At 41.1% G+C, this 71371-nt stretch overlaps 4 protein-coding genes and 2 long non-coding RNA genes across 10 annotated transcripts in view; 2 read left to right on the plus strand and 4 right to left on the minus strand.

Moving 5' to 3' along the window:
* Positions 1-1663, minus strand: part of LOC148900254 (uncharacterized) — a 2266-nt gene extending 603 nt beyond the window's left edge. Inside the window, exons 1-2 of the long non-coding RNA XR_016114590.1 lie at positions 705-1663; positions 1-186 (exon numbers count right to left, since the gene is read on the minus strand). The exon at positions 1-186 is cut by the window's left edge and continues 603 nt beyond it. This is a non-coding gene — a long non-coding RNA (uncharacterized LOC148900254). The remainder of the gene's footprint in view (positions 187-704) is intronic.
* Positions 1664-3744: 2081 nt separating this feature from the next.
* LOC148900255 (CD82 antigen-like) lies at positions 3745-32206 on the minus strand. The gene is made up of 9 exons (XM_088991854.1): positions 32040-32206; positions 17785-17857; positions 15843-15915; positions 10257-10378; positions 9963-10037; positions 8661-8759; positions 5162-5335; positions 5004-5087; positions 3745-4889 (listed from the first exon to the last, which is right to left on the minus strand). The coding sequence occupies exons 2-9, from the start codon at positions 17845-17847 to the stop codon at positions 4812-4814; spliced, it is 768 nt and encodes a 255-aa protein (XP_088847980.1). The 5' UTR covers positions 17848-17857; positions 32040-32206; the 3' UTR covers positions 3745-4811.
* Positions 30868-44350, plus strand: LOC148900256 (uncharacterized). The gene is made up of 3 exons (XR_016114432.1): positions 30868-31010; positions 31506-31572; positions 44215-44350. It is a non-coding gene; the product is annotated as an uncharacterized LOC148900256 (long non-coding RNA).
* On the minus strand, positions 39859-53151 carry LOC148900257 (G2/mitotic-specific cyclin-B2-like). 4 transcript variants are annotated; one of them, XM_088991851.1, is made up of 8 exons: positions 47304-47651; positions 47078-47191; positions 44171-44431; positions 43934-44092; positions 43593-43829; positions 42467-42607; positions 40714-40824; positions 39859-40642 (listed from the first exon to the last, which is right to left on the minus strand). In XM_088991851.1, exons 1-8 carry the CDS (start codon positions 47328-47330, stop codon positions 40535-40537), a joined length of 1158 nt encoding a protein of 385 aa, XP_088847977.1. In that variant the 5' UTR covers positions 47331-47651; the 3' UTR covers positions 39859-40534. The 4 variants fall into 4 exon arrangements, with proteins under 4 accessions (XP_088847977.1, XP_088847976.1, XP_088847975.1 ...); XM_088991850.1 differs by lacking the exon at positions 47304-47651 and adding an exon at positions 52931-53151 and having other exon boundaries at positions 39860-40642; positions 47084-47191; XM_088991849.1 differs by lacking the exon at positions 47304-47651 and adding an exon at positions 52931-53151 and having other exon boundaries at positions 39860-40642.
* Positions 53152-55556: 2405 nt separating this feature from the next.
* Positions 55557-64636, minus strand: kmt5b (lysine methyltransferase 5B). Of its 2 annotated transcripts, XM_088991855.1 has the most exons (11): positions 64278-64636; positions 62711-62768; positions 62333-62591; positions 62107-62254; positions 61813-61978; positions 61619-61728; positions 61353-61519; positions 60545-60564; positions 60285-60421; positions 59807-60006; positions 55557-59616 (listed from the first exon to the last, which is right to left on the minus strand). In XM_088991855.1, exons 3-11 carry the CDS (start codon positions 62499-62501, stop codon positions 58151-58153), a joined length of 2583 nt encoding a protein of 860 aa, XP_088847981.1. In that variant the 5' UTR covers positions 62502-62591; positions 62711-62768; positions 64278-64636; the 3' UTR covers positions 55557-58150. The 2 variants fall into 2 exon arrangements, with proteins under 2 accessions (XP_088847981.1, XP_088847982.1); XM_088991856.1 differs by lacking the exon at positions 62711-62768.
* A 2712-nt stretch (positions 64637-67348) lies between these two features.
* The window catches only part of pole3 (polymerase (DNA directed), epsilon 3 (p17 subunit)), a 9051-nt gene continuing 5028 nt past the window's right edge, over positions 67349-71371 (plus strand). The window contains exons 1-3 of the mRNA XM_088991861.1: positions 67349-67736; positions 69461-69546; positions 70655-70773. Coding sequence (XP_088847987.1) covers positions 67671-67736; positions 69461-69546; positions 70655-70773 — 271 coding nt within the window. The 5' untranslated portion in view covers positions 67349-67670. The remainder of the gene's footprint in view (positions 67737-69460; positions 69547-70654; positions 70774-71371) is intronic.

Consider the following 71371-nt stretch of genomic DNA (forward strand, 5'->3'; position numbering starts at 1 on the left):
ACGGAAGACACACTGGCTTTTGCATAGTTGAACTTGTTCATTGTCAACTGTGGAGAGGAAGTCCCTTGTGCCATAAAGTTCAGGTAAAGAATACATCACGTTGGGCCGACCACTGGGGACATTTATGTTCTTTGAGGGCCTGATGAGATGGCTGTTCCAAACACGGGCAGTATCATCCAACTCATCCTGTTGAGAATAAGATCAGAATCAGAATCATCTTTTTTGCCAAGTATGTAGTACACACAAGGAAATTGTCTCCTGTAGAACACGCTGCACTAGTCTCATCAAAAAAATGGAGGCACTATACAGTTCTATTTGGGTTACTTTTTAGAGAGTTAATTGCTTGAGGGAAGAAGCTGTTTAAATGCCTGCTGGATTTGGTGCGCACATACAGACAGATTTAGGAATAGTTGCACAGTCATAGCAGCTCTTATGAGCAAGAAATTATAGAATTAGACTGCTTTTCTCTCCCTGCTCCCTCCTTTCTACCTTACACTCGTCACTCATGTTTACTACTCTGCCCATCCCCACTTTTCCTTCATCTTTTCCTTGATCATTTCACCTTCACCCTATGTCCCCACACACACAGACCATTATCTTCTTTCCACTATTCGATTATTTACCTTCTTTTGTGTCCCATCAACACCCTCTCAAATACAAAAATACATATTTCATAAATGGAGCTACAGAATATATGAACTCACCTGAATAAGTCCCATGCAACAAAATTGCAGGATGCTTTTGTCCAGAAATCCACCATCAAAGAAGCCATTGTCTCTGAGGTCTTTGAAGAGTGATAACCAGAATTCCATGCATTGGCTGCGAAGAAACCCCCACCAATATTCAATTATTTGATTGGCGGTGCTGGCTCCATCCAAGTAACTGTCAAGGGTGCTGCCTGGCGGTATGGGCACCAGGAAACGCTGGAAGCCTTTAACATGACCATTTTCAGTCCCCAAATCAGCTCGAACGATTCGAGGACAACCTCCCAAACGGTGCACAACTTCAATGTAGTAACCTCCAATTAACTTCGGGTCACTACTTGTTGTGTAGGCATTGAGCCACATTATTTTCCTTGAAAAGCCATCAATAGCCCCATTGATGCAAATTCCAAACGGTTTCAGTTTGTCATGAATCCATATGCCAAATAAAATTCGGCCCTTTCGAGAAGTAGTTTCGTCGTCTCAGACGTCTTGCTTGCCTTAAAGACACTCCTCTCGGATCCAACTCTTTCAGGACCAGACGAACATCCTCTTTCCTGACAAGAAGCCCATGTTCTCTGCACTTACTGTACATCCACCTGTAACCGTGTAGTTGTCCGGAATTCTGCAACTGGTTGTGAATAAAGTCAACCAAGACGCCCAAGTCATCGAACGTTTTTCGGCGAAATAGTCCACTTTTGTTCACCACTCGCTTCAAATGTCTTTCACTTATTAGTAAACCGTGTTTAATCTCAAGAACGGATTTTATATCTTTGTATTTCAAGCCAATTTTAAAGTAAAACTGGATTAAAGGAACGAAAGGGTGAAAAGGCTCCATGTTTGTTGTTTTCGGTTACACTGACGATGAACCGGAAGTACATGTACGCGTATTTTTTTAAAAAAGATTGCGAGATCTTGCAAAAGTATTGCGAGGGAACGCAAAGTATTGCGAGGGAACGCAAAGTTTTGCGAGGGAACGCAAAGTTTTGCGAGATCTCGCAAAGTTTTTTTTTTCTTCGATGTCCCCTTAGGGGCTCCGTAACAAACAGTCATAATTTCCAAGAAATTTATGAATAAAAAACAAGAGCATAATTTATCACAGGGGAAAGTACAGTGCAGATTGAATTGTTTGGCCGGTTTCCACACGTCGTCACTAACCTGTTTTTTGTTCCACTTGCAGGTGGTCTAGGCCAGGAAACCCAAGAAAACGTTTTGCTCAAATTGGGGAAGTCCGACGATTCCATTTAGTTTTCCTCACTGGCGTCAGTTTTATTAATAGGCACTTCCATCAAAACGTAATTCTACGCATCCCCTCGTGTTTTTCAAAATAAAAGAATTCCTCCTAAAAAGGCTGTGGTGAGCGTGAGGTCCGCCCGGTTTTGGAGAAAACCCCGTTCTTAAAATGGTGACATAACTGCCACCCCCGTGTCGATAAGTGGATTAGAAAATGTTTAGATAGATGTGGGCATATACCATATTAAAATTTGATGCGTTGAAAATATAAAGTCATCAAATTTTAATATGGGATATGGGGTGGGCGAACTACAGCCCATGGGCCGGATCCTGAGCGCCTGATTGGAATAGTGTCAGATATTACTCGCCACACAAACGCTCTCCTTCTGTCTTTCGTTGTCGCTGTGTCACTTTCATTATGCATTTCCGTTATGCAGCAGACGGGCTTTTCGAAACCTTCGAAACCTTTCCATCCATTTTCCAGACCGCTTTATCCTCATTAGGGTTGCAGGAGCCTATACCAGCCGTCTTCGGGTTTTATTGGCACAATCGCAGAGCACACAGAGACAAACAACGAGTCACTCTCACACCTAGGGTCAATTTAGAGTGTTCAATCTGCCTGCCACTCATGTTTTTGGAATTGGAATAGAAATTGGAAACTGGAGGACCCTGTGGAAACCCACTCGGGTCCAGTGAGAACATGCAAACTCCACCCTGGGAGGCCGGACCGGGTCTTGAACTCATGACCTCAACCTGTGAAATTGGCGTGCGAACCACTGGACTACCGGGCCGCCCGTGAATGCACATCAGATTGTCATATCTCTCTCTCTGTCTCTGTCTCTGTCTCTCTCTCTCTCTCTCTCTCTCTCTCTCTCTCTCTCTCTCTCTCTCTCTCTCTCTCTCTCTCTCTCTCTCTCTCTCTCTCTCTCTCTCTCTCTCTCTCTCTCTCTCTCTCTCTCTCTCTCTCTCTCTCTCTCTTCTCTCTCTCTCTCTCTCTCTCTCTCTCTCTCTCTCTCTCTCTCTCTCTCTCTCTCTCTCTCTCTCTCTCTCTCTCTCTCTCTCTCTCTCGTATTATGTCCTTGGTGTGTGTTCTAATGTATGTTCATTGTAAGATTGAAAGTCTCGAAATAGCTTCCATTTTACTCAGCCAGTTAAAAAAAAAACATCTACCCTGATAAAGAAAAGTTTTGTTTTTACTCATATCCACAATAACCGCTGCTCACCCGCAGAAAAAAAATATATCCTGTCACTGTAAAGTGTCCTTGAGAGTTTTAAAAGGCGCTTATAAATTAAATGTATTATTATTATAACCTTACTGCTCTTCACAAATGATACACTATTAATGTCAGTGTGATGTGACAGACAGGAAGTGTTTTTTTGAACCTTTGGTTTCGGCTTATTCTTTTTAGGGTCACAGATGTGCTGGAGCCCATCCTAGCTGCTCTGATCAAGTCAAGTGACACATCCTGGACTAGGGGTCAGCAAACCACAAGTTATTAAGACATATTCTTTTAATTTGGTACAATATGCAAGCAGCCTGGCACATGAATAAGGACATTCTTTCGACCTAGGGTACATTTTATTCATAAGCGCCTTTCAAAACTCTCAAGGACACTTTACAGCTACAGAATCCATCATCTGCTTTACAGCTACAGAATCCATCTTCTGCAGAACTCAACGATGATCTGATCATTTGATTTGAATCGGGTATTGGAACAGGGAGACATTACAAAATCCAGGATTGACACAGAAATACAAAAACCAGCGGCGTACAATTGTTTTTCTTGAAGAACTACAGACAGAAATTCAATGGTGGTTGAGATGAGGACTATTCTTTATGCAAGCACTCAATAAGGAAAAAAAAACAACGGGCTTTGAAAACAATGCACCAACATGGGGGTGTGTAAATTCACAGAAGTATTGTTATTTTTGACATGTTAAAAAGTACCCTTCATCCAATGACAATAACGTTTTTGGGAAAAGAAACAGAATTGAATGAATGCTGTGATTGGAGAAAAAAATAACAGACATAGCTTTAAAAACGCCATGAGAGTTAATGTGGAGTGTTTTTTTTCTACTCACTGTGCATCGTGGATGAGAAATGTATACAGAGCAAAAATATTACACGGTCTCCGGTGAAAGTTAAAATTGAATTACAAATAAATTTCACTACAAAATAATTTCCCCAAAAATCTTCTACCAACTTTGCTCATGACACTTTTCAAAGTAAACAAGTCTGTGTATGTTCCTGTTCATCCACATTGGAAATCACAGATTATTTTTTTGTCAGTATTACATTACTTTTGTTGCAACCAATAAGTTCCAAAATAAGAGAACAAAAACATTTTATAGTACAATGAGCAACTAGCTTGCATTGATAAAAGCGGAAGTATATAGGGGTCAAGCTCAAAGAAGTACTAAATTAAATTATTTACAAAGTAATCATACACAAAGTTGGGATATAAAAAAAGTCATGACATTTGAAGGATTTGAGAGCTTTGTAATCAGCTGCAGAATCTCAAAAATAAAACTTAAAAAACGAAAATATAAACCTTAACAATGCCATACTGATCACAGGACCAGCAGTATTTTGCCACATCTTTGTCATTCGTTATTTTTTCGCCCCCCCAACTCCTGCAGGTTCCTTGAAACCAGTCAAAAAATTTGCAGCATCACTCTCGGATCAAAAGTTTAAAAGCAAAACTTTTCTAAAGTGCTTCAAGCGAGACTGGTTTGAGAAAAACATACCCCCTAAGAGGGATTCAACTAAATGTAAAGCTAAACACATAAGTTTACATTTGGACACATTTAAACCAAAAATTGAGTGGATAAATGTCTTATTAGCTCCAGTTCAAGCCAAACTCAGTGTGGTGAACTTTAGTACTTTGGCACTTTAGTGTAGTCCTCCCTGTGAATATTCTTGCACAAACAGATGGCCAGAATCATTCCCAGCAGCTGTCGGAAGACCAAAAAAAAAGTCATTATGTAAAAAATAGGTGGCATCTCAATCAGCAGCAGCCATTTACTTGACATTGCCATTGGTGCACATGAATAATAGTGAACATTTACCTCAATAAAAGCGATTGCAATGCAGATTCCCAGGACAACACCAATGTTGGTCAGGAGCCAGGTCTCGACGCTGTCAGAGCAACCCTGAAGAGAATGGCAGAAGATGATTTCTCATATTAGTCCCAAACTAAAGCAAGAAGACCGACCGGGCATGTTACCGTGTCGTATACGGGCCAGTCGGGTGTCTGAGCTTCGCAGAATCCGCTCTCGGAGACGTTTCCGATCGCGAGGGAGGAGTTGTGGCACGAGCATGGAAACAGAAGCTGCGAACTGTTGATGATCACCATGTTTGCATTCCAGTCGCTTTGACCATTCCAGCCGCAGCATTCCATCTGGAGAAATCAGGAATGAAATACACCTCCAAAACACATTTCCAAAATTCTCTTTGTTTGCATGTCATTTGGGCTCTCTGGTAGTAAAGTTTGAAATCGAATTATTTCACTATTGGCATAATGAAGTCTTTGGATGAGTTGTTGAGACCCTTTGTGCTGTTGGCCTCTTCAGCAAGTGTTGAGCAAGTCACGCACCCCATGTGCACTACTCCAGCCGAGGGATGAGCATTTGCATTTGTTTGCTTCCCCCGACAAAACAACAGCGAGAAGACAAGTTTAAAGCAGTGGAGTAGCGGACATTTTTCAAGTGGTGTGTATGACCATTCTGCGATGTTTTATCTATACATACTAAACACCAATCAACACCAGTTGAACCAACGTTAAGTTGAATGTTTTACTCCAAAATAATCACAGGCCGACGTTATGAAGCTTAACTCACTCCAAATTGTACAGTGTAGCTAGCTAGCTTTCTATCTGAGTTACTTCCGGGTTGAGTGAAGGCATAGCTATCTATCTGTAGCTAGCTTTCTATCCGAGTTACTTAGTTATCGAATTAGCTGTCTATTAGCTAGCTAGCTTTCTATCTGAGTTACTTCCAGGTTGAGTGAAGGCATAGCTATCTATCTGTTGCTATCTATTAGCTAGCTTTCTATCCGAGTTACTTAGTTATCGAATTAGCTGTCTATTAGCTAGCTATCTTTCTATCCGAGTTACTTAGTTATTGAATTAGCTGTCTATTAGCTAGCTAGCTTTCTATCCGAGTTACTTCCGGGTTGAGTGACCACTGGCGCGTGTGGCTGCCGCTGCTCACCCACAGAAAAACATATCCTGTGACTGTAAAGTGACCTAGGGAGTTTTGAAAGGCACAGATAAATGAAAGTATTATTATTAATATTATTATGACAACTGTCATCCTGGTTCTGGACCGTGAATTATTTTTTGCCTATTTTAACAGTGCCTCAGAGTCCAACTCTGGTCTACTTTCATCCATTCATCCAACCATACATTTTCTAATTCACTTATCACGTCAGTCGCGGGCGTGCTTGAGCCTACGCCAGCAGTCTTTTGGCAGTTGGGGGATAGACCCTGAAATAAATACCTGTCAACTTAGACGTTTTCCCCGTATTTTAAACTTTTTTTTTTCATCATTTTGAATTGTGTACGCCGCATAACAACGATTATACGCTTAAAAAAAATTCTGCGGTTATCGAGTCTTTGTCGATGAAGCATGATATGCGCAAGCGCGTCACATTGTTTTCGTTTGATTTTGTATTTCCGTTTCTGTATTTGAAGTCCGGCATTTGTGTTGCAATCGAGGAATCAACTAGTTATAATGTAGAATTAAGCATGAGAGAACCGCTAAAAAGAGAAAAACTCAAGGATCGGGTCACCACCAAAAAGAATGGGCGAGTCTCCAAGGTGAATACGCTGGATGGATAAGATCGGCGACAAAAGGTCTTTAGTTTTCGTTCTGCGTTCGGTGTAAAAAGTTGCTGCAAGTGGATTTTACGATCTAAAGAGCCACTTTAAAATTGCCGGACACGTGGAAAATGTAGCCAAAAGCAAGTCTCATGTTCCATTGACCAAACACTTTGCATCAAATTATCTCTGTTTTTATTCTTGCTATAAGTAAATAATTGTTTCGGGTTGTGTTTGTAAGGTTTATTATCGCTTAATAAGGGGAATTGCAATCATGAATAAGGGAAGGAAAAGTAATACTTGATCATATGTATGTATTTTTTATTGCTGCGTACGGTCGCTTATGAAAGCATAATGTGCGCATGCGCGGTAAACTGCATTTCCGCTTGTCTTAGCGTTTTTTTAATCATTTCAACTAATGTACGGCGTACTACAACTTTTATATGGGAATTGTAATCATGTATAAGGGCAGCTATTAGCCAAGGTTGACAGGTATGGAAATGGTAGCCAGCCAATCGCAGGGCACACAGAGACGAAAAAAATCATTCACGTTCACATTCACACCCCTAGGGACAATATAAAATGTTCCATTGATTTTGTACCATGAGTGACAACACTGTCAATGTTTGGTCATCTTCCAGGTTAGTACTTTTTCAAATAGAAAAGACTTAACTCAAGCCGCAAAGAAATACAGTAAAGTCTCATTATATCAATATCGTTTATATTGATAATACTGATTATTACGACACTATTTTCATTTCCCGTGCACATTTCTAGTCTTTTCATGTATAATTAGTTCCGTTTAGTACGATTTGTGGTTTTTACGATAATCCGGTTACTATGGTGCTCTTTTTCATCTCCCGCCGGCCATTTTGCTATGTTTATCGATACAAAAGATATTTAAGATGAATCGATATTTGCTTATGGGTGCTATACAGTACCACCATTATCGAAATCTGTATCGGTCGCTGTATCGGTCGCGCCATTGGTCGACTTGGTCACGTGAGTTTGTTACGTGACCAGCTCCCGTGTAGCAGAGCCATTTTCATTTTCAGATGCCAGCTCGAATGTAGCAGACGAGATTGAAGTGTTTGTGTTAAAAGGTAAAAATGGGAAGCAGAAGAAGGTGGATGACTTTTTAAAATTGCATACATAATACAGTAAGATGTAAGCGTTGCAGTTTCCCTGTTGTGTTATGTACATGCCCACTGTACTGTATATGAATGCAATCGTTTTTGCAACAATGTTTCTTGTTTTGTCTGCTGAAGCGTGATGATTTTGAAAATTATTGTACAGTCCATACTGTGTATTAAAGGACAACCGATGTCACTTTTTATTCAAATGCAAAACACCAATAAAAATGACTTCACGCCAAGACGTCTTGCATTGCTTGTGAATCCAAACAATGGCTTCAGATTCAGTTAATATCCTTTCTAGTTACACATCCAGTTATGAATATGATTCAAATACACGGTAGTTCTGAAGAGGAAAGCATACATGTTTGCAATCAATTAAAGAATTATATGTGCCATTTTGAGGCATCATTGGGGGAACATCTCTCACCCCAAAAAAAAATAAGAAGCACAAAATGGCGAGCTCATATGGCCAGCTTCATTTCTTATATGTCGCTAAGATGCCCTCTTTTGGCGGCTTTTGCTAGTGCAGTTCAGCGCAGGACGGATATATCGACAGTACGGTCATATCGACATTTTTTCTAACTCCCAAGAATATCGATATAATGAGACTTTACTCTATTGCAAAAACCTCACCATTTGTTTGCAACTGAAATTCTATGCAAGTGCCAACTTTGAAAGCTGTTTTTGTTATGTTTTTTGGGTTGAATGAAAAAAAACGAGTGTTAAAAAAAACAAATACAATTTGAGAGAGGTGACTTTTAATCGCTTACATTTCTTTGAATGAAGTCCCACGCCTGCTCTGTGGTGGAGTTCTTGCCTGGATAGTTCTCCAGGACCTTGGATACAATCTTGGACATCTCTTCATTTAACTCGGGAAATGGGAAAACACAGTTTTCTGTTAAAGGCAATTCACTCCACATGGCCTAACCTGTCAAAAATGTTTCCATATCATCACCCTCCTAAAATATTGAAGTAATTTCTGATTGGATAATATTCGATAACTATTTCATTCCAGGGATTGAAACAAATGATGTGTTTAAACCAGTGCTATCCAACATATGGTCGTCGGGCAGAAAACAGTTCCAAAGGAGATTTGATTAGGCTTGCAGTAAAAACAGTAAAAAAAAAAATGCATAAAAACCACTCAATTATCATTTTAATTGGGTGCCATTTGTTGAGTATCTGCACAGGACCGTTTTGATCCCAGTTGAAGATAGCATTGCATTGTTTTGATCACAGAAGAAGACGGCAGCTTTCTCAGTCGGTCACTGAGACACAGCCGACGGTGTCAATGACATTTACACATCAGGCATCTGGGTCCATACTGCAAATTCTCATTTCCCTGAGATCTGATCATTTCTCTGCAAATGGACACGCTCATGATCTTCAACAAAAGGAGCACTCCAAAAAGAAACAGATTTTATCCAACCGATGACCTAACAGCCCGGTGAGTGTGTCTCAAAATTTATTGACAAAAGATGTCGGATCAAAGTTAAATCCAGAATTCATTCAGCTAGTTCTCAGGAAGCTGCGCTACTTCTGCTTCAAGAGTGTTCACACCTCATTTAAAAAAATACAAAGTAATTAGTCACTACACACATGGCCATCATTTGCCATTACAATATTTTGACATGTTAAAATGAGCCCCAAAAAGTTCCTGTCATTGGTTTTAAAATTTTGACGACAGAACTCATTCATTGATTTTTCGCACCGTTTTATCCTCATTAGGGTCGCGGGGTATGCTGGAGGCGATCCCAGCGGTCTTTGGTCGGTAGTTGGGGTGTCCTCCGAACCAGTTGCCAGCCAATCACGGGCAGACTACAGAACTGAAAGTGATACTATTGCATAACAATAATTTGCAGATGCAATTACGTAACATTCTTTGCATCTCTTGCTCTTTGGTTGGAAATGCTTATTTACCATAAATAACCGTAATCGGGTGATTTCAATTGGAGTACCATTCTTAAATTTGACCATATATGCGGCCTAGTTGGTAGGTTTTTCTTTCAATTCACATTTATGGCTTTTTGCCATTGGCTGTAAAAGGTAACATCACATAAAATGTTGCTTACCACATCCTTGCGGAAGTAGATGAGGGCACCGGCAACAATCTCAGCAATGAGGATCAACAAGAGGCAGGTGAAGTACTAGGTGGGATGGAGGAATGAATATAAAATAACAATCAACAGTTGGTTGTTTTTCTTTTTTTATAGAAATATTTTTATGATCTTTACATTTTTACATTTCAGTTTTAAATGACTTTTCATAACTATAAGTTTTCTGCCCTGACGTATCACAAGGCAGTGATATTTTGATATTGATTGATGACACTGTCATCATTTATATGAATTCAACTCTCCACTCACTAGGCCAAGCAGACAGCGGATCTCATAAATAGCTCCCAAGCAGCCGAGGAAGCCCAAAAGCATGGCAAACGTGCCAACTCCAATCAGGATGTAGCACGCAGCCTTGACAGCTATGGAGTCATCTGCAAGGAAAGGACAAGTATACAGTATATGTCAAGAGCTACAAAGTAATATGAAAGAAAGATGCATCTGAAAATCAAACCACAGTATTTTCCAGTGTATAAGGCACATCTGCATATAAGGTGCAGGGTCATCTTTTGAAGAAAATGAAGGCTTTTGGGTGCGCCTTATGCACCGGAAAATATGGTACTTGCCCACGTGTTAATTTAACCAGGCATTCACTATGTGTAATAGAGAGTATAATTGCGTCTATACGTTGGACCTCGAGATGCAAGTAAGTAGCCTTCCCTCCCTTGGTTTGATTCTTACGGATTCACTCAATGGGTCTTAACCTTGTTCGAGGTACCAAAACCAACCAATTCAGATGCATATTCTCCAAACCCTTCGTTAGCGAAAAAAAAAAAAACATGATCGGAGAATATGCTTTGTTTTGCTGATGGACAAATGATGGGAAACTTTGGATACCATTCAATAAAGATATCATTTTAGGGATCGAGATAATTGATTTGTTGAAACAATTTTTGTCTGAGGGGCTAACATCCTGAAGTGGCGTATAAGGCAGAAAATAAATGCATGATTGAACAAATGCACAAATAATCTAATAAATGGTCACAGAAATTAATCGTCCTCTGAACTGGTTAAATTGATATTTTACTACATTTTACTCACTATAAAAGTGAATGCACCAAATATTGGATTGGTATTGATTTGATTCCTATTCAATGTTTTGATATTGTATTATTTTTCAATGTTAAAAAAAAACACTTATCGTAACAACACAACACATAATTGTTAAAATAAGTTTTTTTTTTTTTTTTTCCAATTAAGGTAGTGGTGCTCTTCCCCCTCCTCCCCATCTTTAAAACCCGTCTCAAAACTTACTTGTACTCTTTGGCATTCGACTCAGCATGATTCTGACTTGATATCGGTTTGACTCCCTGGTGCTCTCTACTATCTTTGTGACGGCTTTATTTCTTGTATATGCTGTCAATGTTAAGCGCTTTGTTTCAGCTTCAGCTGTTGTTAAAGCGCTATATAAATGAATATGGATTGTATTGTAACAAACATAAAAACGGTATCGATGCAAGTGTGTCGCCAAGGCAACGTGGTCTGTTCTAAAAAAAGCTCACCGGTGATGGGAAGCTGTGACTTGCTCAGATGAAGAGTAGTAATTTTAAATACTGCAATATTTTTCCTCCTCACGGTTGTCATACTGTCAGAATCAAATATCGGCCCTTGCCTACTACTAATCTGAGTATTGCTGCTGGTAGAAACCCCTGAGGTTAGAAGTAAATTCTTTAAATTGTTATTTTGGTGGAATTGATAAGTCCTTTGGTTGTTTTAAAAGCAATCAAAACATGAGAAATAGTCATGTCCAAAATTGACAATGGTTCTTGGACTGACCCGAAATGTAATACATGTTTACGTGTCTTGGCCATGGGCTTTGCTAACTTGGAGGGAGTAAAACAACAATGTTTGCTAACAATACTGAAAAGAAAACCACCAAACATTTTGGCAGTCGGGCAATGCAAAACCACAATTACATCTGGAAAAAGGGGGAAAAAAGTGAATGGAAAAGGGTGCACACCATGAAAAAATGTCTCACTACAATGACATGCAAATCAGACCAACAAAACAAATTATAAAGTGTGCTCAGACTGAGATAGACGTTATAAATACTATGAACACAGTTACTCAGGAATTAGTCACTCAGCAAAGTAATTCAAATGCATTTTTTCATTGTTTTATGTAGAGTGTAGTCAATTATGCCATTGACCATCACTTGAATATCCATACAATGTGAATCAGTTTTTCACACTTCAATACGTTTTGCTCTCTGCGCGCATAACTGCATGGATGACCCGCTCCAAGAAATTGGCGGACCCACGCTCACCGCCTCACCACGCGGCACCGCCAGACCCGTGACGAGTGCAGTGGCGAGTACGGCAGTGAGCGCACTGCGCTGATGTGATGCATGTTGATGCCGGATAGAGGAGAAAGGGGCCAGTGTCTGAGGGGAGGACACCTGCAGCGATGCCACTGACAAGAGACAAATGTCCTCATCGCCTCCTAGACAACCACACACTTTCTATCCCTGCTGTATAGTGAGTGACAAATTCTCAGTTTGTTTGCGTCATCGTCTTCAGTTACCTCAGATTTTGTCTTAAAGACAGACTGCTGCTGCTTGTTCACACTGACAGATGTGTGATCCCAATGGTTAAATCATTTTGAGAGATTGTGAGAAGAGTTGGTTTACATTTGAAAAAAATATATTTAAAAAAAATACAGACATTGCTAAGGCATTTGTATTTAGCTTTGATCCAACATCTCATTTACGCACAAAGATACGCATGTATAGTTTAGCTTTTTTGAATGTTGCTGTGCCGATGACCATTTTGTGTTTGGGAACCTTTTACGGAGTATCTTCATCTTTATTACCGTAAGTTCATAGAGTTGCTTGTTCTGTAGCCACAAGGGGACATAAGCCAGTGTATTCTTGTGCCGGTTTCAAGCCCGGATAAATACATGCAACAAACATGCGTATCAAACCTCTGAAGATGGAGGGCATTGATGCGATGTGGCGACCCCTGAAGGGAAAAGCCGAAAGGAAAAGAAGAGGATTTGTGTAAAGTATTGATTAATTAGAGCAGCCTTGCCCAAAGCTAGGCCCTATCCAGCCTGTTTGACATATTTCCCTCTCCTAACACTCATGATTCAAATATCAGTTCATCAGCAAGCTTTGCAGAAGCCTGATGCTGATCCTGATCAGCCGAATCGTGTGTGTTGGAGGAGGGAGATTGAAAACAGACTGGATATAGCTCATGAGGACCTGAATCGGGCACCCTTGAGTTTTAACATTGAAGACTGTTGGGGTAATTCGCCATACAAACATCTCTAAACATCGCTCTTTAATCTTTGTTTACATTTTGGACTTCCTGATACGTCATATGCTGCCTTCCTTTACATGATGTCGCATTTACATTCTATCGCGTCACACACTGTGCGCTGCATAAATACTCCCGCACTCTCGCTCTCACGCTCTCTTCTCTCTGCCTTCCTCCTTTGCTGACCTCCCACAATGTCTCCGCTGTCTTCAAGATTAAACCAACTTTCTGTTCTACACCTGGCTTCCTGATGATTTTACCATCCTCTTCCATCACACCTGTCGAAGCAATGAACCAAGGGCGAACGATCAAAATAATCCAACAAAAACTAATCAAAGGAGAGAAGCTAAGCGGCCAGTGCTAAACACGTTTGAACTAAAACACACAATTAAAAGGCTATTATTTACAATTGTGATATATCAGGTCCTTGCCATTCTATGAATACTACATATTCATGATTAACTGTGGTGCAATTATTCAAACGTCACTTCCGCCAGCCGCCAGTCTGGTTGTATTTCGAATCTTGACGTAAATAAGGAACATTCTATGTTCGCTTACACTCATAAGCCTTCGTCGCGAAGTGAGATCCCACCTTGAGCATAGGTGTCAAAGTCAAGACCCCACCACATCATTTTATAATAATAATAATACATTTAATTTCCAAGTGCCTTTCTGAACACCCAAGGACACTTTAAAATCAAAAGAACAATACACAGAACAATAAAACGGCCCGCAAAAGCAAATCGAGCATGTTAAGTGCCACGATGCTTGCTGAAGTCTGAACCAAATGTTCAAATTGTAGTATGTAAACCACAATAAAAGTCATTCTTGATTTCAGATTTGAAAACTAGTTGCTCATTAATTTGTTGTAACGTCTGTATCTAATATGTAGAGGAGATGAAACATTGTTTTAATGGTTTGCCAATTTCATAATGGCCCTTGAGAGGAAACTGTAATTATAATGTGGCCCGCAGCAAAAAAAAAGTGTTTGACAACCCTGACCTTGAGTGTTCACATTTTTCCCACAATTTGCCACCATCCAGCCAATAAAATTGTGAAAGTCTTCATGTCATACATTTGTGCGACAAAGGGGGTTTTGCTCTTTCAAACACTATCATTTGATATCAGACAAAACTCATCATCAACTGAATCACCAGTCTTCAATATTAATAGTGTCCTGGTCAGTATTACAGTTTACATGTATATTTTACACATTCAAATGAAGGGACAGCGAAGTAAAGATTTCTAGCAAATAAGAAAGAACCAATTTAGGGATGACACGTGTAGTAATACGATGCAACTGACTTTCTTTGTTCCTTTGTCCTGATGGGAACACAGCAGCAACCTGGATCGGATTGTGATCTGGATGAAAATATCTGGCTCTTCACACAGCAAAAAGGCGCAGACTGAAGCCAGCTGGCTCACGCATGGGCAGTAATCTTAACATTATATCACACGGGTTTCAAGACAAGCAATGCCTTGAAGCCACTTTGAAAATGGAAAGTAAACCTGAGGAGCAATGCTTATTTTTTGAGAGACAGCCCGCAAGGAATAATGGAAAGATTCTTAGGAATGGAACAATGTATTTCCTGTTAATCAAAACTTACAGTGGTGTGAAAAAGTGTTTTCCCCCTTTCTCTTTTTTGAATTTTGCACACTTAAATGTTTCAGGTCATCAAACCAATTTGAATATTCGTTCCATAACATGTTGAAACTCACAGCAAAAATATTCAGTCCTGTGAAAGGACTCCGGGTCACTGTCAATGGGTAAAAATGTCTTTATTCTCAGGTACAAAAGCTGATTCACAGATACTTAAAGGACAACCGACACCTCCGGACAAGTCGTGTCCATAATTTGTAAAATGGCTTCAAATGACTTCTACTGAGCGTGTTTTACAAGGATTCCACCGCATATAGCTATATTTTACGTTTTATATTCCAGAAATCTCGTTTTTGAGTTGGTGACAAGTCCGTACGGTACGTGATGTCACTGAAGGAACGCTCCTGACCGAAAAAAAAGGACACATTGTAGCAGTCCTTCCATCACGTCAATGCATTTTGTTGTGCTTGTTTGGTCTGAAAACGTCATGTTGCACCAAAAAGAGCCATAAGAGGGCGACCAAGCTCCATATAAGGAATTTATCCGCCTGTGGAAATGGGCTGATTAATTCCTCACAGGGAGCTTGGTCGCCATTTTCTGCCTCTTTTCTGGGACGCTACATTGCAGTCCAGATGCCTCAAAATGACACGGAAGGACTTCTTTAATCAATTGCAAACATGTATGCTTTCCTCTTCAGAACTATTTGAATCATATTCATAACTAGATGTCGATCAGTCAACACTATGCAATGAAAAAAACACATGCCCTTTTTCTTTCTGCTATTGTTTTGGAGATAATTTAAACATCATCCCTCCTGAATCCTTCTGTGATTCAGTCTTTGGGTGTTTCCTGTAATGTTGCACTTTTAATAATGGTGGGGTGAATGTAGTTTTGAGAGCACTGCGTATGGCATTCATTTTTTTATCATTGCGTGACCCCGTTTCACCTCCGTGAAAATAAGAGTTTGAATTTGGGACTTACTGAGTACAACTATGAAGCTCTGATTGTCCAGGAGGAGCCACAATCCAAAGCCCATGATGACGGCCCCAAGAAGCTAAAAGGAAAATAATTCATTAGTCCGGCGTAATGAATTCTGAACACAGAAAAATCTAGTATCTTGTGTCGATTTTGTTCTACTCATAAAAGAAATACAGTAATGTGAAAACAATGATGCAGAATCATGAATGCTCTAAGGTTAACTGTGGTCATCACAAAAGCTGAACTGGTCGTAGGTCAGCCACAGGACACAAAAACAACAAACACACGTTTGGAGGCTGTGGTCTTCAATTTCATTTTTTAAAGAAAGCGCCCATGCAAAGCAGAGAAAAACTATTTTTTTTCTATTTACTTCATATTATTCTATTTGCTGCTATGAGGCAAATAAGAAACATGAGAAGGGAAAAATGTATTTTGCATATTTGGTTCAGTCTAGAAATGCCATTTTTAGCAAGGCTAGGGAAGTAATAGAACACATTTACCAATGTTGTTTATCAAGGCTATACAACAACTCAATTCAAATTGTAATCAGTTACACTTTGAGAAAATAACACGAAATCAGCTACATTTATTAGAAATGTTGGTTAATTTGCAGGAATACATGTTTAATGAAGGAAGAGAGAACCGCTCCTTTGAGTCCTCTTCCGCTTTCAAGCAACCTTTCCCAGAGGATATTTTATACAACAAATACAGAGAAAAATGAGAGCTGTTAAATGAATTCTGAGTTCTGGTTTTTGAGTCAGGGGGAAACAAGCAGGCGAACCTTCCATGACGTTTCATGCGGTCGATGTCACATGGTCGTTGTATCAAAATTGTGTTGTGTGATTGCGTGCATGGCAAGGGATAAAAATTTTAAAACAAAGATGGCCTTTCCTAAGATAAATTTGTACTCTTTGTTTCCATTTCACTGGTAACTTTCCGTGTCCAAATGGATTAATCAATGACTAAAACGTGACATGTTAAGCAAAACCGCACAGCAGAGTCCAAGAAATTACCAAAAATCCATGGAAGTACTCCATTCAAGAAAAATTGTGTTGACCAGTGTTTTCTTTTGGGTTTCTCAAAATTTTGCAAAAAGAAGATTTGCAAACACTACTTTTGCTTTGGAAAACAGACACAATCAGGAACTGAACTGATTTCAAAACATTTGGAAATTGCTTAACAATCACAAATAAATAACACTGGTTGATTCACAAGACTTAATCGGAAAAATATGGTTTTGTAATACTTTTTAATTTCAAATTAAATCAGATTAGATTATTTAATGAATTCTAAAGATCCGCTCTATCCTCACAAGGTTTCCGGGAAGGGGGGAGGGCTTGAGCCTTCTCCCAGCTGTCTTTGGGCAGTAGGCCGCGGAAACCCTGACCCAGTTGCAAGCCAATCACAGGGCGCACAGAGACAAACAACCATGCGCACTCACAATAACATGCAGGGATAAGTTTGAGTGTAACCGGTCACATTTTTTGGTATGTGGGGGGAAACCGGAGTGCCCGGAGAAAATCTACTCAAGCACGGCGAGAACATGTAAACCCCACACAGAAGGCAGGAGCCTGGATTGAAGCTACCACATCTGCACTGTGACAGGCAAACCACTGGAGCAACAGGCCATCGCTCTTGGATATTATTATTATTTATTTGATTTGATTTTTTTGAGCACCTGCCCCTGAACAAATTTCTGCATAGACATGTTATGGAGACAACATGAGGAACAGTTATACCTTTTTTTAGTATTGCTAGATTCATTGTCAATAGTAGTAGTGGCAACTGGGGTTTCACGACATTTTGTCAAGATGTTAGTTGCCACCCCTTTTTACCCTGTAAAACCGCCTGTGATTGAGACACATCATTCTTGATACATTTTTGGCAGCTGTTCTAGATCTACATATATCAATACACATTGTTAAGTTTGAATAATTATACTCACAAAGAAAATGAGGTTGAAGAGGAACAGGAAGTACTTGATCGCCGTAACGCAGCCTTGCCCCATGATGCTCTATCTGTAAAGGTCAGAGGGCATGAGTGTACTGTAATTGGACAGGCAATGTGCCACACATTGTTAGCGCAGAGCAGTGGGTAAAGATCACCCGCTCATCAGTACTAGTGCACAGGTGCACACCTCTGTATCACTTACTGTACCTCACAAGTGTAGTTGTTAAACGTTCAGTGAGACAAGAGCAACTTAGCATATAAAGATGGGGAAAAAAGACGGACACATGAATAGGACTGGTATTATTGTCAAATAGTGATACATTAATTCAGGGAGGATTTGCTTTGGGGATAAGCCTCACTTGCTTTAGGCCCGCTTTGTGGATCAACACGTAAAACATGTCCATACGCATTTGTTTGATAAAAGAATGAAAACAACAAGAAAAGGCCACTACATGACATTGATTCTAGTTGAAGTAATCTCAGAGTGTGCTGTTGATTTCATTTCATCAGATTCATTCGAAGTCAGCGTAGTTGGAAAATAAATCTTGTTTGCAATAATCAACATGCATTTTAAAAGTGAAATATGGTGTCCTTGGGGCACTTTGAGTAGAAATCGAGGACGCCGGCCGGGTCACTCTTTTATTTGAGAGACATTTGACACCAATTTATCTAAATGCAGTACATTGGCTTCTTAACATCCCGTCCTGCTATTTTATTTACAAAATGTACACTTTTTCCAACAATGAGCTACGTCTGTGTAAGCTCTCAGTCGTACAGGAGTGGTCCTTCGATGAAAAGGTTTCTTCAGCCGTCATCTGTACTTTTTGAAAAGTACAGATGACGGCTGAAGAAACCTTTTCATCGAACAATGAGCTACATTAACAGTGGAAGGCAACAAACATGTAATTCCCCCTCCAACTGTCCTTTTAATCTTGTAATTGGGGCTCCAACAAGCCTGTTTGATCAGAACTGGGTGGCTCAAATCTGCAGGATTAAATTGGCAAAAGCAGTTTAAATTCAATCTGTGAGCACGGAAGGAGGCGTATCCACATTGCATCTGTCTAACTTGCTGTGCACGCATGGTAGGTGTGGACTATCCCTATAAGAGAAATCGCAGGCAAATGATCATGATACATATACACGTATGAAGACTGATTTGTTGTAGAAAATAAAATCTGTAAATTTCAATCGCAAAGGATTCTCACCGCAAGTAAAATGAGCAGCAGCATCATCTTTGAAATAGATTTTTTGGACACATTCAGTCGAGCCTCTGTCTGATAGTGGGGCCGAATATTTGTGAGGGTTGTGAATGTTGTATTCTCATCAGGAATCTCCAGACAGTTGTCTCTACGTTTCTTCCAACAAGAAAATCCATGACTTGTCTCATCGAATATATGAATGGTGTTTGCTGAACCATTGTGAGCTTGAAGGAACACTGACGTGGACGTGTGTTTTGCTGCAGTCGCCAACAATCAGAAAATTTTGCCCCTCAGTGGGACAGGTCAAGGGCAAGATGGAATAAAAGAATGGAATTTGGTTAGAAGCTTGATGAAGATCATTTACTGCTGACATGTGTTAATTCTTTGGAAGAATTGTGTCATATAAAATCATTTATGACCTACTACCAGGGCAAAACTAAATATATACGGCCACCTGAACCTTTGTCATGACATCGCATACCAAACAAAGGCTGCTGCTGCCAAATTAAAACTACCAGTAATTTTAAAATTTAGGAGAGTTGCGAGATGTTGCAAGATGCAATTACCTCATGCACTGCCATTTACACATTTATTCGGGAATTGAAAATATGACGTGTAGCGCCATTCCCAAATTTGTTCGGGTTTTGTTTTTCTTGTTTGGGTGACAATAAAGCGCTGGCCATGACCACTGGCAATGTTATTTTTCCTTCCACAAGTGGGAAGCATTCCCTTTTTTTCCTCGTTGGTGCTCTGTTCTAGCTGCAGCTGTTGTTAAAGCGCTAAATAAACAGATATGTATGAATTGCATTGTATTTTGGACAGCAACCCTCATTTCAAGCACATATAACTCCAGACCCATATAATTTAGGAATTAACTCTTTTTTCGGATGAAAGAAGAGATTCTATGGTTTCTAACCCAGTATTGATTGTTTATGTGGTCCTGGAGTGGACACGTTTTTGCACGTCTGGCAGTGAATACGTTAACTCATACACTGGAATTTGGGTGACAATGACGTGTGGCTGCCGCTGCTCACCCGCAGAAAGAATATCCTATGACTGTAGTGTCCTTGAGAGTTTTGAAAGGCGCTTATAAATGAAATGTATTGTTATTATTATTATTATTATTATTATTATTATAAAAACCCTGCCACTGGAGTGGACACATTTTTGCACATCTGGCAGTGAATTAGTTAAAATGTGACTACAGAGAACAAACCCACATTGAATTAGGGTAGGGTGACATGGGCCAAAATTGTGTGGTATTAATACTACACTGGTGAGAAGATAAAGAAATTAGTTTAAAATTAGGAACGAAGACAAGGACAAAATTCCCTTCCTGTATTCAACAAGGTACGGCTGCACAAATTTGAATATCATAAAAACAGTCAATCAATGTGCTGTAATCTTTCTCACAACAACTGGACTACCTTTCTTCCTAGATAATGCACAAATCACAAAATAATAGAATTTAACATTTTAATTTGGTCAGCGAAAAAATTTGATTTAATTGCTCATTAATGTAGAGTGAATTGTTCCTCATCATTTTTCTTTGAGGAGCAATTTCGTTTAGTGAAGTTGTTATTTCGAGCCTTGAAGCTATATTTAAGTCATTTTAACAACAACAACAACAGACTGAGTGCCAGCTCAGGTTTTACTCCTACAGAAAACAAAACAAAGGGGAGCACAGTGCAAAAAGCAGATGATCACATAAAGGCACGCACACACCCATCCACGCCGGAATGCACACGCACACACACACACACACACACACACACACACACACGCATGCACACACGCACACACACACACCAACATTTTTCTGGAGAACCCACGTTAGAATTCTCAAGAACACTAATTTCTCTTCACATAAATGGCAATGTCTCATCATATGTCACATGGGAAAATTCAATGATATGAAATATAAATTGATGTACCAACAGCAAAGTATTCATTAGCTCTCTGAAAGCCAAAAGTGTAACACCCTCAGAACTTATTCCAAAACACTGTCACCATCATTTGACCCCCCTACACTCTCTGTGCAGTTATGGCCATTTACTCATCAATAAATCGATTAAAATCTGGGTGAAATATGGCGACCCATATTCAGTTATCCTGTGGCGGTGAATGTGGCGGTCACGCACATGACCCATATTCTCATCGTTGGAAATGGGTTGCGCTCACGTTGTGCCAGTGTTTTACTTAGTTGACTGGTAGTTGTTGAAAGTCAAATTCCATCGGATGGAAATACCATCGGGTGAAGTCCCCCTTTGAACGAGTCCACTCATTGTGCCCGCTCAACGTCACCCAACACCTCCGATGACTCACATGAGTGAGACACTGGTGATTCACTTGCTTGTCTCCAAGGACACGCCTGGTAAGTTCGATGATAGGGCTGATCTCTATTAACTACGTGTAGCCGCTATGTTAACTTTCTGGAGCATCCCCTCATTTGCGTTCAAATAGGTAACAAAGTTTTGCCACTGCATAGACACTCCCATGCCACACCAGTGTCGAGTGCATGAATATGCTGCTAAAGAGAGAGGTTAAAAAAAGGGGGGGGCGGACTTTGTCCAAAGTATATATCTTTTCCCACAGTGAGAGATGAAGGAGAAAAACTAAAGTTTTGAGCAACAACCAAATGGAATTGTGACAATTCCATGGATACAATGTGTCCCTTGCTGAGATAAAAAAAAAATGTGTTGACAGATGGCTCATTGGGATGTATTGGCCTGAGAGGGAGAACTGTTATCAGCAAGCTGATCAACAAACTTCATTTGTGGGCCATTTTGTGCCGTTCGAGCAGAGTGAATTCATTATGCATTGAATACATCTGTTTCTTTGTAGTTTTCCACTTACATGTTACATCAATTTCTCTGTGGTTCATGTATACAAAAATTCTAAGGGGAGCCAGAGGGGTTTGTGGCTTTGCAGCAGTTGAATAGTCCTCACCCAGGATTAACATCAACACTATGCACAAGTCTTCTCTGAGCATGTATTAACTCATTCACTGCCAAACGATGTCCAAAAATATGTCCACTCAAAAGCCAGGGTTTTTGTCATTTTAACTCAAATTGCAGGGCCTACAGAACATTGAGTTTTAGGACTACATAAACATTCAGTGCAGTCTAAGAAACCTTAGACTTTCTTCTTTCATCAGAAAAAGCGTTAAGTCCTAAGTTATATGGGTCTGTAGTTATCAGAGCTTGAAATGGGGCGGCTGTACGAAAGGCAAATTGTGGGAGGGAAAACATTGCCAGAGGTCTGACCAGCGTTTGGGCTTGTGTGTTGAAAGTTTATTTTTTTGTGGCTTGTCCATATGCTGTCTCTCCCCAGTATTACTTTGCAAATCTGATTTCTAAAGGACAGATTCGACATTGAACTCCTGCCATCTAATGTGGGATTTGATTGAAAAAGGAAGAGCCAAAAATAATTGCTAATCACAAACAAACAAAATTAATTCTGCTTAGTTTGTGATAAGCAGTAGGCAGAGGGAGAAATAAATAAAACTCACTCGATATGTTAATGTAGCCTCTCTTGAACGATGTTGAATCTCCCTTTCATTTTTACATCCATGCTCTCATGTTGTCAATATGTTAGCAACCAGATGTAAATAAAGCACAAAGCAGGAAAAACATGGACGTGACTTCCAAGTCCCTACAGAGCTTTTTTGCTGTACATTTGGATTCATCACATCTGCTCGTGTCTCGTGCAATGATTGTCTCGCAAACAGCCCATAAGGGGTGACCATTTGTCCCTCCAGACTGACTGCCAACACACCCCTCGACAACAGCTCCAACTTGACAACAAGATGCGTTCTACATCAAGCAGACAACGGCTTCTGACAGCTGACATTGGTTTCGTGTGTTGAGGCCTTTTACATGCTTCATTCCTTTACGACGCAATGACAAACAAGCCGGTTGGACAAGTTGGACCGAAATCTGTTTGGGTTTCAAATTACTGTCGTTTTGTTATGTTTTACACACCATGGAAACAGTTACAGTAAAGTCTCGTTATATCGATATTGAAAGGAGTCCGAAAAAAAATCGATATAACCGGGACTATCGATATATCCGACCCTGTTTACATGTAATTTTCTCCGTGCGTGCATAGAAATAGTATCGATATAACCGGGACTATCGATATATCCGATATCGATATAACGAGACTTTACTGTACTTACATTTGAACTGACAACCTTACGAGGAGTAGCCGCATATGCAATTTCAAAATAACAAGCCAGGACTGGAGTAGCGGTCACATGGACAGACCCATGTGCTAAGGTAGAGGATGTGTTTGGGAGCTTAAAGCTGGGAAAATTCCGACAGAGAAGTGCGAGGTTCTAGCATGGATGAGTTTTGAAACAATCCGGCCATGAGTCAGCCATCATCAGTGTTTAATAGGTTGCTGTGACCGAGTGCACCCAACTTTTTTTTCATTGTTGTACCTGTAATTTGCACAAAAGTCTGCTTGAAGTGTTTTGTGTCAGTGTTGCTGCTGATTTTTTAACATAATTGGACCATAATTGGATCCTATCATTAAAGAAGTTGTCAATCATTCCTATCATCCCCAGATATTTTGACTCGCATTTTTATAAAGATATATTTGTTGATGATGTTTTATTCCAATTAAGATGATGACATTATGGTTATGCCCGTTCATTGGCCTGAGGCGATTTCTGCTCTTGGCTGATTGTCCAATGATGATAATTATTTTCTCTTCATGTACAACTTAAAATGATATGTACAAAGGGAAACATGACCTCACATCTTGCTGCATAGAAAAATATCATCACTTTGGCTGTATTGTAGGCACTTGGGTGTCTCTCACAATGTCACGGTCATCAGCATGGGATGTGGCCAAATACATCTTTCTGTGACTCTGCCAGTCTTTCTGGATCTATGTTGCAATCTTCTGGTGACATTGGACATCTGGTGACTCTGTGACATTCCAAGTTTAGCGTTCACCTCCGCCTGGGAATGTCTTGTTTGAAGAATCACAATGGCAAGGTGCTGTTCATCCAGTGTGTTATGTGTTGTTGGGGTCTCATGATGTCAAAATGCAACTGTTAAAACACTAGATCTATTTTCATCCTGAAATTTCTTCCAATAGCCAAATATCCTTAACATTTGAGGAGTAGTGTACTTTATATCAATTAAACAGTCATTGGATGGGTCTGTCCATTTTGAAGTTAAAATCCTAGATTTTTACAGGCAATGCTTGAGTGAGCATTGTCATTTGTGGATGAACTGATTTATTTATTTATGATTCAAACTTATTTTACACAACAACAAGTCAGTTTATTTCAAAATAAAACAAAAACAACTGTGCAAGTTAAAACAAACAACTGTAACAGTTAAATAAGACACACACTCAACAAACTACAGGCACCACAAATGTGCATTTTTAATTTCGCTTCCAATTCATTGGTTGTTTGGCATCGCAATGGAGGGGAACTTTTTCTGTTAAAAAACGGGAAAAAAAATACATGTTTAAGATTTGAAATTTGCTTCTAGTTTCTTCTTCATATAATATTTTCATCATTTTATTGGATTGGATATGCCTTTATTAGTCTCACAGTGGAGAAATTTACATTATTACATTATTTACATTATGTTCTGATTGCCTCACTCTGGCCATCACCGGTGAGTTTTCTGATTTAGATGTCTACTCATAAAAAAAGCATCATGCAAAGAAAACACCAAACAACCAGCCATGTCTTCTCCCCACATGATGATAACCCCCAACGCACACACAAGTAGAGCACAAAGTCCGCCCACCCTGACTGGTCACCCAAACAATGGCAGCTTTCACACACTATTCTCTCTCACGTCACAAAAAGAGAGAATTTGAGAAGCAGAGGGCTGCTTCATCCTCACGTAGCCTCCTCTCGAGAAAACAACAGCGGATGGTTGAAATATGCAACTTGCCACTGGGAGACCTGATACCGCCTGATGGTGGTCCATTTAGTTTACACTTTAGACACCAGATAATTATATTTTTGGAACTGACCATGTGATATTGTATATCTTCCATCCGTTCTTCCAGTTTTTAATCCACTTAATCTCACAAGGGTCGCTGGTGTTCTGGAGCCTATCCCAGCTGTCTTCAGGCAATAGGCGGATGTCACCCTAAACTGGCGTCCAGCCAATTGCTCATCTTCAAAATTTCAAATAAGCGAAATCAACAGTGTGTAGAAATATCAAAATGTCATCCTGGCAATCATTGGTAGTAAATTGATTGAATGCAATTTTCCCCATTGTGGGACTAGTACTTTCTTATTTTTAATCTTATTCCTGACATGGCAGCTCCTAATCACCAAAGATATTTCTCGCGACAGACCAGTATCGAGTGTCGACTTCACAGTCCGGAGGTAGTAGGTGCAGTCCAAGTTTTCACAAAGTAATCTGAGTTTATCGAATGTCAGACATCAAGCCTATATTTACCAAAGCATCAAAGTGCCATGGCAACTGAAAATTTAAGGAACAAACAGTCACAACAGCGAGATTGAATATCTAATTAAGTTGTGCTGGGGAATGGCAATAATTTAATATCAACATGTATGCTGATAGACGCTATCAAGTGAAAATGCCTTTGATAAAATGTTTGTTCATCAGGAATCAGAAAACAAACCTCGACCGCGGCTTTGTGTACTTATGTTGTAGGCAGCTAGCAGCCAACTCCAAACACGAAGAAGCAGTTAAACCAACTACAAATAATCTGCAATACCAAAGAACAAGAAGAATCCAATTCAGTGAAGCAAAAGGAGCTAAATCAACGACCAAGAGGTTTGCGTGTGCGTGCAGCATCCTCATGAGAATGAGAGTGTGGTGTATCTTCATTCAAATAAATGACTCATAAGATGATGGTGTACTAAATCACAAGTTGTGTGTCTTTGACACGCTCGGGGCAGTGCGAGCCATGTCCAAACCTCGGCATGGCACTCAAATTAAAATCAAGCATGTTAACTATTAATGGACTCTTCATGGCAATAACGAGTCACCTAAAAAGATAAAGTACAGCGGCACAGCGACTTACGAAGGTATCTCGATACAAAACTTTCTTATAGCTGCTCTGACATTTCTACTGTATGTGTCTATGCAGCGCCCTCATCATTCATCCCTCGGGCCCTGAGGTGTACTTTTACAGAAATTTGAGTCACTCAGAAAAAGTATCCACCAGTCGGGCAATTGCTCACGATGCTGATGTTTACCCTGGACATTTTCAAAGGATTGTTAAAGGCTGACAAAAGCAAACGTCCTTGGGTCAGTTCTTTACAAAACGACAGTCAAAAAGCACATCTGAGAGAGAAAATGAACTAAGGAGGATGCAGTTAAAGTTAAATGACCATTCTCTTTGTTCTTTACTCAATTCTACTTTCATTTATAGTGCAATAATCTCATTGTAACATGTAGAGTATTCTTGAGTCTTCTTTTCCTTGCGGCTTCCCCCTTCAGGGGTCGCCACATCGAATCTGTGTCCCAGAGTATTCTTGAGTAAAGAATTATATTTGCGTCCAATCTTTGCTTATGAAACAGAATTTCCAAATGCCGGAACAAATTAGGCCAATTATGTGGAAAATTCATCTTTACTTACAAAATTAGAGCATGCACTGCAAGAGGGTTTTAGTTCACTACACTTAAAGAGAATGATGGTTAATATAGCTTTGAATGATACAGCTTTGTGGTGATATGTAACACAAATATGCATTGACAATGCACTGATAAATGAGTAACTGCACATTACAATACATGTCAATGCAAAAATAAAAGTTTTAACAAAATAATTGATGAGTTAAAAATATATATTTAATTGTCAATATTGGATTGGATTAGCCTTTATTAGTCTCGCAGTGGACAAATTACAGTTCACAGAAGCAAAGTGATGAAAGTATGAAGAATGCAAAGGAAGAAGTAGAAAACAAAATATCGGACCTCCTGTAAAAGCAGCCACTCTTGCGGCGCCACGTTGAAGTCAAAACAACAAAAATAAAAAATAAATAAATAATGTAATAACACAAAAGACACAGCCAGTCATTCAATCTTAAACACTTTCTGCACCCTCTGTGTTGTATGAAGCAGTTCTAGATATTGACTGATATGAAATACTTTTAAAAACATTTTTCAGAAATACCGACCAGCATATTAAACACATTCATGATGTTGAGAAAGGCATTTGGTTATTATATTGACAGGATTATCTACATTTTTAAAAAATGTGGTGGATGTTTTCTGAAACATTTGTTATACATTAAAATAAAATCACCTAAACTCATCCTTTCTCTTGGTCATTATTTTAAGTAAAATAAAGAAATTAATATATATGGATCCCAAACAATATGAAATAATCTCATTAGATAGTTTTAAATCACATCGACCAGCTTTAATCTCTAGTTTCAGATTTAGACATGTCACATCCTCCTCTGCGCCAGGAGCGTGCCCCTCCACTCCTATCTCATCCTCCTCTGCTCCTGGAGCGGGCCCCTCCCCTCCCTACTCTTCGGACTCACTCACCTGTTCCTCATTTCCTTAATTGTGCCTTCTGGCTATAAAAGCCACCCTTACCGGTCGGTCTGCGCCGCTGTATTCTCTGAAGTTCCCCGTCACCCAGCCGCACGCAGGCCTGTTTCGCTGTTCTCCTCCATTGCCTGATTTCCTGTTTTGCCTTATGTGTCTCAGTAAAGACTCTTATTGAATCACTGTCTCCACTGTGTATTTCGGATCCAACCCTGACTACTTCCGTCGTCCCTCGAGTTCTGTCACCACTCCTCGAGCGGATGTGACATAATACACCAGCCACCTATGGATCTTGCCGGTGGAGACAAATTCTTATCCGCCCTAGCCCATCAGGCGGAGTGTTCGAGCCAGCTGGCGCAAAGGATCGCGGACAACCGCCACATCGCGTCCCTGCTGGCTCAACACCTACAGGAGGTCGAGACACGCCTCGCTACCCTGACGGCCCCCCCCGGGAACTGCTGGCGGTCATCCTGGCGCTGCAGGAATGGAGACACTGGCTTGAGGGGGGCAAACACCCCTTCACTGTATACACGGACCACAAGAACCTGGCCGCCATTCGGTCCGCCAAGAGACTCAACTCGCGGCAGGCCCGATGGGCACTGTTCCTCATGTGGTTTAACTTCACTCTCACCTACTGCCCAGCGTCGCAGAACACCAAGACTGACGCCCTATCGCGCATCCATGAGCCGGCAGAGAAGGAGGAGGTCGTCGCCAACATCCTTCCGGCGCAACACATCGTGGGCGCCCTGCGGTGGGAGGTTGAGAGGAGAGTTCAGGAGGCCCAGGGGGGGTAACCCTATCCTCAAGGGTTGCCCGGTGCATCGCCTGTTCGCCCCCCCCCCAGCTCTACGCACCGAAGTGCTACTCTGGGGACACACTTCCAGGGTCGCCTGTCACCCGGGCGTCAACAGGACGATCCAGCTCATCGCCCAGCGGTTCTGGTGGTCGGAGTACAGGAAGGACGTCACGGAATTCGTGAAGGCATGCCCTGCCTGTGCTCGTTGGAAGGCCTCCCACCAACCCCCGGCGAGACTTCTCCAGCCGCGACCGATTCCCTCCCGACCCTGGTCCCTTATCTCCGTCGACTTCATTACAGGTCTCCCCCCGTCCAGTGGCAAGAAGGTCGTTCTCACCGTTGGGGACCGCTTCTCAAAGTCGGCCCACTTCATCCCGTTAACCAGGTTGCCGTCCGCCATCGAGACGGTTCAACTCCTGGTTAACCACGTCATCCGTCTCCACGGGATTCCAGAGGACATCGTGTTGGATCGGGGACCGCAGTTCGTGTCCAAGGTATGGAAACGTTTCTCTCGGTCCAGAGGGCGTCGGCGAGCCTGTCGTCTGGCTACGATCCCCAGACCAACAGCCAGACGGAACGCAAGAACCAGGACCTGGAGGCGGCTCTCCGGTGTGTGTGCCTCCACAGTCCCGCGTCGTGGGCCCTCCACTTGCCATGGGTGGAGTACGCTAACAACACCCTGGTCTCCACAGCCACAGGTCGGTCCCCTTTCATGTCCGCCTGTGGTTATCAGCCACCTCTGTTCCCCACCCAGGAGGGCGAGGTGTGGCTGTCCACGAGAGACCTCCGGTTGGCCGGGACATCGGCCAAACTGGGTCCACGTTCGCTGGTCCCTTCTTCATCGAGGCCATCCTCAGTCCGGTCTCGTGAGGCTCCGGCTGCCACCCACGATGAGGAGCCACCTGGTCTTCCACGTCTCCCTCCTCAAGCCTGTGGAGACCAGCCCCCTGGCTCCGACACATGCTAAGAATAATTGTGTGTGCCCAGTGAACTTGACCTTTAAAGCTCCCAGTCAACTGTAGTGGGACTACAGTTGACTACTCACTTCAGTGACAGCATACAGAAAGCATCTTGTGAAATTGTTTTCCCAAGATGCTTTCAAGAAGCATCTTGGGGAAACAATTTCACAGAGTGAGGATAAATTCTGAAATAGAACAAGAGGGAAAAAAACATTTCGATGTGATTTATGTAAATTAGTGGTAGGGTAGCTTTGGTCTTAGAATAGATCAGGTGCAACAATATAAAATATAATAAGGATGCAAAACCTCACCAGTTTGATACCCTTAAAGGACAACCGACGCCTCCGGACAAGTAGTGTCCATAATTTGTAAAATAACTTCAAATTACTTCTACTGACCGTATTTTTCAAAGATTCGACCGCGCTGAATATTCATGAAGTCTTGTTGGCGACAATGCCTACCGTGACATTACGTCTGGAACGCCCCTGATCGAGAAAGCGACACACAATGCATTTTGGGTACTTTGTTTAGTCTGAAAACTTTGTGTTGATCCGTGTTGATGGCGAAATTAGAAGAAAAACACATAAATAGCGTGATGGTGAATCGTTGTGTGTTGCACCAAGACTACTATTTGATACTAGCTGACACAAATTCCCAGCAGACAAATCAGCCCATTTCCAACGGAGCTTGGGTGCCATCTTTTCTGGGACGCTACATTGGAGTCCAGACGCCTCAAAATGATACGGAAGGACTTCATTAATCGATTGCAAACACTTATGCTTTCCTCTTCAGAACTATTTGAATAATATTCATAACTGGATGAGTAACAAGAAAGCATCTTCTCTGAATCTGAAGCCATTGTTTTGATTCTCCAGAAAGGCAAGACGTCTGGGCGTGACGTCACGAACTAGGGGAGGGACTTTCTGAAAATCCCCAATTTGCAGCTCAATTTGTTGCAGTTTTAGCAACTTTAAGTCATTTTTTATTGGTGTTTTTCATTTGACTAAAAATATCAGCCTGCGTGTTTTGGGCATTTTAGATGCTATAAAACATTTTTCTGATGTCAGTTAGGAAACAAAAAAATGGTGTCGGTTGTCCTTCAAAGAGACTTCTGAAATAACACATTTTTATTTGGCAAAATGTCATTTCTAATTAATAATGTTTGATTCCTCATAATCATTAAAAACAGGCAGATAACAGTTAGCCACAATGTATTTTTAGGAATCTGCCAATATTCCTACGAGTTTAATTTTTTTCCCCCAATACATTTCAATTGGTGTCAATGATGGGGTGGCTAGAGTTGTCTCCCATTCAAAAACTATTCTAATTGATTTATTGATCATCAAAACATCAGATGTTCACAATTGACTGCATATATCCACCCACTCCATGTTGTGCTATGAAAAAAATGACAGCAACAATCTAGACAAAGTTTCTGCTTATGATTGTCCTAGTAGATGTGGAGGGAAACAGAGGAGCAGCTCGAACATTGTTAAATCCACAAAGCTTCAGGGCAATTCCATCAAACAAGAGAAACAGGTTACGTACTTGTGCAACGCCACAGTCAATGTTGTTCTTTTTAGCAGTTTAGCAATGTGGACTATTGTGGTCAACTTTTAAACAAGGAATCAGATTAAACTCAACGTTCAACAGAGCACAGGCTGCCCGGATGCATCCAAAACTTAACCAACAACAGCTGTGAGCACTTGCAGAGCGTAATCCACACAACATCTCTATTTGCAGGATATGGAAAGGTAATTGAGGTCACATTGGCGGGGCTGGGGGGCACTGATTTATTATAGCCTCAGATGTTTTGGGGGAGAAATGCCATAAAGAAGAGGGTGCCATGGGACGCCCAGGGGTTTGTAAGGAAAATTTGGGGCTTAACTGCAATGCCATCAATTGCTGATTCTGACCCATATTTCCATCTGTACCCTGCTGGTCCTCATAACAGCTCAACACTCAGCTATTAAAGGAGGCCCAGCTCCACTGTTGTGACAACCATATTGTATCTGTTGAACATGTTTTACTCAACGTTTTCACCCAAAATCAATGCCAGTCACACATCATATCTTTGACAGAACAAGGGATTGGGTTTCTAAAAAAATGTGATAGCGTATGTGTTAGCGTTTCAGAAAATTAGTTTCACCAAACAGACCATAGCCTCTTTATTGCTAGTACATCAACAAATGTCAACAAATGTATCACTAAATTCAATTTTGGAACAACAATGTGATTTCTTTTGACAGAGAACCGGGAGTGCAGTCTGTTCCAAGAGGTGGGCTACGAGACATTTAATCAACGACAGGACTCAAGGTTAAACAACGTATACCTTTTATGTGAACAATTGTAGTTTTGTTGGGGGGGCGTTTAACACAAGTGGTCAAATACACTTCATAGTCGCGTGGTATATTGTGTGACAACAACTCGGAGTTTTGCGTACAACATACGAGATTCAATTCAATTAAAATGTCGAAAAATGTGTTCTGAGGGGTAACACAGATGATAAGACAGGCAGCGCTGAATGAGTAGAGGAGACGCCACTGGAGTCTATTCATACGCGCCACATCACCATTCGTAAAGAATACGCCATAAAGCAAAACAAAGCCAAGCTAATGAAAGAAAAGTTTAGCTTCACGCAGATGAATAAACTGTACAAAACTGCCCGTGTGTCCATCGTGTTTGTGGTCACAATTCACGTGTTCAAAAATTACAAAAACAAGAAAATGCAAGTTCCGAGTTCAAGACCCACACAAAGTCAGGGAAGTGCTCAAATCACTTACTGATTTGGAAAAGGTGCAGAGAAAGGTTGTAGCAGTAGCTGAGAGGTCCGTGCGGCTCCTGTCTGCTCGTGGGTTACTGGCCGTAGTGTTCAACCACAACCGATGCCGAGAATAATTTAGCTGCTCTCCGGGGGCACAAAGTGGGTAGACAGTAAGGGACTCTCTTCCCCCACCCCCTCCCCAAGTGGCAGATGCGGGAATTAACAATTCGAACACCCTCTTTTAACTCCTAAATCCCCGCAACGCTGCCACGGCACACAAGAATACTTCTATCGGCAGAAAATTGCTGTATATTTCGTGAGAATTCATGTGCCACACATAAAATGAACATTCTCTATTCTCTGATTTCTGTTCATCAGAAAAGTGATCCGAACTGCGGCCCCTTCTCAAGTTTTCTTATTTTTCGAGACGTGTTTTAACCAGCCCTCCAGGGGCTGAAGGTCAAGGATGTTGCGAATACTTGTCAACCGTAGGCATGTGAAGAAGCCCTTTGAGACTATTTGTGATGAAGGGCTATATGAATACAAATGACTTGACTCGAGTGAATTATGTTTGTCACTAACTCAAAATCCCTCATTACGGGTCATGGATTATTCCAAACACAGCTTTGTATCCTTATTCTTTTGTTATGTTGAAATGCACTATGAAAAAAAGTAAATCATGCACACCATATCTTTTGTTACTTCGTTCTAGTGGAACAGATACATTTTTGGCCACGACATTCATAAAGGAGAAGACTGCTCAGCGGTTGCGTCTTTTCGGCAGCAAAAATATGCCAGTACTGTGTTTCATTTGAGAGGAGTGACATTTGACAGTCATTGCTAGACAGCTCTGGGGTGGTTGTGCTTTTTTGCGCCTGTAATGGGCATCATTTTCACAGCTTAAATGACTTTGAAGTTCTGTTTGTGATGTAATGTGGGGAAAGAGATGCCCATTTCACAGTAAAATGAGAGCATTGTCATCAAAAGGTGAGTATAGTTTTGCGTTGCTTGAATGCTGCTGTGCCAATGACCATTTTGTGTTTGGGAGCCTTTTCCTGAGCATCTTCATCTATATTAAGGTCAGAGTTGCTTGTTCTGTAGCCACAAGGGGACATAAGCTAGTGTCTTCTTGTGCCGGTCCCAAGCCCAAATAAATACAGAGGGTTGTGTCAGGAAGGGCATACAACATACAAGGTTGGCCAAAACAAACGTGAATAAAACCTCTGAATATGGAGGACACTGATTCGCTGTCCCTTGAAGGGAAAATCCGAAAGGAAAAGAAGACGGATGGGATTGGATGTACCTTTATTCGTCTCGCAGTGGAGAAATTTACATTTCACAGCACAAAGTTATGAAAGGAAAGAAAGAAGTAGAAAAACACGAGTGATGCGCGGTGAGGTTCATGGCGTCATCACAGTCAGGTTTACAAACATGAACTCCACAGAGTAGCTTAGTCACCGTTTGATTGGCAACAGTTAACGTGTTTTGCTTAAAATGTCATGTCAGCATTCTTTATATACTGTGTACAAACTGTAGCATAGAAAAAAAGAATTAAAAAAAGGTTATCGTGTTACCTTAACTTATAAATCAAGTCCAAGTCTCTCTGTCTCAATGGAGATCACTGCCAGTGAAAAAAGTCGTCCTTGATCAGTCCTGTTCCGACTGTATGTTTTCAGTCTTTTGTGCTGAGAATGAGCGCTCCACTGGTGCTGTAGTAGATGGAACAGTGAGCACGAGCTGGAGCAACTTTGTCGCTTCAGGAATAGTTTCAATGAGATCCTTCTTGGCCAAAAAGCTGAGAAGCTGTCCAGGAGATTTACAGTCATTCCTCACCATTTGTGTGTCCTTTAAGTTGGTCTTCCTTTAATTATTATCGCCTGCTTCGATTGAAAGTTCAGTTTAGAAAATTATTTCAATATAGATATCATGTATCATGCAGATGGGAAGAAACCGGAGAACCCAGAGAAAACCCATGCAAGCCCGAGGAGAACATGCAAACTCCTCAAAGGAAAGCCAGAGGTGGAATAAAACCCAGTGCTTCTGCACTGTGAAGTCAATGTGCAGACCACTTTACTCCCACTCATTATCAGTTTAATACAAGTAAAATGAAAACTTTTAAATGAACACTTTATATAAAATGAAGGATTTAAATTTGTTCGTTAATAGAAAGTGAGTTTCTCCAGGGTCACACGTGGAAGATGGCTCTATGGCTCATACTATTTTTTTCAGAATACAGTGAGACTTCAACTAACAAACACCTTATCTTACGAACTTTTCATTTTATGAACGTCAAATTTATGAAAATTAAACCTTATAATACGCACTATTTTCATGATACACACCCACCACGGCTGGTGGAGTAATCTTCGGCGGAATAACACCAAAGCACACGACCTTCGGATCTGGCGGAGTGATCTTCGGCGGAAGCACACGACCGAACAGCGCTCCAGCCGGCGCTACTTTCCACACCCCCTCTCATTGAATGCACATGTCGATCGCCTCCTTGGAGCTTTTTGCTGATAATTTTATTACGATGGGACCGGAAAAAAAACCCACCACAGTCGTGTTCAGCCCAAGAAGACACTGAGACGCTGAGAAGGCGATAGTTGAAAAACACGAACGAGGTGTGCGTTTGTGTGATTTAGTGGCCGAGCACGGCTATGCTAAGTCATCCATTGGTACCATTCTCCGGAACAGAGACGGCATCAAAGGTGCGTCTGTTGCAAAAGGTGTTTCCGTGCTCTCAAAGCGACAGTCTCGGGCAATCGAAGAAGTTGAAAAACTTCTGTTAATTTGGATTAACGAAAAGCAGCTATCCGGCGACAGTGTGAGTAAAGCTATTTTAATGCGAGAAAGCACGGCTAATTCACACCGATATCGCCATGCGCCAACCTGGAAGTTCGGCGCTAATTGAGGATTTTAAAGCCAGCAAAGGATCGTTCGAGAACGTCTGAGGGCGAGGAGGAGATGGTTGCAACATCAAGTGAGCTCATAAAGGCAATGTTGGCATAGTGGAATGATGTGCAGGCTTTTACTGAACAGTTCCATCCAGAAAAGACTGTGGCTATGACAATCATCAACATGATGAACGATAATGTGATGCCTCAGCTTCGTAAGACCTTACAAGTCAGAAAGCAACAGGTGTCAATTAAGAGGTTTTTAAACAGCAAAAATGATGAGGAGTCTCCAAGGAGCAAAGAAGAGAAGCCACACCAGAGGTTAAGTGACCAACAGTCCTTATGGAAGGTGACTCTCCTTCCATAAGCCATCAACGACAATCAAAAAGGTAAATAAAACTTTATTTTACAGCAGTTTTTTTCTTTAATTACAGTCCTCATGTAATGTGCCTCTTTCCAAACAGCAATTCCCTTTGACCGCCAACACCATTCAAGCCATCAATGACCATCACAAATGTAAATAAAGTGACTTTATGATACAATGCAGTGTATTTCATTCATTACAATACGTACAATAGCACACTTATTATACATAGAATAAGGTATGTTGTGTGTAGTTTTAAGGCTTATTTAGTTGAAAAGTATATTTTATGGAAACCCGAGAACAGATTATTCTCATTTTAATGGTTTCCTATGGGAATTTTTTTTTTTTTTACATACACACTTTTCGCCTTACACACTCTGTCTGGGAACCAATTAAGTTCGTAAGTTGAGGTCTCACTGTATAAGAACCATAAGATCAGTCCATGTACATTTGGGAAACATCATGCTCTGACATTTTGCTAAGGGATCACAAGCAATTTAGCGTGCAAACAATAGTGCTTTTTCATTGTGTTCTTTGTAGGAAAGAAAAGACGAATTGAAATTTTGTTCGAAATCTTAGAAGTCATTCCAGTGAAGCTAGCATTGGGGAAATATGTATTATTAGTGTTATTGTTGTAGTGCTCTGGTTAGGCAGTCTGGCAAATTGCAGCCTGTGAAGCGAAAGTTTCAATAATCCACCTCATTGTTCACAAAACACTTTTTTTTAATTCCAGCATTGTAGAATTATTTTTTTTAAATCCCTATCGGTGAAACCAATGTTAATTTATTTGCTGAATGAGACAATGTAAGCTAAAAGATCACATTATTCATTGTCACCGGAAAGATTGTCAATCAGAATTCATTACTTAACATGAATTAAGACAAAAAGAGCGAAATACTTTCCACTTCCTGCTAAAATTATATTAAAATGCATATGGCATGAAAAATCACCATTATTGACTCCCCCAACAAAACAAATACACTTTTCTGTCAATCATATTCTGTAGCATGATCAACTCTCCTAGTTGAGCAACCCACACCTTTGATGGCTTCTCTGTTCCGGAGAATGGTAGCAATGGTTGAATTAGCATAGCCGTGCTCAGCCACTAAATCACACAAACGCACACCTCGTTCGTGTGTTTTTTTTCCAAGATGGCGCCTGAGTAGGCAGCCGTCAGCAAGTGCTCTCATGAGCCTTGCTTTTTTTTGTTGTTTTTGTCTTGTTATTGTGTTTTCTTTTGTCACTTTATGTTGTTGTGCGTCGTGTGGAACGGATATGGATTGTTTTTCAGCATTTTTGACCCCGACATTCATCAAGGAGGAGACTGTGCTGAGCGGTTGCGCCTTTTCGGCAGCACGGATATGCCAGTACTGTTTTTGAATCGGAGGAATGTCGGAGCCATTTGACTGTCATCGCTGGACAGCTCTGGGGCCATTGTGCTTTTTTGCGCCTGTAATGGGCAGCATCTTCACAGCCCCGTTTTGTTCAGCGGAAAGGTCGGTGCTGTTGGTCAGTCTGCGGTTGGATGGATGCATGGCTTGAGGAGCCCGCGATAAGGAGCGTCAGCGCAGAGCGCCGATGCGTGTGTGGAACTGTCGCGGCTTGGAATTGAAGCGGATTTATGTGGGACAGGAGATGTGAGACAATGTCTTTTCATCAATGATTGCTACAGCTTCGCGTTTGCTTTCAACATTTAGCTTGTAGTAGACGTCCAAATTCCACCATGACGTCCCTGATCCTCTCCTCTTTCATCTAGAACTGCTTCATGTCATCACAAAGAGGGTACAGCAAGTCCTGAAGAATGAATGACTCTGTGTCTTTGTGTTGTCATATTTGTTATTTTTGTTTTTCTCCCCTCTCCCGGCAAATTGGCGTTTTCATGTTTATTATGTGTGTTAAAGTCATTATAAGTGCCTTGCATGCTGGGTCCGAGAGGACAGTAATTTCATATGTGCTGTATGTCATGCATATTTGACAATAAAGCTGACTTTGACACCACTAAATATTGACTGACCTGCTTGCAAAGGGGCTGGCAGTGATGGTCATCGTAGTGAGGTCACAGTCTGCCTGAACGCAACAATAGGCCCCCCTCACACCACATACAGTCAGTGGTGGAGAGAACGTGAGCCAGTCACATTCTCAATGGTGTAATTCTGTAGCTGCGAATGTCACAAAGTTGAGATCACAGAGCAACACTCAATGCCTCATTGAGTAGATTGTGTAGAAGTTAGGCAACAAACAAAGCAAGTCAGTTTCTCAGTCGTGGCCCAAGCTTCACACAAATTCATTTCAGTGATGCTCAGGATTAATAACAATAATAGTACGTTTCATTTAAAGGACAACTGACAACTCCAGACAAGTTGCGTCCATAATTTGTAAAATCACTTCAAATGACTTCTACTGAGCGCATTTTACAAAGATTCCACAGCATATAGCTATATTTTACGTTTTAAGACTCGTGCTGAATATTCAGGAAGTCTTGTTTTTGAGGTGATGACGATTCCTGAAGTGACGTCACATCAGGAACGCCCGTGACCGACAAAGCGACACACAATGATTTTGGGCACTTTTATTCATCTGAAAACACAATGTTGATCGTGAAATTAGAAGGAAAACTACATAGATTACACGACGGTGAATCGTTGTGTGTCGCACGAAGATTACCAATTGTGGTAACACCATAAAGAAAGTGTTAAGTTGACACAAATTCCCAGCAGACAAATCAGCCCATTTCCAACGGAGCTTGTGCGCCATCTTGTGCGACGCTACATTGGAGTCCAGGCGGCTCGAATAGATACGGAAGGACTTCTTTAATCGATTGCAAGCATGTATGCTTTCCTCTTCAGAACCATTTGAATCATATTCATAATTGGATGAGTAACAAGAAAGCATTTCCGAATCTGAACTCTCGGAAGCCATTGTTTTGATTCTGGAGCAAGCCATTTTGTGGCATGGCATCATGAACAAAGGGGCGGGACTTTATGAATCTCGCCATTTCCGAGTGCATTTGGAGGCAGTTTTGGGACACTTTGTCATTTTTATTAGGCTTTTTGATTTGACTAAAAATATCAGCCTGCGTGTTTTGGGTATTTTAGATGCTGTAAAACATTTTTCTGATGTCAGTTAGGAAACAAAAAAATGGTGTCGGTTGTCGTATAATGACCTCAGTGAATGAACATTTGATGGGCAGCATAAGCGGTTGACTGGTTAGTACGTATCTCTTACAGGTCAAAAGTGGTGAGTCTGGCTGCGTACTTCCTATGTGGGTGTATATTTATCCATCCATCCATTTTCCAGAAAGCATAATCCTCATTAGGGTCGTGGGGGGTGCTGGAGCCTATCGCAGCCGTCTTTGGGCACTAGGCGGGGGGACACCCTGAATTGGTAGCCAGCCAATCGCAGGGCACACACAGACAAACAACCATCCGCGCTCACACTCACACCAAGGGACAATTTGGAGTGTTCAATCTGCCTGCCATGCATGTTTTTTGAATGTGGGAGGAAACCGGGGAACCTACAGCTTTGTTTGCTTTCAACATTTAACTTGTAGCCAATATGTGTACATTTTCAGCACGACGTACGTCCCTCATCCACTGGTGAAAGGACACCTTGATCCTCTCCTCTTTCATCTAAAAGTGCTTCAGACAAGAAAGGCGGCAGAAAAGTGCTTCAGATTGAATGACTGTATCTTTGGTGTTGTCTTAAATTGTTTTTTGTTCTTTTGACTTCAAGAGGGTGCGACGAGAGTGGTAGTTCCTATATTTTGTTTTTCTACCCATTTTCCTTTTTCTCTTCCTTTCATAACTTTGCTGCTGTGAATTAGGAATTTCTCCAATATGAGATAGAGGTTATTTCATCTCTCCATGAGAGACTAGTCGATTGTGATCAACATAATGAGCACATGTAGTCAAATGGGTCACTATCCACAGGAAAAAAAATCCTCCTCTCAGAGTAGATTTGGTTTACTTGGTACACAAATTGTTAAACTATGATTAAAGTAGACAAAACAAAATCAAAAATGGGTGTTTTCTTCACAGCCGTGCATGCACATTAGTGGCGAGCAGTGGTGTAAATATCAACGGTGAACCAAGGCCCCAGATGGACAACAAGTTTTCCATTAAAGGACAACCGACACCATTTTTTGTTTCCTGACATCAGAAAAACGTTTTATAGCATCTAAAATACCCAAAACACGTAGGCTGATATTTTAGTCAAATTAAAAGCACCAATAAAAATTACATGGTGTCCGAAAACTACTTCAAAATGACCTGGGAAAGTTTCAGTTTCAGAAGGTCCGTCCTCTTGTTTGTGACATTACGCCAAGACGTCTTGCCTTTCTCGAGAATCAAAACAATGGCTTCAGATTCAGAGAAGATGCTTTCTTGTTACTCATCCAGTTATGAATATGATTCAAATAGTTCTGAAGAGGAATGCATACATGTTTGCCATTGATGAAAGAAGTCCTCCCATATCAATTCAAGCCGTCAATGACACCAGAAAATCCCAGAAAATGCGCAAGATGGCGGCCAAGATCCGTTGGAAATGGGCTGATTTGTCTGCTGGGAATTTGTGTCAGCGAGTATCAAATAGTAGTCTTGGTGCAACACACAACGATTCACCATCGCGTTATGTGTTTTCCTTCTAACTTCGTCATCAACACAGATCAACACGAAGTTTTCAGACCAAAGTACTCAAAATGCATTGTGTGTCGCATTCTCGGTCCGTGACGATACGGTATCGTCACCAACTCAAAAACAAGACTTCCGGGAAATTCAGTGCGAGTCTTAAAACGTAAAATATAGCTATATGTGGTGGAATCTTAGTAAAATACGGTCAATAGAAGTCATTTGAAGCCATTTTATAAATTATGGACACAACTTGACGGAGACGTCGGTTGTCCTTTAAGCAGACATCCAAATTGCCTATTCCCATATTTGAACAAGATTCCATGTGTATTATTACAAATGTTAAGCTAATTAAATACACTGGCCTGCCATGTTTCAAATACCTATAGGTGCCATGAAAAGGGGCATTCTTTTTGATCGATTGAGGAATAGTGACTGAAAAAATATAATATCCATTGTATAGACAATTTAATGTCCTAAGGAGGAGCAGGGGCACATGAGCAATGAGTCTCAAGACAAAGAACTCCCAAACAGGGACCGTTATTTATTAAAAGGGGGGTTAAAATTAAGAAAGTGCATCTAGCGGTTAAAAACAAAAAGTGAGGAGGGAGGAATAAATGTAAAAGAATCAAGGAGCATCAACACCAGCTGCCAGGTTGCTAATAAGTGGTGACTTGAGCTGTGGAATCAGGCTGATCTTCATCAACTTGCTGCTGGAGAACTTGTTTCTCACAGCCTGCCAAGAGAGAAGCACTTTTCACACTGCACTTCGCTAACTGCTCTTCATTTTGCTCACCAGCCACTCACCTGGAATTTAGTTTTCCCATCATTTACCCTCACAACATTTTTAGCAATGTGCTGCATGATGGGCTTCAAGTGGGCCTCGCCGTATGTCGAGTAGTGTTCCTGTGTGGTTGACTGCAAGAAGGAAAACAAACATTTCTGAAAGATGCAGGGATGAGAATGACAAATGAGAAAGAAGTCTGAAAAAAGAACCCCTTGGCTTATGAACTTTTCGGTTTACGGACGTTAAATTTATGAAAATTTTACCTTGGCATACAAACCTTTTTTCGGGATACACACGGTGCACCACAATGAGTGATGTGTCATTCGCGAATGAGTCCGTTCTCCAAAAAAAAAATGGCAGCCGACTGTTTTGGTCCTCTATTATATATATATATATATATATATATATATATATATATATATATATGTGTGTACACACAAAGTGAGAGAGAGACAGAGAGAGAGACACGGACACACACACACACACACACACACACACACACACACACACACACACATACACACACACACACACACACACATATACACACATATATATATATATACACACACAGAGATAGAGAGATATAGAGAGAGAGATAGATAGAGAGAGAGAGAGAGAGAGAGAGAGAGAGAGAGAGAGAGAGAGAGAGAGAGAGAGAGAGAGAGAGAGAGAGAGAGAGAGAGAGAGAGAGAGAGAGAGAGAGAGAGAGAGAGAGAGAGAGAGAGAAGAGAGAGAGAGAGAGAGAGAGAGAGAGAGAGAGAGAGAGAGAGAGAGAGAGAGAGAGAGAGAGAGAGAGAGAGAGAGAGAGAGAGAGAGAGAGAGAGAGAGAGAGAGAGAGAGAGAGAGAGAGAGAGAGAGAGAGAGAGAGAGAGAGAGAGAGAGAGAGAGAGAGAGAGAGAGAGAGAGAGAGAGAGAGAGAGAGAGAGAGAGAGAGAGAGAGAGAGAGAGAGAGAGAGAGAGAGAGAGAGAGAGAGAGAGAGAGAGAGAGAGAGAGAGAGAGAGAGAGAGAGAGAGACAGAGAGAGAACTTCAACAAAATGTCAGAATCTATTATTTCAAATAACTGTGATAATACTCATCATTAATGTGAATGGTTTTCTGTTCCTCATGATTGGTAAAAATCCAGCTAAACTATCAGAATAAAAGTCAATTTGCCAGGTACATACGCAGTTACTGCTAGCTAGCCTGCACACTGCTCATTAGCTTGCATGCTTGCTTTCTGCTGCCTCTCACAGTCGTATATTGATGCTAACGTTAGCATGGGGGTTGTCATAGTGCCATTGACATTCGACTGTTTCATCAATGCTATTGTTTCATTGCAAATTAGAATCTATCAAATTAGAACCTGATCTCTCCACAAAGGCAAATCCTTCGGTCCATTCAACCTGATGTGGCATATGCCACACTACAACAAGTTGTCTCCTCGCGTTCCTCTGACATAACACCTGACTATTTTTTTTTTTTAACTCGTCTCCTTTTTCAAAAGGGGACGTTTACCTGTTTCGACATCAATGGCACCCAAGTAAAGATCATCCAATCAAAATGGCGCTTTCCTCCAACTGGCGCCAGTCAAAATTGCGATTTCAGCCAACACAAGTCGAAACAGGAAATGAACAGCGAAAAAGCGAGAATACATTACATATTTCGTTTTATCTGGTCATTTTGGTCTGAAAAAGTCGGAAATCCGCCGATTCAATCAAACAAGCCGAAAAAAACTACTCTCTACTTCTCTACTCTCACGGTTAAAATTGCAGACGACTGTCCAACTCACCCATGGGAGCTCATTCAGCAGGAGCTGAGAGAGGCACAGAGCCGCTGCAGCAATCTCAGAAGGGCGATAATGCACCATTTCGTAGTCAACGAGCGTCAACTCCATCAGATACTTGGCCAGCGTGTGCCTTTCCACATCAGACTGGATGAAAACAAGAGCCCAAGTATAACATTTATCATCATGTTAAAGTGAACATTTAAAGGACAACCGACACCTCCGCACAAGTTGCGTCCATAATTTGTAAAATCACTTCAAATGACTTCTAATGAGCGCATTTTACAAAGATTCCACCGCATATAGCTATATTTTACGTTTTAAGACTCGCGCTGAATGTTATATTATATATATTTATGAAGACTTGTTTTTGAGTTGATAACAATGCCCGAAGTGACATCACATTCGGAACGCCCCTGACTGAGAAAGCGACACACAATGCATTTTGGTTACTTTTTTCATCTGAAAACACAGTGATCGCGAAATTAGAAGGAAAACTACATAAATAACATGATGGTGAATCATTGTGTGTCGCAGCAAATTGCGGTAACATGCATAAAGAAAGTGTAAGTTTACACAAATTCCCAGCGGACAAATGAGCCCATTTCCAACAGAGCTTGTGCGCCACCTTGTGTATTTTATGGCCGCTACAACGGAGTCCAGATCTTCACCGGTTTCATCACTTGCAGACGGCTCGAATTGATACGGAAGGACTTCTTTAATTGATTGCAAACATTTATGCTTTCCTCTTCAGAACTATTTGAATCATATTCATAACTGGATGAGTAACAAGAAAGCATCTCCTCTGAATCTGAACTTTCTGAAGCCATTGTTTTGATTCTGGAGCAAGGCAGCGCGTGACCCATAGTGACGACACGAACAAGGGGGCAGGACTTTCTGAATCTCCCCAGTTTCAAACTAATTTGTGGCAGTTTTGGGACACTAAGTCATTTTTATTGGTCTTTTGCTTTTGACTAAAAATATCAGCCAGCGTGTTTTGGGTATTTTTAGATGCTATAAAACGTTTTTCTGATGTCAGTTAGGAAACAAAAAAATTGTGTCGGTTGTCCTTTAACAGAGACTGACAACTGCAGCTTGGACACTTCAGGTAATCAGTCAGTACGAATCTCACATTGGCCACTTTTGAAGCTCTCCTGAGGAAGTGGAGCGGAAGAGGACGCCCAAGCTGAAAGTTGAGGCTCTTTAGAACCAGTTGTTCCATCTCCAAAATTTGTGCAGTGTTGAATGCGTTGTCCGTGACATAGGCAAAGTCTCCCACCATCGGAGGATACGTTTCCTCATACTTTGAGGCAAGCAGCATCGCAGTCACACCGACGAGCTGCAGCTTTCTCCGAGAGACTGGCTGGCTCTGTGGGGCAGCAGGATGGCCAATTAGGATTCTTTGGTGTTCCAAAGTCGAGGATCTTTACACCCAGTTGGCTTCATAATACTAAAAATTGAGATAGCTTCTACCTGTAGAAACCGGTCAAGGACCGCAACAGAGAGATACAAAGTCTCTTGTAGCAGTTGGAATCTGGAATGAACTTGAACCATCCAGTCGATGAGAAGGGCTCGCATACGGTCAGTGATTTCATAACCCTGCATGTAGTTGGCACGTACAGGCTGCTCTATCTATGTAAAAAGATAACGAAACACAGTATTTCAGGCATCACATCGTACAACAAAATGAATCCATTGAGAAGAGATTACCTCCAGTTGGTGCAAATATCTGTATATATCCTTTACGTATTCAGAGCACAGATGGGGCAGGTTGGAATCATCCTCATCGACGTCATCCACTGGGAGCAGTGCATTGGAGAAAGCCTGACACAGTTCCACCTCCTCCTCTTCCTTCATGGACACATCAGTTGATGCCTCTGGAACCAAAAGGGGATCTGCTGCTGGCTTAGGTTGAACTGGAGCAATGACATTCATTTTCCGAACTGCGGTTGCTTTGCCATGTCCCCTTTCCTGTAGACAAATGTTTGGCGTAAATTTCACATTGGCATTCATGTAATACCCTTATATACCAGTAATACCTAGTAGTTGTATCACCATACTATAGACCAGTGATTTTCAACCACTGTGCTGCGGCACACTAGTGTGCTCGTCAGGTGTGCCGTGAGATGCCACTTTTTTGAAATTAAAGATTTTCTAAAACATTTATGAATTATTTTGTGCAAATATGTTTTCGTCCGGTGTACGCGCTGTAAAGACTGGCAGGGTAATTAATTTTTTGTCCATGTGGCAACAAATAGCTGATTGTCGCGTTCCTCTGACAGACCTAGCGATGCATGTGAAAGGTTGTGGTCATGGTCAAGGAGAGATTTTGAAAAAGGGCAACTGCAAACTCCAAATTGGGCTCTGTACAAGATTCTGACTGAAATGAAAGCCCGAGTACGAGTGGTGGGAAAAAGAATGCAAAGACGGTGAGCTCAAGGCAATATAGTGAAAACTATCATTCGTATTGATTTACTTTAACCGGGGATGAGGCGATATCAAGCCCATTATGCCTGGTGTGTGGCGAGAAGCTATCCAACAGTGCAATGGTGCCGAGCAAGCTTAAACGCCAGCTCCGAACGAAACACCAATCACTTCAAAACAAGCCAACAGATGATTTTGTTCGCCTGCATTTCAATACAGAGAAACTGGCAACCTTTGAGAAAAAAAAACACAAAAAGAAAGCAAGAAAACCTAGTCACCTAGTATTTTAACATTGACCGAGTATAAATGAATTGAGAAATAATATTGTAATTATATATACTGTTCAAAGTGTCATTTTATAACACTTTTAGTTAGTGGTGAACCGCAAAATGTTTCCAATGTAAAAATCCTGCCCTGGCTCAAATAAGGTTGAAAAACACTGCTATAGACCATTTGTGGAATTGAATAAAAATTATCAGATTTTAACATTTCTTAACCTTGCACGTACATTTGTACAATTGTGTTTATATTACGAAAGAACATTTTACTTTGTGGCTTTTCTGCCAATACTAGAGTGAGGCCAACTCCCGTGGACAAATTCATCGTGCGTTTTACATTTGTCCAAAATCGACCTGATTTCCCCTCAAATTAAAGTTGCAGTGCACCTTCAATCAATGCAAGGCAAGCCTTGTTATGTTGTAGACTCATTTGCCTTTTTTCAACCTCAAACCGGCCACTGTATGTGAGGGTTAAGAAGTGTGTGTCAGACAGTCTTCTCTGCAGTACTGGGGCGCCGCAGGGGACAGTCCTGGCTCAATTCTTGTTCACCCTCTACACTTCGGACTTCAGCTACAACGCTCCAACCAGCCACCTTCAAAAGTTCTCTTATGACTCTGCTATTGTTGGCCTCATTACAGAGGGCGGGAGTACATGGGCCTGACAAAGGACTTTGGTGCCAGCAGAATCACCTCCAGATCAACCCCGGGAAAACCAAGGATTTGGTTGTGGATTTCTGCAGGAAACAGTCCTCGCCTGCACCGTTGAACATCCAGGGTAAGGACAGAGACATGGTGACCTCCTACAAGTACCTTGGTGTTATTCTCAACAATAAACTGGACTTGACCACAAACACGGATGTCCTGATCAAAAAGGGACATAGTCTCCTCTTCCTCCTCAGGAAACTGAGGGTTATTGGGATTCAGGGGTCACTCCTTCAGACATTCGGTGACTGTGGTCACTTCAGCCATCCAGTAAGGAATTGTCTGCTGGTCAGGCAGCATCACCACCCAGGACACAAAAAGACTGGAGCCCCTGGTCAAGAGGGCCAGTTCTGTCCTGGGCTGCTCCCTGGACTCTCTGGAGGAGGTGGACAACAGATGGACGCGAGCTAAACTAAAAGCTATTATGGACTGCCCCTTCCAACTCCTCCTGATCACCCTGACAGCACTGCGTAGCTCCTTCAGCCAGAGACTGTTACACCCGAGCTGCCAGGAGAGATACCACCACTCGTTCCTACCGACTGCTGTCAGGCTTCTTAATAAACACAAGTGGACAAAAAAATAATAACCTGGACTCATGCTTTGTAAATAGTACAGCCACCTTATGTAATGTCAATACATGTATGTATATCAAATATGCTTTTTTAAACTTGTATATATTTTAATACTTTGCACTAAGTTATTTTTATGACACTTTTTGTGTATGACACTTTTTGTGTAGTTGTACATTTAAGTCTCCTGATATTTTCTTTTGTGCATAGAATACTTCGTTTTATCTTTTGACCTCCTCTACCCCTTTCAAATTTCCCCATTGTGGGACCATTAAAGGTTTTCTGATTCTGATTCCCTTGAAGCAAATCATTTAATGTCGAAGAACATTGCTCAAATAATACACGGAGGTCTTTCCTTCGCAAAAAGTAATCCAATGAATTTCTGTTCATCCAAAAAAACTGGTTTGTAAAATGCGTGAAAGGAGAATGGAAATGGGAGAATAATTTACGACACAAAATAAGTGCATTCTGCTCTCATTTGAGTTCATTTGAGTCACTTTGTGCGAATCATGCGAATCAAACCTCTGAAGATTTAAGTCAGTCTTTGTTATTTCCCATCTAAAACTCAAGTCACATTCGTAACATTTAACCACGAGAGCAACACCAAAGGTGGGTGATCAGTCACTTTTGCTGTTCGGTCTTACCCTTACATTGACTCCTGACGGCAGCACGTTAGTTCGCTCGACGAGAGCAGCTCGCTTCGTTACAACTGCTGTTGGTTTAGTCATTTTTGGGGGGTTATCGGTCACTGGAAGCTGCTGAAATACATTTGAAAAGGTTCGCGTTAAACCACAGGTACATATACGACAACCAAATCTAATGTCATTAGCTTTGGGTTGGGACTGCTTTAAACGTTAAATGTTTTCTTACCACACTTCGGACTTCCATGGACGACATGGCTGCAAAAAGGGAGAACAACCTCGAAATTCAACACGGCAATTAAAACATAACTAAACGTAACTTTTTAAAACGAATGGCGATGCTCGTTTATAGCGTCTGTTCCCGGAATTGGCAGCATGTTTTAAATGTAGCTCCGTCATATTTGATTGGATAGACGACATGAGAGCTGCGCTTCTGATTGGTCGAAAATATGGTTAAAGGTTAACTGGAACGCAACAAAATACTGTATAGCGCCACGCAGAGCGCTGGTGCAGCACGGTTTCGCATCTACATTAAAAGGACAACCCACGTCTCCGGACAAGTTGTGTCCATAATTTGTAAAATGGCTTCAAATGACTTCTACTGAGCGTATTTTACAAAGATTGCACCGCATATAGGTATATTGTACGTTTTAAGACTCGCACTGAATATTCAGGAAGTCTTATTTTTGAGTTGGTACGTGACGTCACTAAAGGACCGCCCCTGACCGTAAAAAAGACGCATTGTAGCGGTCCTTCCATCGCGTCAATGTATTTTGCTGTACTTGTTTGGTCTGGGGACCTCGTGTTGCACCCAAAACCCGCCAGAAGGCCAGAAGAGGGCGTCCAAGCGTCATATAAGGAATTTATCAGCCTGTGGAAACGGAGGTGGCCACAGGAGGTCGCCATTTTGTGCCTCTTTTTTAGGTGAGAGATTTCCCCCCAATGTTGCCTCAAAGTGGCACAAATAAATTCTTTAATCGATTGCAAACATGTATGCTTTCCTCTTCAGAACTATTTGAATCATATTCATAACTGGATGTGTAACAAGAAAGCATATTCTCTGAATCTGAAGCCATTGTTTTGATTCACGAGCAATGCAAGACGTCTTGGCGTGATGTCACGAACTGGGGGCGGGACTTTCTGAAAATGCCCGATTTGCAGCTCAATTTTTTTGCAGATTTTGGACACTTTAAGTCATTTTATTGGTGTTTTGCATTTGACTAAAAATATCATACTGCGTGTTTTGGGTATTTTAGATGCTATAAAGCGTTTTACTGATGTCAGTTAAAAAAAAAAAAAAAAAAAAAAAGTAACGTCGGTTGTCCTTTAAAGGATAACCGACATCACTTTTTTGTTTCCTAACTGACATCAAAAAAACAGAAAAACACCAATAAAAATGACTTAAAGTGTCCAAAATCAGCAAAAAAATTGAGCTGCGAATTGGGCATTTTCAGAATTGCATTCCCCCAGTTCGTGACGTCGCACCAAGACGTCTTGCCTTGCTGGATAATCAAAACAATGGCTTCAGATTCGGAGAATATGCTTTCTTGTTACACATCCAGTCATGAATATGATTCAAATAATTTTGAAGAGGAAAGCATACATGTTTGCAATCGATTAAAGAACCTTTTCTTGGTCGTTTTGATGATCAAGACTGACGTGTAGTGTCACAGAAAGGAGAGGAAAGGAAATAATCAGACCGTTTCCACAGGCTGATTAATTCCTTACACTGAGCTTTGTCGCCCTCTTCTGCCTCTTTTTGGTGCAAAACGAAGTTTTCAGACCAAACAAGCACAGCAAAATGCATTGACGTGATGGAAGGACTGCTACAATGTGTCCTTTTTTGATCAGGGGCGTTCCTTCAGTGACGTAGGGTGAGGACTCGTCACCAACTAAAAAACAAGACTTCCGGAATATTCAGCGCGAGTCTTAAAACGTGAACTATAGCTATATGCTGTGGAATCTTTGTAAAATACGCTCAGTAGAAGTCATTTGAAGCCATTTTACAAATTATGGACACAACTTGTCCGGAGACGTCGGTTGTCCTTTGAGGTACCAAAGGGGGCGTGTCGCAAATGTTCAGGTTAACCGTTTGTCTACGAATGGGACTTCGAATTCCTTCCACTTTTCCATTCTATAATTTAGAGCAGTGATTTTTAACTGGGTTCGATCGAACCCTAGGGGTTCGCTGGATCCTCCGCCGCAGAGGTCCACCCCTCAGTCTCGTCTTCAATTTCACAACGTCACAATTTGGAGTGTTCAATCTGCCTGCCGCGCAAGTTTTTTTGGAATGTGGGAGGAAGCCCACGCGGGCCGGGGGAGAGCATGCCAACTCCACACAGGGAGGCCGGAGCGGGACGCAAACCGGCGACCTTTGCACTATGAAGCCGGAGTGCTAACCACTCGGCTACCTCTACCGCAACTCAACTTCTCATAAATATCATCATAGTTTCACGCTCATCCACCCCTGCATGTTGAAGATGTTTTTGTCACGTACAAATTGACCTTGTGCATATGTGAAATTCATGCCTCTTGCATTTTCATTCTGCTTCATCTACAACTTCTACGCATTGCATATTTGCATATATTAACGGCTGCATAAGAATAAGCATTTTCAAATAGCCATCATTGCATACCAAGTGCTGAACATGGAACAACTGTCACATCTTCTTTTCCTTTGGGCTTTTCCCTTTAGGGGTCGCCACAGCGAATCAGTGTCTTCCATCTAACCCTGTTTTATGCATCCTCTCACACCAGCTACCTTCATGTCCTCTTTGACCATATCCATAAACCTCCTCTTTGGTCGTCCTCTCGGTCTACTGCCTGACAGTTCGAGGCTCAGCATCCTTCTCCTGATATAGTCACTCTCTCTCCTCTGGACATGTCCAAACCATTTCAGTTTGGCCTCTCTGACTTTCTCTTCAAAGCCTCTGATATGAGTTGTCCCTCTAATGTACTTATTCCTGATCCTATCCAACCTGGTCACTCACAAAGAAATCCTCAACATCTTCTTCTCTGGAACAACTGTCACATATATGTACAACAATAAAGCAATAAATGTGTAGTGTCAAAGATGTGAGAAATAACCAAACAGTAAAAATAAGATCAAGCCTAAATCATTCTGAGTCAAATGCCAAAGAATATAAGTGAGTTTGAGGCGGGTTTTAAAAATGGGCAGCGTGGGGGCTTGCCGAATGTAAAGTGGGAGGTCATTCCAGAGAAGCAATGGAAAAGGCTCCATCTCCTCTGAGCCTCCGTTTATTGCAGTTGTGGAGGTGCAGATTAGCTAGGAGGGGTAAGGCAGTGTGAGGTCCTTTAAAGATTTGAAAGCAAATAATGGGATCTTAAATAGAAATCTAAAATCAATCGGGAGAAAGTGAGAGGATCCCAGAGTAGGAGTTATGTGCTCCCTCTTACAAGTATCAAGTACTCCAAAGTAAAGCCAGCATGTGACAAAGGCATGAATTGTCTCACGGTGCTCACGAGAAAGGAGAGGTTTTACTTTCGCCTGATTCCTAAAATGAAATAAACTGGATTTAAGAACAGCACCAATTTTCTTTTCAAGTTTACAATATCTGTCCAGTTTAAGACCCAAGTTTGAAACTGTTGACTTTAGATAAGAGACAAGGGGCCCAAGTCTTTCGGGTGGGACTTACAAGGGCCACGAGGACAAAACGGCATCACTTCGGTCATCTTTTTCTTGAAATGCTAGAATTTTTTTTCCATCCAGGTTTTGATTTCATCCAGGCAGGATAAAATTGCCTTAATGAGAAAACATCTTTTTTTGCTCAATTGGACATAGATCTGACAGTCATCTGCATAGGAGTGGAAGGAAATACCATGATTCCTTCAGATGAAGCCGGCTGGGAACAGTTATGTTGAGAACTGCGGAGGCCCCAAAATTGAGTCCTGTGGAACACCACACGACAGACAGGCAGCACGGGACTCAGAACATCCAAGGGCAACACAGAAGCTTCTGTCGTCGAAATAGGACCTAAGCCACTCAAGACGCTACCGCCAATGCCCACCAAGTGCTGCAAATGAGTCAAACGAATACAGTGAGACCTTGGCTTACGAACTTAATTGGTTACCAGACAGAGTGTGCAAGGCGAAAAGTGTGTATCCCAATTTTTTCCCCATAGGAAATGATTACAATGAGAATAATCCATTCCCAGGTCTCCTTAAAATATAATTTTCAACTAAATTAGCCTTAAAACTACACACAACATACCTTATTCTATGTATAATAAATGCGCTATTGTATTGTAATGAAAGAAATACACTGCAATGTATAATAAAGTCGCTTTATTTACATTTGTGATGGTCGTTGATGGCTCTTAATTGACACCTGTTGCTTTCTGACTTGTAAGGTCTTACAAAACTGAGGCATCACATTATCATTCATCATGTTGATGATTCTCGTAGCCTTTTCTGGATGGAACTGTTCAATAAAAGCCTGGACATCAACTCCTGAATGGCCTGCTTCTGCTTGTCCTCTTGAAGGCAAATCAAATCCTGTGTTGAGGACCTCATTATGGTCAGCAACAAGCTCCTCGATGTCATCTGCATCCACTTCGAGTCCCGTAGGTGCTGGCAGAGATTGCGTTACAACAAAAGGCGTGAGTCCGATGATTCCACGGACCCGGAATAAAACGCGACAAAAGAAGGCGGGCGGGGCGATCCGTCCAGCCTGTCAACCGAGACAAAATATAATGGCACACTCGCGATCCCGGAAAGCAACAAACCTACGCGATCGCGGCTAACAATCACCTCGGGCAAAGCAAACTCTTGGACTTGCCAGCACAAGACACAGCGAGGCGCGTAATCATGTCACAGGTGAGGTGACAGAGACTCGTTGAAATGTCCCAGTATCTGTGATTAGGGGATCAACACGCACACCTCGTTCGTGTTTCTCAATGATCTCCTTCTTCTCCTCGACTGTAATTTTGTTTTGTGTCTTCTTCGGCTGGCGGAGGTCGGGAGCGGCGGCCCCGCCCCAGCTGTCAACTCGCACGTGACAATTTCGGTGTCATTAGTCACGTGAAAGCATCGACTAAATAACGCCTTTGTGCCAAGCTTTTTGCGAAGGATGGTAGCAATCATAGAAATAGATAGGTTTAGAAGTGCCCAAAGGAGGCAATAGCATTGCGCCCCGCGGTCACCAGGTCGTGACGTCACTGATGACGTCACATCACTATTGATGTATATTTATCAAGAGTCTAAAAATGTTATGAATAATAGAAATGACAGCTCTTTAAGATTGAAAATTCAAATACATAGTATAATTATCTTTTGAGTGTGATTGTAACCAATCTTCAAACGTGAAAAAAATAACATTCATAAAGAATGATCATACTTAATTGGTGATCGGAATTGGACTAAATCAGAAATTGTAGAGGACTAGGTAACACTGTGTATAGTGTATATATGTGTGAAATCTACAACGGATCAAAAAGATCAAGAAGTAATTATTAGTATGTTGTATGAGCAGAGTCGGCTAACCTGGGGCGCGTTTCACTAAACATTGCTATTTAGCAATATTGCTAAGCGTTAACAATATTGCTAAATGATGTTTAGTGAGACACGTTTTTAGCATTAACAATGAACTCAGCAATATATTAGCAATATTGCTAAGTTAGCAATGTTTAGTGAAACGCACACCCCTGCAGTTCAAATTTAGTGTCGAATTAGTTACATGCTTGAGGAGGCAGAGCCAATTCAATTTCATACTAATGAAGAACAGCGACAACGTACTTATACACGGTCGAAGATCGAAAACAGGACGAAAATTAGTCGCTAAAACATCGCAAAACGAATTTTTTTTTTTTTTTTTATAGAAATTTCATTTTCACTCACTTGAAGAACGAAATTCCTTTGTTTTTCAGCTTGTAGTTGAAGCATCCGTAAGCGAAACATTGCGGCCCCCAACTGTTGTTCCTTTTTACACCATCCATACGTTAAATAGACCTAAATACGCTCAAAACTATCCTATTTCTATGCCAAACCAAGCCACGTTACTATGGACGCTACAACTCGTGCCGTCACTTCCGGGTTTGCAATCAACCTCGTCTGTACGCCACTTCTAAACCTATCTATTTCTATGGTAGCAATGGTGGACGGTACCGGGCTCTTTATTTGTAGAATGGTAGTAGAAAGTGACACATATCGTGGGAGATGTGTCAGGCTGAGATTCACATGACAGCCGCGGTGCGCGCATGTGACACCACAAACGCACACCTCGTTCGTGTTTCTCAATGATCTCCCTCTTCTCCTCCCTCCTTGAGAGCTTTGAAAGGCGCTTAAAATGTAATGTATTATTATTATTATTATTATTATCATCATAAAATGTGATAGCACATCTTGATCAAGACCAGGTTTCTTGTTCAACGGTTGGACCACGCAGCATGTTAAACTGTTGGGGAATGTTATGCGGCGAGACAGAAAGCAGGTGAAAAGATGATAAAAGTTCACTCAGCCAGCTCCGGGAAGGATATTTTACGTTTTCTTTATTTGAAGTCGTGACGGATATCAGTTTTCGGCAGACCACAGGTAACACTGCTCTCCATGCTGTCCTCTCTCCCTCTTCTTCCTCCCCAAAATGACTTCCTCAGTCTGGTTTTAAAGGTGCTTCACCTGAGCTTCTTGCCAATCAGGTCCCAGCGGCAATTGACCATTCCCAGGTGGTTGCAATCACCTTCTCAGAGACAATTAGTGGTCGCCCGACACTACTGTTTTGGATGGGGAGAAATGTGCACCTTTCTCCCATCCAAAATCCTCCATCTTTTGGCATCATGACAGGGAACTATACCAGAAGAGAGGCTGCTGTTGACAATGGCCAAGACAGATATGTACAGTACCAATACCAGGGAGAACCTCATTAAAGAAATGTGGGGGGTGTGAATCACAGGGGGAGCCAGATAGCTTCGTCTGTCAAAACACATCTTCTGAAAGTGTCAAGGACACAGTTTATAAAAAAAAATAATACCGCTGAATATGGAAGATAGACAGAGGGGTCAAATGTGATATTTGAAACAGGAATTATAGCTATAGAAACATTATCAATGGAAAAACTGAAAGAATATATTGCACATCTTTGGTGAAGATTCCAAGCAAGTAGGCAGAGGTTGTTTGGGTACAGAATCAATGGTTTTAAATAGTAAGCATGGGTTGTGACGGTTAACCTGAATAAGGTCCGACAAACATTGTATTTATTTATACATTGATTTTATCTTGCATTATTTTCACAAGTGTTAGGACTGACTGGGCTAACTAATTGGGATCTCTGTCATTGTAGTTCGTGTCAGGTCACGTGTGATACGCGTGTTGGTATGACAACTAAAAGTCCGTGCGTGGATGTTTGTCTTTGAAATTTGACCAAAGCAGCATTTCTTGAATCCTTTGAAACTCAGCTTTAAATAAAACCTGAATGGACAATAAATTAGTAAGAAAGTAAAATAAGAATGAGTGAAAAACAAACAAAAAACACATTCCGCGATTCATGTCAGTTTTGGCTTCTTCGGGGCAATGTAGTGCTGTGCTTGGATGCCGTACATCGGATGAGAGCAACAATTGCACTTTCAATCTATTCTTATATAATATAAAAGCACCACACTGCTGTGCACATTGATATTTTTCTTCGAATATAACGTTTTAAATATCAAAAGAAGCCAAAATCTATGGATTTATAAGTATTTCATTTAATGGTGTTTACAGTTGCAGGGAAAAGTAAGTGAACCTTTTGGAATTACGCAGATTCCAGCAGAAATTGGACATAAAATGTGTTCAAATATGCAACTACCAGAAATGTTTGGTTTAAGTGTTCTTGTGCCGGTCCCAAGCCCGGATGAATACAGAGGGTTGTGTCAGGAAGCGTATCCGACGTAAAAGCTTGGCCAAAACAAACATGCGGATCAAACCTCTGAGGATGGAGGACACTGATTCGCTGTGGCGACCCCTTGAAGGGAAGAGCCGAAAGGAAAATAAGATTGCTGCCAAAAGAGAGTCAACCAGTTATTGAATCCTGGAGTTCACTTACTTTTTTTGAATGTATAGATGGTGTGTTCAATAAAAATACACGAGAACATTGTTTTCGTGGTATTAATTCAAGCAGACTGTCTGTTGTCTGATTTGGGGGAAGATTAGAATACATTTTATGATGAATTTATGGAGATAATTCCAAAGGTTTCACATCCATTCCCAAAGGTAACCAACAAAAACAAGCTCCTGTCATCTTCTTTAAAGACTTTATCTGCACAGTATATACAACAATGAGTTATTAAGAGGGAAGGTAAAAGTGTAACAGTGAAGGTCAACTGAATGGAAAACTATGCACTTTGTATTTATTCTATTTCCGAAACACAAATAGGGACTCCTGTTGTTGCAGCACTGGTGCTCAAAAGAGGCCCAGGAGATGAATAACAAAGCAACTTTTTATCGTTTTCAAGTATTCAAAACTGTTAAATAAATACAAGGCGTATTCACGTGACTTTATATATTGGACAATATATGCACTGCCCAGTTTTAATTCTTTGTACAGGTTTACCACTAACGCAACACGCTTAATGTATGTAAATTATATACATTTTTGTTTCCTTTTTGAATCAATCGGAAAAGTGAAAGCTGTCTATTGGACAAAAAGTACACAAATGGTACATCTGGAACACTTTTAAAGTGGATGCAGACAATCCGACAGAGAGGAAGGACTGACAAAGCCCATTTTAGAACAATGATTAGCTGCTGGTGATATGAACAGTACATATCAACATGAAAAGTAGGTAAACATTTTTTTTTTTTAATCGTTGATCCTTCAATCTACTGGCTTGTTGTTTAACTTCTCGAGGGTAATAATAATAAACAGAAAGACTGACATTGACATTGAAACTATTTCAGTTGGAATCTAGGCATTGTTCAATGATTTCTTTTATAAATGCGGTCAAATCTATTAAGGCACCTGTTGACACGAGATTGAATGTACTCAAACAAATGTGATTGAAAAAATGTTCGAGGTGCAAGACACAATGGGGCAGGCAAGAAATCAAAAACAATTCAAAGTATGGCACCAAGGGGGAAATTAACCCATGTATATTTGAGATTGCGTGCTTACTCGAATTGCTTTGATGAACGCCATGCCTTGCTTGCAAAATTACTCGAAGAGAAATCCAATTTATCTCTTAAAAAATATAAATTGTGATTCTGCAACATAAGGCAGTCTTTCTGTACATTACTTTCCAAAGGTATCCGTTATGCACAAGCAATAAGGAATTTGATATGCCATGTTTTTATTACAAAGTGACTTCAAAATCAAAGAAACCTGGGCGCAATTCAATACATTGATGTCGAACAAAACCATGTGCTTTTATTTGTTTCACTGAACTCTTGTTCACATTTAAAAACGCTGACCGGAAAGGAAATCAAAGTCCTGGCTTTAGAGACTGCAGTACGGTAATTAAAACATGGCACGTGAATCTAAAATTGACGGTGCAATGTTATCATGCTTCTGGACCAACTGCACCAACACTGAACATTCAGCATGGCTTCTCACATACAAAAAAATTAAAATAAAATACAAACGCAGGGGAAAAAAAGATCAATAAAAACCTGCCTATAAGACAGAGTGGATAGCCACTATACTGTACACTTTCTACATTATCAATGTCCATTATGAATATAACAAGTGCACTCACTGAAAGGAATAGTTCAACAAAAAACAATTCTCTCAATTTCAATGCGGTTCAGCGAAGACTGTTCTTTAATAAGCAGATCATCCCACTTTCGAAAGCACCCAGAGGGAATGGGATATTTGCGACTTTTGCCGGTAAACCCACTAATTGAATGGAGTACAGAAATCATTTGTGAGGGAACAAGATTTCTCTTTCTTGCCATGTGGAGTGCCTCCCAAACAAGTCATTTCGTGCCACAATGAGAGGTTTCCAAATAAATTGTTCCACTGTTAGGAAAGGGGGAAAAAGTGGCACTGTTGAGTGAAATGGGGCAGATTACTTTTGTCATTTTCAGTATCAATGCACGCAAATCTGACACCGATCTTCATCAGGTATACCGCAAGCACTGCATGAGTGGGCACTGGGCATATTCAAATCGTGAAGCAGTGATGGGACATTGTGATTTCCTAGCAATGTGAAATAATTTATTTGAAAATGTCAATGCATTGAGAGATTCATTGAAAAAAAATCTGCATTGTTTCTGACATTGCCAAATCAATTTTCTAGTTGTCACACATTATTTACATATTTGGATATACCCCCAACGATTCTCTGCACTGCATATTGTCGGAGTAGTTGCAAATGATGGAAAGCAATGTTTATTTCTGAAGTGGGTGTCAAACCGGTAGTCCCTATTGGTACCCAAGAAGAGGCTGTTTCGAAAAAGTTGGTGACCTCTGCTCCAAACCAAAACCGTGTGTGGACATAGAGTACAATTAAAGTGACAGATCGAAAGCCCTCAGTGATCAAATAAATGTTAAAACAGCTGGTATTGGTATTATCTACATATTTTGTTTAAGGTAGCTTATGATTGCGCTTTTGCATACCTCCGTGCTGTTTTCAATGTCCGATTACAAGGAAACATTGTTTGGAAGGCTCAACCAATTGGGTCTTATCTTTGGAATAGGTGATCAGCGTCATGCCAGAAAACATCAACCGCGCTCCGGTTGTTATTGTTCTCAAAATTCAAGTTGACAAGTCATTCTAAAAATTGTCTTGGTACTGTAAAACAGTTACATAACATTGCTGTAAACCAGTGGTGGGGAAACAGTAATCAGATCAGGTTATTTGTGAATGAAAGCCATTGAAATTGAGCAGATTTGTTTTCAGTTAGCAACCCCTTCTAGTAATTGTTCTGGGCCCGTACTCATAATGACTTGTCCTCCGAGTGGGTGAAATTTGTTCTGGTCTTCTAGCTAGACGAGAAGGGACCAAATGATTGAGAACACATGAATCTTTATGAATACTGGCCCAGATGTGTAGAGATTTGCATGTTTTAAATTACTATACTTATTTTACATCAACACGGCAGCTTGTTTTCTTTATTTACAAGGACAGCAGGGAGGAGCTCCACAAGCTATGCATTGAGTCTAAGAGACTGATCCTCTCTCCTCCTGGAGGAGATATCGATGTCAATGGAGTCTTTACCCACAATGAGTCGCAGACGTTTTGCCGGGGGAAGTGGAATGAAGTCATCTTCATACTCATTGTCAAAGTAGTCCTCGTCGTCATCAGCATCCGCATCATTTTCGTCTTCAGATGACGACTCGGCCATAATCTTTTGGGTTCGATGCCCACCCCCTCGAGCCTCAAAACTCTGAGCCATGTCACCGTTGAAGGACAGCTGGTCCGCCTTCATCTGGGATAGTCGCCGCGCGTCATCCTCTCTCTTCAGCTGTATCTTTAACTTTGTCGAGTTAGTGTGGACCACGGGGGCATAACCGTTATTGAGTTTGGCTATGTACGAGCTGCCTTTGTCTTTGTCGTGCTCCTTGCTAAACTTGATGCTAATTTTGCTGGAAGAGGCAGAGTTGACGGATGTGGCAGAAAGACCGGAAGAAGCCATGACATCCTTGGGATCGTTGGTCTTGCTGCTACTACTGTCTCTCCGTCGGCGGAGCGTCAGTTTGGGGAGACCTGTCGTGTTCTCCAGGATCAACTGGGCGTCATAACGAGTGATCCTGCGCTTTTTCTTCCCCTTGTCCTGTGAGCGACAGCTACTTTTACCCTTGTCCCGACGGAGGGATTTCCTGCCATTGGCAACCCCGTTGTAATCCCTGTGCCGATCAGAGAAGCTCAACAGAACCTTCCCGCAGTCTGCGTAGTTGGTGGGATGACCGGATGCCATTGGCATAAACGGCTCACCGTACGGGTCCTCACATTTAATTGCTCGTTCCGTCCGTATCGGCCGTTTCAGCCGTGCACAAGAGCCCCTTTGGGCATACCCGGCATCCAATGCCGGCTGCTCCAGACCTATCTCGTGGTGAAGATACTCCTCCAAGTCTGATGGTTCCGATTTAATGACCACTCCACTGGAGACTGGGCTCAAGTTGTGCATGGCAGCGGGGTCCAGCTTGACACCACCAGTTGTTTCTTGCGCTTTAACGAGCGTCCGGGTGGACCTGCGAGTTCTGTACGTTGACGAAAGGCAATCCATACCATGTTGCGCAACCGTTAGACTAACGTTTTCCTTTGCAGCGTGTCGTGTTAAGCATCCCTGCTGGCCGAGCGTTTGCTGCACCAGCTCCTGTCCGTCCTTCTCCTTCTTCACGGAGACGCCTTTACACAGCGATACCTTTGAGTCTCTGAGACCCAGCTGGCAAGTCTCACCTTTGGCCAACGCCTTGGGTTCCGCGCCCCTTCTCCGACTCCGTAACTGGACTTTACTTAGTGAAGGCTTTGATTGGGATTTTAGTCTCTTTGGTACCCGATTATTGTTTACACGTCCTTGTTTTGTACATGAGGTAGTGAGTGCTCTGGACAAAGTCTGTCTTGTTTGAGTCCTGTTTTTATACTTGAGACCAGATGACCTTTTTCTGGCAGCTACACAAAGACAAAACGACATATCAGCAGATTGTCAGGAAAATAAATATCTCTAAAATAATATTTTTCCATACAGTAATTACCCTGCTCCAGTTGAAATGTATATTTTGAATACATTTCATCAAATTGTATTGCCAAGTGAAAATTGCTTTGCTGTCTCAGTGGTGCAAAAAAACGCATTAACCCTTACATTGATGGGTTTTGGGCGATTCCTGAGAGTCTATGTCGGTGTGGGAGCCAACAGAGTGAGAGTCTAAACTCTGGTTTCCTTCTCCTAACTTCTTCAGACGGTTCAGACGCTTGTCTGTCTCCCGCAACCCGTATTTGCTGTTGATCACCGGAACTTCGACTGGGAGTCCAGCTTTGGATTTGAAAGCACCAGTGCCACGTCTGTGGAACAAATGAAAGAATGAATTGAAAACAATGCTCGGGCAAACATCAGGTCATCATTGAAATGCTTATTGTGAAGAGTGTAGACGTAAATTGAATTTCAGAACATTTTGTCTGAATGTCATGTCAATATTTTGGCTGTATCATTCAAAAACGGATGTTTCTACTTTCCTGATATCTGCCAAACTATGACATGACACTGATCAAATTATTAACATAACCAAGTTCAGAAATTAAATGTGATGTTGCTGTAGTTGAAAATACATTTTTCAATGTACCGTTCACAAGTGTAGCATTCACAAAATTCGTTGTTTTCCCCAAAAAATCCATCTCCATAGTAACAAGAGATTTCCTCGCCTGGCTCAATGTCCCTCAGCACCTTTACACAGGCAGTGTCCCGCCCTGTCGACACAAACTATAAACAACAACAAAAAATACAAATTAAGCTATGCATTGATGTGAGTTCTCCAACCGTATTTAATGATTACAAATTCAAAAGTATTATTAAAAAAAACCAACAACAATTGCAGTGAATCACCTTGCAGTTTGGACGACAATCTGAAAAAGAAAAAACATTTCAGAAATTAATCATCTGCATTGGCAAGCGGGAACAAATGGGGAAACCATTGATCACATCATAATTTACATTTCCTCAGATAGCAAGGAGAAACCGCGGCAGTGAACTTAGTCCAAATGCTTTAGTGTGACATTTTTATTTATATAAACTCATTTCATACCTTAAAAGATTTTTATTGGTGCAATAAAACTGAAAGTTAAACGTTTTGACACAGTCCTCACACCATTAGATGAGACACCACTTCCAAAGTTTTGATTAGCACTGTGTACAATTCTCATCTATTTTTTTTCTCTCAAGGTGGACTTTGAAGAAAAAATACAACGAAATACAGAGGAAAGTCAAGACGCTAAACTTTGCGTGTGTGTGTGTGGCAGGAACATTAAACTAAAAACACTAAGAACCAAAAACCTCCACCTCATGTATGTTTTTTAGATGCGCACCAAATCCAGCAGACATTTAAACAGCTTCTTCCCCCAAGCCATTAACTCTTTGAACTCTTTGAACTCTTTCAACAGTAGCCAAAATGGAACTGTATAGTGCCATTTAGCATTTTTTTTTTTGACGACGATACTAGTGCAGCGTGTTCTACCGGAAACAAATTCCTTGTGTGTTCTACATACTTGGCAATAAAGATGATTCTGATTCTGATTCTGATGTTAATTTATGAACTATACTGTCCGCCATCCGACCCAACACAATCTTAAAAGGGAATAAATAAGCCGCATGTGTGATTGTCAATTCATGTTAAAATCATTCAATAGATGAATACCATGATTAATAAAAGCAGCTGGCCCAAGCCAGAGCTGTGCACAGTTCTTGCGCGTTGAATACATGACACTGAAGTCATTCTCTCCATGCCGCAGTAACATGTTTTCTTCACTCTCGGACAGCTCAGCAATACATCCCACCAAGTACTCGATCTTATCGTTCCTTTTCCTGTAAAAGATCAGGTACAAAAGTGTGTTATGAGCACTGAAAGGACAGCTCATTCAATGTCCAGAGCGTGAATCTAGTCTTGAAATGGCAAGAACTTACCATTCTTTAGTTGCCACAATTTTAGCTCCATTCTGCTCTGAAGAATATCGATTACATGGAAGTATCTCAAACCCACTGTCAGTGGCAAACACCCGTAAATAAACAAAGACCTGTGGAAGACAGTATAATTAATCATCAAGTGATTAGGGCGATTGTGATGCTGAAATTGGACTGTGAAAACAAAAACATTTTACGTGTTGTTTAAATAGCTTTTCTTGAGATTTTGTCTTGTGAACAAACAGATTTCGGGACCAGTCCCCAGATATCAACGCTCTGAATGTTTTCTCCAAGTTATCGTGCTTTTTGAAGCGTTCAATTATTTCCTTCAGCTCTTCCTGCCTTCCCTTGACTGGACGAAATCTGTAGGACCACATTAACAACATAAAAATTAAGTTAGAACATAGATTATCACAGTATATCCCCCCAATTAAAAAACAAACAAACAAAAACCAAGTAAAACTTCAGTTCCACCAGAGTAAATAGCTGACCTGGTGTTCATTTTGTGTGTCTGAAAGCCCAGGTAAGGATCTAATATGAGACTTGTGGTGAGGTCATCATTCTCACAGAGCTCCTTTGCAGTCATACCCGACGAGGGCACATATCTCCTCTCAGCCTCAAGACTAGTTGCATGAAACCCTGCCAGAACAAGCAAGCCTCAGAATATTATACTACTACTAAGTTATGTTCCTACAACCAAAAACACATTTAACTCACTACGGCTACATCTTCGGTTTCTAGGATGGGTTTTGTTGTGGCGCAGGGAAACCCGCTGTGGATGCTGAGACCGAGAATGGCTCTGGCTCACAGGCTGGTCGTTGGTCAACTTGTTCCCATGTCGTCTGCCATTTAATATCATGTTCTTGGATTCCCCCAACCACTTCATGCCCACAAGCCCCCTGGTCCAGTTGCATTTAGTCTCCGAGATGAAGAAACACTCTTGAGTGCGGAAGGGTGGCTTCTTGAAATATAAATTCTGTAACAAAACATATTGGAAATAAACAAAATGGTGCAATTAATTTGGTGCGAAAAGAGTAGTATAGCAAAGTAAGACTTATAAAATGTAAATATTTTTTAAAACAATGACGAACGCACCTATTTATCCCATTTGTTCGGAGGACGTTTTGAAGTTCACAAGGGTATCAAGAGATAACTGCGAGTCATTGAACAAACAAATGCAAATATTTAAAAGTCATTAATGTCACTGAGACACTCAGTTGTACTGCAAATAAATATGTTGATGATGACATCCACATCAAACAAATTCTGGAGATTCTGAATTTTACGGGCGAGAATTATGATAGTAACTAAACACACAGATGAAGATATTTGGATCTTGTTCATGTCTGAGAGCCATTCGCCCATAGCGCAAATAAATATGTTAATGATTATTTCCAAGTCAAACTACTTCTGGATCTTTTGAAGTCAAGAGGGCAACTGTAGTAGTAGGAATGGCGTGCTTAACTAAGATATGCTTTAGTCCGTTTCCGCAAAGAGCCTGGGTCGGTTGACAGAGCGACGGAAAACGGAACTGTAGCACTGTTTAGCGGTAACCTAAAATAATGCATGAGAGGCAGCTTTAACAATTAGCTTTTCGCGCATCCGAATTGCCCCCCCCCCCCTGATCTTGTACCAAAGCAAAATACGTGGGATACACCTTATGATAACGAACAGACGTCCATTATACTTCAAGACAATAGTCGCGCGTTCGCATGCACAACAGGTGGAAACACGGAAAGCCACCACATTAGGAGGCGACAAATTGTATATCGACTATTAGCTTGTATTGTTTGCTAACAGGTGCCGCTCAACACACTGCCTTGGTTAGCATTAAGATAGCTACCAGGACGACGCCTGATAGGCTCGGCCGCGGTGCTTTGCAGCTCCATCAGATGCCGGCAAATTGTTGTGACAAAACGAAATAAACACAAGGCAGACTCGATGCCTCATCATCACTTGACGTTAGCAGGCAACGCGAACATAAACCGCATGACACCGAATGATTCTGACACAGCGATCCTTGTTTAGGGTAATATTTTGACGGTGATTGGACAGAAATGTAGTACACAGTTCACTCAGTGAACCAATAAATCCTAATTTGCATGAAAATCATTCAACACAATACACTTAAGATGATAATAGTTATTTAACGACTTAACGCAGATTGGTCGCGTTAAAGGCGAGCTATTTGTTAGCGAACACTTGAGACATTTAGCATTAAACTTTATAAGAGTGCCCTTTTAGCTTGGTAAGCTAACATTGTCGATAGCAATCGGTCGGTGAAAGACGCTACTAGTACAATTATCGCACCATGGAAACGGGGATTACTTTCACCCACCAGGAAAAGCTATTATAGTTAGCGCCACATGTTACATTAAACGAAAATAAAGACTGGCTACAAGCCACTAAACAGGAGCGGCGAGCAGTTGCTAATGCATCACCATTAGCTTTGCTAGTTTGATGTGGAAGCAGTCAGCTCGATTTCGGGTCTAAATCACGTCAAAGATAATATATGGTCTCTAAAGAATTGGTTAAATGTTGGTCATTAATGACCCTAGCAACCGACTCACATTAGAGTAACCATAAAGAATTTCCACGCGATAGTATGGTTAAATGCCCCAAGTGTAGACATCGGAAACAGAATAAATTTCGTTTTACTCACCGGTTAGCCTCGTCAAATAACCGTGCAATATAACAACCCTGCTTAAAATTAATCGAAATTTGAAACAGCACCATAAACATTACTGGCACACATTTATATAAAAAAGGAAAGAAATTAACATTAAAATTCAAGATGGCGGACTAGCACAAGCGAGTGAGAGGGGAAGGCGCAGCGCGGCTATGCCCACAAAGTAGTTCCTATGTACAGTACAGTATACTCAATCCTTCTCAGCCATCCGGACCCAAACGATTAGCGTACGAGCACGGACTGCGTCGGGATAACTAATTATATGTTACAAATAGTATTTCTTAGGTCCGTATCAAATGTGGACGACCATATTTATGTTTGTGGCCGCCGTGGTCGGATGTACACACAAGTGCTCCTGCATAAACAAACCTATTTAGGCGTTCCAGACGGGTTCTATTGTACCTGCGATGGGAAAACTTTCCAGCCTGTAACCGTCGACTTCTGTCAGTCTTATCTTCACTACTCTTTACTTCGTCTGTTCGCTTGGTATCCTACGTCCAAGTAATGACGAGGTGTACTTAAATTGTCTGTAGGATATTCCATTTGTCCGTGCAAATTAACTTTTACTAGAGAGCATTCAAGTTGCGTAGGAGACTTAAGTGCACGCAAAATTAACGTTTTCGAGACAGTATTGATTTGTGGGACGACACGTCTTCAAATATATCTTGCTTATTACACTCAAGAGGACAATGACTTTCTACTAAGCTGTTTAGGCTAGGGCTAGGCACTGCTCGCGAGTTAAGGTGATCAGACATCCATCTATTCGTTTTCTGAACCGTATATCCCCACAAGATTGATAGGCAGTGCTGGAGCCCATCCCAGCCCTCTTTGTCTTCGGGCAGTAGGTACGGGACAACCTGAACCGGTTGCCACCAATTGCAAGGCACACAGAAACAAACAGCCATAAGTGCTCATACCCACACCTGGGGACAATGTGGGGGTGGGTGTTCAAACAGCCTGCCTGATGTGCATGTTTTTGAATGTGGGAGGAAACTGGAATACCTGGAGAAAACCCACTCAGGCAAACATGCAACCTCAACATAGGGAGGCAGGGGGGCACACTATGAGGTCGATGCGCTAAACATTGGACAATCGGATATCAGACATCTGGGTAAAAAAAAGTGCGTAAAATGCACAGTAACCTTCATGTGAACTTAATTTGACCTCTGCTTGATTTTGTTATGCAAATGAGCACTATGTTTCACTACATGTTACATTTGTTTTCGAACATGAAGCTGAGCAGCTGATCAATGTAAAATTTATGACACTGATAACTTTTTGTAATATACTTTAAGGGCTGGCATTTAATAACTTGCTAAAAGCATGTTTGCCTCACAAGTTGAAAAGTATTGTTCTGTCATACCTTTCTTTTACTATTTTCCCTGACGGTGACATGTATACTTTGTATTGTTGTAAAATAATTATTAAAGTATCATGCATCTAGGGGCAATTTCGAGTGATCCATTAACCTGCCATGCATGTTTTTTGGAATGGGGGCGGGGGCAGAGTACCCGGAGAAAATCCACACACTAATAGGGAGAATGTGCAAATTACACACAGGAAGGCCACAATCGTACACTACACTTCAGCTCTGTGAGAGGAACCAGTGCAAACCAGTCAACATTCCTCTTGCTGCTCACCTTGAGGATTTATGTGAAATGTGTAAATTGGACCAGCTCTTTGATTTTAATACAGTAGAAGCAATTGCAATAAGCTGTACAATTGCAGTAAGCTGTAAAAAGGTGGCCTGATGATTTTCCACATGGTCATATTTTAAAAACCTTGTACAGTTAATTTCTTTTACATTTAAATCAGTAAATTCATTGGGGTGAGTTGGAGAGATAGCGGCAAAGTAGTAGTCTAGTCAGCACATTGGCTGCACGGTCCAGAGTTGCTGGGTTTGAGTTGCGATGGCCTTCCTGCCTGTGTGGGTTTTATACTAGGTACTCTGGTTTCCTCCCACATTCAAAAAACATGCACAACAGGTTGATGTAACATTAAATTGTCTCAAGGTGTGAGTGTGTGTGCGGATAGTTGTTCCTGTGTGTGCACTGCGATTGGTAGGCAACCAGTTCACAGTGTACTCCGCCCACTGCCCAGAATCAGCTGGCATTGGCTCCAGGGACCCTTACTTCCGGGACCCTTATGGATGGATGGATTGATGGATGGATGGAGAGATCCTGACTACAGATCAATGACTCTGCCTTCAAGGGGAAACTGTTCATCCCATAACTCTTTCAGCTATCTTTATTACATTCAGCATAAGTGCTGTATACCTAAAACTGACATCTTGAAGAAGGAAAAACAGATTCAGTTGGTGCATTCATTCATTCATTCATTCATTCATTCATTCATTCATTCATTCATTCATTCATTCATTCACATATCCAACTACAGATATCACTTGTGATTCAACTCCGCATTACAGTGTAATGTCCTGGAGCACAGCCGGGAAAGCAAGATACAATACCTTGAACTCGGTGGGTGTAGTTACAGGAGACCCACATCGTACACTAACCGAGTGGTTGACACTGTGGGTTGCGCCATGCTGCTTCATTAGTAATGAAGCCAGCTGCCATGGAAACTAGTATTATACCTTAAAGGCTAGAGAGGGATCTTCTGCGAGAAAGGCGTGAGTTGAAATGAAATTCCGCCATTGCAGTGTTTTTAAACGTCGCAGATCGTCTCACACTTCACAATGGTCACATGACTGTGAGCGTTTTTCAGCAAATCTATGTCAATATGAGAAGAACATGAAAACGCCAACTTTCGAACGTTTCAATTCCAGCATCACGTTTGATTTCATACAAAAGTCAATGTAACGTAATTGTTTTTAATTGCGTGGAATACAGTACTGTATAGAGATTCTACTTTACCCCGCACTTCAGTAATTTCAACCACTTTCTTTGGCTGTACAATGAACAACCATTTCTTCTCCTTCCTGAACTAAATGCACAAAATAGCTCCATATTATTGCAATGACGTGTGCGACTCAATGTAATGACGCTCTTAACCTACAAGACATAAAAGGGGGTAGCAACCAGAATACATCGAAACGTAATCTAACGAACCACACGTCACGCATGCGCCAGAGGTCAGAGTTGAAACGCACGCGTTGGTTCGCGGGAAACGTCCCAAAACAAATGGGTTCTGAACGACACAAAAGTTTTTTCTAAGTTACTGTCCAAACGAACATAATCTCACGGATTTCCTCACTCGGACGTTTTCTAGAGTTAAACATATCGGGTCAAAAGTATCCGTGCTAATAGCTTTTAAGCTAGTTGAGCAGCTTCCGAACGCGCGTTAGCGAAACTTTCAACAGAATTTAGAGAAGGGCTGCGAATACTGTCCTGAAGAGTGCGCGAAATGGCAGAAAGGCCAGAAGATCTCAACCTTCCCAACGCGGTCATCACGCGCATAATCAAGGAAGCGGTGAGTGCAAAGATATTTCAGCAGTTCACTTACATTTTATACCAATGTATCATTGTCTCTCATTGAGCTGGTTGAGCGATTCCAATAAATGAAAAAGTAAAATGGTCTTTGTTCATTTAGTTTCCCGCACATGGTTTCATGTTGTCATCGATAGTTTGAGCAAGTCAGTGCATTCTAGAGTGCTTCAACTAATCACAAATCAGCAATTCATTCATTCATCTTCGTAACCGCTTATTCCTCAAGAAGGTCGCGGGGAGTGCTGGAGCCTATCCCAGCTGTCTTCGGGTAGTTGGCAAGCACAGGACACACAGAGACAAACAACCACCCGCTCTCACACTCACATTTTGGAATGTTTAATTAGTCTCCCATGCATGTTTTTGGAATGTGAGAGGAAACCTTAGGACCAAGAGCACACCCATGCAGGCCTGGGTAGATCATGCAAACTTCGTACAGGCCAGAGCAGGGTTTGAACACATGGCCTCTGCCCTTTGAAGTCGACGTGCCAACTACTGGACTCCCCTTCAGTAATCTTCCTTTCCTTTCGGCTTTTCCCTTCAGGGGTCGCCACAGCGAATCAGTGTCCTCCATCTTCAGAGGTTTGATTCGCATGTTTGTTTTTGGCCAAGCTTTTATGTCTGATGCCCTCCCTTACACAACCCTCTGTATTTATCCGTGCTTGGGACCGGCACAATAAGACACTTGGCTTGTGTCCCCTTGTGGCTACAGAACAAGCAACTCTATGAATTTAATAAAGATGAAGATTCTCAGTAAAAGGCTCCCATGTCAAAAAGAAAGAATAAAGAATGCCCTTCTGTAATACATATCATTTTAAATGCACCCCTCAAACAAAATACACATAATAACAAACAAGAAAATAATGACACTTTATGATCCAAAATGGACAAAAATACATTATGGTTTTAAATTAATCGTTGCTGAGCGCACTGTATTGTAAACAAGATCAGTTTGATGTTTCAACATCGTGGGCTTACCCTTAAATTTGAGTCCTGTTACACTCGTGAACAACTATTATGGACACAATGTCAGTGTTTCCATATACTTTTTTAAAAACGATATATTGTGTTTTGAAGAAAAGTCAAAAGCCAAAGTTTTGAACACTTTTTGTGCGGTGTTCTAGTCGTCTTTGCTGTCACATAATTATGAAGCACGGAATAAACATCGGCTTGTGAAACTTAATTAACAGTTAAAAACTAAATTTAATGGTAAAATTACATCTATTGGATTTAGTTAACAAAACGAAGGCAAAACACTTAATGTCCATTCATGTTGTCATGCGTTCTAGTTATAATACAGATATTTTTGGACTGCATCAGAGGATTGTCTCCTGACAAAAGTAAATAATTCCTAAAAACAGGAAATATTTTTTCAGTATAAACATATGTGAAAAATTTGACATGTTGCTCATTAGATTTCATTTCAGGGTGCGTTGTAGAATACATTGATCGTACTATATACTGAATGAATTCCAAACACAAACCATTTTAAATTACTAGAGATATTACACAGTACGAAAATTCAAGCCACATTTGTGTTAACTGAAAAACACAAATGGACATTTTGACAACTTATGACCTACTGCTACTGTTCTTTTTGGAAGAAGATGGTGTGGTTCTTGTGCAAATTAATATTATATGTCAGCTTGTGTAGTCCTCAACATGTTTGTAGCTTTTTGGTGATGCCCCCACATCGTTTGTTTCCAACAGCTCCCGGATGGGGTGAATGTGTCAAAAGAAGCACGAAGAGCAATATCCCAAGCTGCCAGTGTCTTTGTCCTGTATGCAACATCTTGGTAAGAGGTCAAACAACTCTTTCACAAAATGGTTTTCTAATTCTATCAATTGTGGAAACAGCAACTGCCCTCATGGTAGAATTCCTAGTGAATGTGAATATTTCCAGTTTCATTTCACATTTAAAGGACAACCGACACCTCCAGACAAGTTGTGTCCATAATTTGTAAAATCACTTCAAACGACTTCTACTGAGCGCATTTTACAAAGATTCCACAGCATATAGCTATATTTTACGTTTTAAGACTCACACTAAATATTCAGGAAGTTTTGTTTTCCAGTTAATGACAATGCCTGACGTGACGTCACGTCAGGAACACACCTGACCGAGAAAGCCACACAATGCATTTTGGGTACTTTGTTTGGTCTGAAAACATCGTGTTGATTCGTGTTGATGGCAAAGGAAAAACACATGGTGGTGAATCGTGTTTCGCACCAACACTACCAATTGTGGTAAAATTGGACACAAATTGCATGAAAGTGGACACAAATTCTCAGCAGACAAATCGACCCATTTCCAACAGATCTTGGGCTCCATCTTGTGCATTTTCTGGGAGCTACATTGGAGTCCAGACGCCTCAAATTGATACAGAAGGACTTCTTTCATCGATTGCAAACATTTTTGCTTTCCTCTTGAGAATTATTTGAATCATATTCATCACTGGATGAGTAACAAGAAAACATCTTTTCCAAATCTGAACTCTCTGAAGCCATTGTTTTGTGTCTGGAATATCCTGGCGTGACGTCACTCACCATTTCTGAGGTCATTTTGAAGCAGTTTTGAGACACTTGAAGTCATTTTTATTGGTGTTTTGCATTTGACTAAAAATATCAGCCTGCATGTTTTGGGTATTTTAGATGCTATAAAACGTTTTTCTGATGTTAGTTAGGAATAAAAACAATGGTGTTGGTTGTCCTTTACGAAGCACACGTTCAAAATCACTGTCATGGCTAAAGTGGAAGAGAATAGCATCTCTGTTGTTGCTGTGAAAACCATGGATCACGACCTTCATTTTTGCCCCTATTCATTTTGAGGGACCTATAACCCTTAATTTGTAATAGCCACGCGTATAAATTAAAGAGTACTTTGTGAATGTTTTTCTGTTACAGTGCAAACAACTTTGCCATGAAAGCCAAGCGAAAAACTTTGAATGCAGGCGATGTCCTAGCTGCAATGGAAGAAATGGAATTTGAGCGGTTCATGGAGCCTCTCCGAGAAGCTTTGGAAGGTCAGTAACTCAAGTCGTTGAAAAATGTTCTCTTATGGATAGTAAATCGTGTTACTGCTGTGTCATACAAGCACTGTTAATTAAACACTTTAAATCCAAAGAATAAAGTTTCTGATGTTGAAAAATACCCTACCGATACATGTGAAATTGACTAAAAATGATTTCCATTGTCATTATTCTTTTGAAAACCTTCTTAATATATTATTTGCCCGAATCAACAAAATAACATGGAACATAATTAAAAAATGTCTTAAAGGACAAACGACACCATTGTTTTGTTTCCTAACTGACATCAGAAAAAAAATTATAGCATCTATAAATACCCAAAACACGCAGGCTGATATTTTTAGTCAAATGAAAAACACCAATAAAAATGACTTAGTGTCCAAAAACGACTTCAAAATGAAACCGGAAATGGCCAGTTTCAGAAAGTCCCGCCACCAGTTTGTGACGTCACGCCAAGACGTCTTGCCTTGTGTCGAGAATCAAAACAATGGCTTCAGATTCGGAGAAGATGCTTTCTTGTTACTCATCCAGTTATGAATATGATTCAAATAGTTCTGAAGAGGAAAGCATAAATGTTTGCAATCGATTAAAG

Source organism: Hippocampus bargibanti, linkage group LG03, assembly GCF_051943395.1.
Source record: "Hippocampus bargibanti isolate YZ-2025 linkage group LG03, ASM5194339v1, whole genome shotgun sequence".
Lineage (NCBI taxonomy): Eukaryota > Metazoa > Chordata > Actinopteri > Syngnathiformes > Syngnathidae > Hippocampus > Hippocampus bargibanti.

Bases quoted from the DNA above. Each gene is read 5' to 3' on its own strand.
- LOC148900255 (XM_088991854.1), bottom strand. From the start codon at position 17,847: ATGGGGCAAGGCTGCGTTACGGCGATCAAGTACTTCCTGTTCCTCTTC. The intron at 15,916-17,784 runs GTGAGTATAATT...TTTTCCTTTTAG, and splicing joins TCTTCAACCTCATTTTCTTT to CTTCTTGGGGCCGTCATCAT. The intron at 8,760-9,962 runs GTAAGCAACATT...CCATTTCCCGAG, and splicing joins TCTACTTCCGCAAGGATGTG to TTAAATGAAGAGATGTCCAA.
- LOC148900257 (XM_088991849.1), bottom strand. From the start codon at position 52,990: ATGTTTCGCTTACGGATGCTTCAACTACAAGCTGAAAAACAAAGGAAT. The intron at 44,432-47,077 runs GTAAGACCGAAC...ATTTGTCTACAG, and splicing joins CGTCAGGAGTCAATGTAAGG to GAAAGGGGACATGGCAAAGC. The intron at 42,608-43,592 runs GTGAGATTCGTA...GTTTTCATCCAG, and splicing joins GAGCTTCAAAAGTGGCCAAT to TCTGATGTGGAAAGGCACAC.
- kmt5b (XM_088991856.1), bottom strand. From the start codon at position 62,501: ATGAAGTGGTTGGGGGAATCCAAGAACATGATATTAAATGGCAGACGA. The intron at 62,255-62,332 runs GTGAGTTAAATG...TTGTTCTGGCAG, and splicing joins AAACCGAAGATGTAGCCGTA to GGTTTCATGCAACTAGTCTT. The intron at 61,979-62,106 runs GTCAGCTATTTA...GTGGTCCTACAG, and splicing joins ACACACAAAATGAACACCAG to ATTTCGTCCAGTCAAGGGAA.